Genomic DNA, 72,089 nt, shown 5'->3' with positions numbered 1-72,089 from the left:
TTGAAAGATTGGAAGAAATATTGAAAGATAGAAAAATTGAAAGTAAGAAAGATTGAAAGAAAGAATTAAAGAAAGATTGAAAGATTGAAAGAAAGAATGAAAGAAAGATTGAAATATTGAAAGAAAGATTGAAATAAAGATTGAAAGTTTGAAAGAAAGATTGAAAGAAAGATTTAAAGAAAGAAAGATTGAAAGAAAGATTGAAAGATTGAAAGAAAGATTGAAAGAAAGAATGAAAGAAAGATTGAAAGATTGAAATAAAGAACGAAAGAAAGATTGAAAGATTGAAAGATTGAAATAAAGAATGAAAGTTTGAAAGAAAGATTGAAAGAAAGATTTAAAATAAGAAAGATTGAAAGTAAGAAAGATTGAAAGACATATTGAAAGAAAGATTGAAAGATTGAAAGAAAGATTGAAAGAAAGAATGAAAGAAAGATTGAAGGAAAGATTGTAAGACTGAAGGAATGAATGAAAGAAAGATTGAAAGAAAGAAAGATTGAAAGATTGAATGATTGAAAGATTGAATGATTGAAAGATTGAAAGAAAGATTGAAAGAAAGATTGAACGACTGAAAGATTGAAAGAAATATTGAAAGTTTGAAAGAAAGATTGAAAGACTGAAAGATAGATTAAAAGATTGAAGATTGAAAGATTGAAAGAAAGATTGAACGACTGAAAGATTGAAAGAAAGATTGAAAGTTTGAAAGAAAGATTGAAAGAAAGAAAGATTGAAAGATTGAATGATTGAAAGATTGAATGATTGAAAGATTGAAAGAAAGATTGAAAGAAAGATTGAACGACTGAAAGATTGGAAGAAATATTGAAAGTTTGAAAGAAAGATTGAAAGACTGAAAGAAATAATGAAAGAAAGATTGAAAGAAAGATGGAAAGAAAGATTGAAAGAAAGAAAGATTGAAAGATATAACAAAAGAAAGATTGAAAGAAATAATGAAAGAAAGATTGAACGACTGGAAGAAATATTGAAAGATAGAAAAATTGAAAGATTGAAAGATTGAAAGAAAGAATGAAAGAAAGATTGAAAGATTGAAAGAAAGAATGAAAGAAAGATTGAAAGATTGAAATATTGAAAGAAAGAATGAAAGAAAGACTGAAAGATTGAAAGAAAGATTGAAAGATTGAAATATTTAAAGAAAGATTGAAAGAAAGAATGAAAGAACAATTGAAAGAAAGAATGAAAGAATGAAAGAAAAATTGACAGATTGAAAGAAATATTGAAAAAAGAAAGATTGAAAGAAAGAATGAAAGAAAGATTGAAAGAAAGATGGAAAGAAAGATTGAAAGAAAGAAAGATTGAAAGAAAGAATGAAAGAAAGATTGAAAGATTGACAGAAAGAATGACAGAAAGATTGAAAGATTGAAATATTGAAAGAAAGAATGAAAAAAAGATTGAAAGACTGAAAGAAAGAATGAAAGAAAGATTGAAAGATTAAACAATTGAAAGAAAGTTTGCAAGAAAGATTGAAAAAAGAAAGATTGAAAGAAAGATTGATAGATAGATGGATAGAAAGATTGAAAGAAAGAAAGATTGAAAGAATAACAAAAGAAAGATTGAAAGATTGGAAGAAATATTGAAAGATAGAAAAATTGAAAGTAAGAAAGATTGAAAGAAAAAATTAAAGAAAGATTCAAAGATTGAAAGAAAGAATGAAAGAAAGGTTGAAATATTGAAAGAAAGAATGAAAGAAAGATTGAAAGAAAGTTTGAAAGATTGAAAGATTGAAATAAAGATTGAAAGTTTGAAAGAAAGATTGAAAGAAAGAAAGATTGAAAGAAATATTGAAAGAAAGATTGAAAGATTGAAAGAAAGATTGAAAGAAAGAATGAAAGAAAGATTGAAAGATTGAAAGATTGAAATAAAGAATGAAAGTTTGAAAGAAAGATTGAAAGAAAGATTTTAAGAAAGAAAGATTGAAGGTAAGAAAGATTGAAAGAAATATTGAAAGAAAGATTGAAAGATTGAAAGAAAGATTGAAAGAAAGAATGAAAGAAAGATTGAAAGAAAGATTGAAAGAAAGATTGAAAGAAAGATTGAAAGACTGAAGGAAAGAATGAAAGAAAGATTGAAAGAAAGATTGAAAGAAAGATTGAAAGAAAGATTGAAAGAAAGAAAGATTGAAAGAAAGATTGAAAGACTGAAGGAAAGAATGAAAGAAAGATTGAAAGAAAGATTGAAAGAAAGATTGAAAGAAAGAAAGATTGAAAGAAAGATTGAAAGAAAGATTGAAAGAAAGATTGAAAGAAAGAAAGATTGAAAGAAAGATTGAAAGATTGAATGATTGAAAGAAAGACTGAAAGATAGATTGAAAGATTGAAGATTGAAAGATTGAAAGAAAGATTGAAAGTTTGAAACAAATTTTGAAAGACTGAAAGAAAGAATGAAAGAAAGATTGAAAGAAATATTGAAAGAAAATTTGAAAGAAAGATTGAAAGAAGGAATGAAAGAAAGATTGAATGAAATATTGAAAGACAGAAAGATTGAAAGAAACAATGAAAGAAAGATTGAAAGATTAAAAGCAAGAATGAAAGAAAAATTGAAAAATTGAAATATTGAAAGAAAGAATGAAAGAAAGATTGAAAGATTGAAAGATTGAAATAAAGATTGAAAGTTTGAAAGAAAGAAAGATTGAAATAAATATTGAAAGAAAGATTGAAAGAAAGATTGAACGATTGAAATATTGAAATAAATAATGAAAGTTTGAAAGAAAGATTGAGAGAAAGATTTAAAGAAAGAAAGATTGAAAGTAAAAAAGATTGAAAGAAATATTGAAAGAAAGATTGAAAGATTGAAAGAAAGAATGAATGAAAGATTGAAAGAAAGATTGAAAGATTGAAGGAAAGAATGAAAGAAAGATTGAAAGAAAAATTGAAAGAAAGATTGAAAGAAAGATTGAAAGACTGAAGGAAAGAATGAAAGAAAGATGGAAAGAAAGATTGACAGAAAGAAAGATTGAAAGAAATATTGAAAGAAAGATTGAAAGATTGAAAGAAAGAATGAAAGAAAGATTGAAAGATTGAAAGATTGAAAGAAAGAATGAAAGAAAGACTGAAAGATTGAAAGAAAAATTGAAAGAAAGATTGAAAGATTGAAAGATTGAAAGAAAGATTGAAAGTTTGAAAGACAGATTGAAAGACTGAAAGAAAGATTGCAAGAAAGATTGAAAAAACAAAGATTTAAAGATAGAATAAAAGAAAGATTGAAAGAAAGATTGAAAAAAAAAGAAAGATTGAAAGATTGAAAGAAATATTGAAAGACAGAAAGATTGAAAGAAACAATTAAAGAAAGATTGAAAGATTAAAATAAAGAATGAAAGAAAGATTGAAAGAAAGATTGAAAGAAAAATTGAAAGAAAGATTGAATGAAAGATTGAAAGAAAGAATGAAACAAAGATTGAAATAAAGAATGAAAGAAAGATTGAAAGAAAGATAGAAGGAAAGATTGAAAGATTGAATGATTGAAAGAAAGACTGAAAGAAAGAATGACGGACAGAAAGTTTGAAAGAAAGATTGAAAGACTGAAAGAAAGAATGAAAGAAAGATTGAAAGATTAAACAATTGAAAGAATGATTGCAAGAATGATTGAAAAAAGAAAGATTGAAAGAAAGAATGAAAGACTGAAGGAAAGAATGAAAGAAAGATGGACAGAAAGATTGAAAGAAACAATGAAAGAAAGATTGAAAGATTAAAAGAAAGAATGAAAGAAAGATTGAAAAATTGAAAGATTGAAAGAAAGACTAAAAGAAAGAAAGAATGATTGAAAGAAAGATTGAAAGAAAGAATGAAAGAAAGAATGAAAGAAAGATTGAAAGAAACAATGAAAGAAAGATTGAAAGATTAAAAGAAAGAATGAAAGAAAGATTGAAAAATTGAAAGTTTGAAAGAAAGACTAAACGAAAGAAAGAACGATTGAAAGAAAGAATGAAAGAAAGATTGAAAAAAAGATTAAAAGACTGAAGGAAAGATTGAAAGAAAGATTGAAAGATTAAACAATTGAAAGAAAGATTGCAAGAAAGAATGAAAGAAAGATTGAAAGATTGAAAGAAAGAATGAAAGAAAGATTGAAAGATTGAAATATTGAAAGAAAGAATGAAAAAAAGATTGAAAGACTGAAAGAAAGAATGAAAGAAAGATTGAAAGATTAAACAATTGAAAGAAAGTTTGCAAGAAAGTTTGAAAAAAGAAAGATTGAAAGAAAGAATGAAAGAAAGATTGAAAGATAGATGGATAGAAAGATTGAAAGAAAGAAAGATTGAAAGAATAACAAAAGAAAGATTGAAAGATTGGAAGAAATATTGAAAGATAGAAAAATTGAAAGTAAGAAAGATTGAAAGAAAGAATTAAAGAAAGATTGAAAGATTGAAAGAAAGAATGAAAGAAAGATGGAAAGAAAGATGGAAAGAAAGATTGACGGAAAGAAAGATTGAAAGAAAGATTGAAAGATTGAAAGAAAGAATGAAAGAAAGATTGAAAGATTGAAAGATTGAAAGAAAGTATGAAAGAAAGACTGAAAGATTGAAAGAAAAATTGAAAGAAAAATTGAAAGAAAGATTGAAAGATTGAAAGAAAGATTGAAAGTTTGAAACACAGATTGAAAGACTGAAAGAAAGATTGCAAGAAAGATTGAAAAAACAAAGATGTAAAGATAGAATAAAAGAAAGATTGAAAGAAAGATTGAAAAAAAAAGAAAGATTGAAAGGTTGAAAGAAATATTGAAAGACAGAAAGATTGAAAGAAACAATTAAAGAAAGATTGAAAGATTAAAATAAAGAATGATAGAAAGATTGAAAGAAAGATTGAAAGAAAAATTGAAAGAAAGATTGAATGAAAGACTGAAAGAAAGAATGAAACAAAGATTGAAATAAAGAATGAAAGAAAGATTGAAAGAAAGATAGAAGGAAAGATTGAAAGATTGAATGATTGAAAGAAAGACTGAAAGAAAGAATGACGGACAGAAAGATTGAAAGAAAGAATGAAAGAAAGATTGAAAAAAAGATTGAAAGACTGAAAGAAAGAATGAAAGAAAGATTGAAAGATTAAACAATTGAAAGAATGATTGCAAGAATGATTGAAAAAAGAAAGATTGAAAGAAAGAATGAAAGACTGAAGGAAAGAATGAAAGAAAGATGGACAGAAAGATTGAAAGAAACAATGAAAGAAAGATTGAAAGATTAAAAGAAAGAATGAAAGAAAGATTGAAAAATTGAAAGATTGAAAGAAAGACTAAAAGAAAGAAAGAATGATTGAAAGAAAGATTGAAAGAAAGAATGAAAGAAAGAATGAAAGAAAGATTGAAAGAAACAATGAAAGAAAGATTGAAAGATTAAAAGAAAGAATGAAAGAAAGATTGAAAAATTGAAAGATTGAAAGAAAGACTAAACGAAAGAAAGAACGATTGAAAGAAAGAATGAAAGAAAGATTGAAAAAAAGATTAAAAGACTGAAGGAAAGATTGAAAGAAAGATTGAAAGATAGATGGATAGAAAGATTGAAAGAAAGAAAGATTGAAAGAATAACAAAAGAAAGATTGAAAGATTGGAAGAAATATTGAAAGATAGAAAAATTGAAAGTAAGAAAGATTGAAAGAAAGAATTAAAGAAAGATTGAAAGATTGAAAGAAAGAATGAAAGAAAGATTGAAATATTGAAAGAAAGAATGAAAGAAAGATTGAAAGATTGAAAGAAAGATTGAAAGAAAGATTGAACGATTGAACGATTGAAATAAAGATTGAAAGTTTGAAAGAAAGATTGAAAGAAAGATTGAAAGAAATATTGAAAGAAAGATTGAAAGATTGAAAGAAAGATTGAAAGAAAGAATGAAAGAAAGATTGAAAGATTGAAAGATTGAAATAAAGAATGAAAGAAAGATTGAATGATTGAAAGATTGAAATAAAGAATGAAAGTTTGAAAGAAAGATTGAAAGAAAGATTTAAAAAAAGAAAGATTGAAAGTAAGAAAGATTGAAAGACATATTGAAAGAAAGGTTGAAAGATTGAAAGAAAGATTGAAAGAAAGAATGAAAGAAAGATTAAAAGAAAGATTGAAAGAAAGATTGAAAGACTGAAGGAAAGAATGAAAGAAAGATTGAAAGAAAGATTGAAAGAAAGAAAGATTGAAAGATTGAATGATTGAAAGATTGAATGATTGAAAGATTGAAAGAAAGATTGAAAGAAAGATTGAACGACTGAAAGATTGAAAGAAAGATTGAAAGTTTGAAAGAAAGATTGAAAGACTGAAAGAAATAATGAAAGAAAGATTGAAAGAAAGATGGAAAGAAAGATTGAAAGTTTGAAAGAAAGATTGAAAGATTGAAAGAAAGAATGAAAGAAAGATTGAAAGAAAGATGGAAAGAAAGATTGAAAGAAAGATGGAAAGAAAGATTGAAAGAAAGAAAGATTGAAAGAAATAACAAAAGAAAGATTGAAAGAAAGATTGAACGATTAGAAGAAATATTGAAAGATAGAAAAATTGAAAGATTGAAAGAAAGAATGAAAGAAAGATTGAAAGATTGAAAGAAAGATTGAAAGATTGAAATATTTAAAGAAAGATTGAAAGAAAGAATGAAAGAACAATTGAAAGAAAGAATGAAAGAATGAAAGAAAAATTGACAGATTGAAAGAAATATTGAAAAAAGAAAGATTGAAAGAAAGAATGATAGAAAGATTGAAAGAAAGATGGAAAGAAAGATTGAAAGAAAGAAAGATTGAAAGAAATAATAAAAGAAAGATTGAACGATTCGAAGAAATATTGAAAGATAGAAAAATTGAAAGTAAGAAAGATTGAAAGAAAGAATGAAAGAAAGATTGAAAGATTGACAGAAAGAATGACAGAAAGATTGAAAGATTGAAATATTGAAAGAAAGAATGAAAAAAAGATTGAAAGACTGAAACAAAGAATGAAAGAATGATTGAAAGATTAAACAATTGAAAGAAAGTTTGCAAGAAAGATTGAAAAAAGAAAGATTGAAAGAAAGATTGATAGATGGATGGATAGAAAGATTGAAAGAAAGAAAGATTGAAAGAATAACAAAAGAAAGATTGAAAGATTGGAAGAAATATTGAAAGATAGAAAAATTGAAAGTAAGAAAGATTGAAAGAAAAAATTAAAGAAAGATTGAAAGATTGAAAGAAAGATTTAAAAAAAGAAAGATTGAAAGTAAGAAAGATTGAAAGACATATTGAAAGAAAGGTTGAAAGATTGAAAGAAAGATTGAAAGAAAGAATGAAAGAAAGATTGAAAGAAAGATTGAAAGACTGAAGGAAAGAATGAAGGAAAGATTGAAAGAAAGATTGTAAGAAAGAAAGATTGAAAGATTGAATGATTGAAAGATTGAATGATTGAAAGATTGAAAGAAAGATTGAAAGAAAGATTGAACGACTGAAAGATTGAAAGAAAGATTGAAAGTTTGAAAGAAAGATTGAAAGACTGAAAGAAATAATGAAAGAAAGATTGAAAGAAAGATTGAAAAAAGAAAGAAAGATTGAAAGATTGAAAGAAATATTGAAAGACAGAAAGATTGTAAGAAACAATGAAAGAAAGATTGAAAGATTAAAAGAAAGAATGAAAGAAAGATTGAAAGAAAGATTGAAAGAAAGATTGAAAGAAAGATTGAAAGAAAGAAAGATTGAAAGAAAGAATGAAACAAAGATTGAAATAAAGAATGAAAGAAAGATTGAAAGAAAGATAGAAAGAAAGATTGAAAGATTGAAAGAAAGATTGAAAAAAAGATTGAAAGACTGAAAGAAAGAATGAAAGAAAGATTGAAAGATTAAACAATTGAAAGAAAGTTTGCAAGAAAGATTGAAAAAAGAAAGATTGAAAGAAAGAATGAAAGAAAGATTGAAAGATAGATGGAAAGAAAGATTGAAAGAAAGAAAGATTGAAAGAATAACAAAAGAAAGATTGAAAGATTGGAAGAAATATTGAAAGAAAGAAAGATTGAAAGAAAGAAAGATTGAAAGAAAGAATTAAAGAAAGATTGAAAGATTGAAAGAAAGAATGAAAGAAAGATTGAAAGATTGAAATATTGAAAGAAAGAATGAAAGAAAGATTGAAAGATTGAAAGATTGAAATAAAGATTGAAAGTTTGAAAGAAAGATTGAAAGAAAGATTTAAAGAAAGAAACATTGAAAGAAACATTGAAAGAAAGATTGAAAGATTGAAAGAAAGAATGAAAGAAAGATTGAACGATTGAAATATTGAAATAAAGAATGAAAGTTTGAAAGAAAGATTGAAAGAAAGATTTAAAGAAAGAAAGATTGAAAGTAAAAAAGATTGAAAGAAATATTGAAAGAAAGATTGAAAGATTGAAAGAAGGAATGAATGAAAGATTGAAAGAAAGATTGAAAGAAAGATTGAAAGATTGAAGGAAAGAATGAAAGAAAGATTGAAAGAAAAATTGAAAGAAAGATTGAAAGAAAGATTGAAAGACTGAAGGAAAGAATGAAAGAAAGATGGAAAGAAAGATTGACAGAAAGAAAGATTGAAAGAAATATTGAAAGAAAGATTGAAAGATTGAAAGAAAGAATGAAAGAAAGATTGAAAGATTGAAAGATTGAAAGAAAGAATGAAAGAAAGACTGAAAGATTGAAAGAAAAATTGAAAGAAAGATTGAAAGATTGAAAGATTGAAAGAAAGATTGAAAGTTTGAAAGACAGATTGAAAGACTGAAAGAAAGATTGCAAGAAAGATTGAAAATACAGAAAGATTTAAAGATAGAATAAAAGAAAGATTGAAAGAAAGATTGAAAAAAAAGAAAGATTGAAAGATTGAAAGAAATATTGAAAGACAGAAAGATTGAAAGAAACAATTAAAGAAAGATTGAAAGATTAAAATAAAGAATGAAAGAACGATTGAAAGAAAGATTGAAAGAAAGATTGAAAGAAAGATTGAATGAAAGATTGAAAGAAAGAATGAAACGAAGATTGAAATAAAGAATGAAAGAAAGACTGAAAGAAAGAATGACGGACAGAAAGACTGAAAGAAAGAATGAAAGAAAGATTGAAAGATTAAACAATTGAAAGAACGATTGCAAGAAAGATTGAAAAAAGAAAGATTGAAAGAAAGAATGAAAGACTGAAGGAAAGAATGAAAGAAAGATTGAAAGATTAAAAGAAAGAATGAAAGAAAGATTGAAAAATTGAAAGATTGAAAGAAAGACTAAAAGAAAGAAAGAACGATTGAAAGAAAGATTGAAAGAAAGAATGAAAGAAAGAATGAAAGAAAGATTGAAAGAAACAATGAAAGAAAGATTGAAAGATTAAAAGAAAGAATGAAAGAAAGATTGAAAAATTGAAAGATTGAAAGAAAGACTAAAAGAAAGAAAGAACGATTGAAAGAAAGATGGAAAGAAAGAATGAAAGAAAGATTGAAAGATTAAACAATTGAAAGAAAGATTGCAAGAAAGATTGAAAAAAGAAAGATTGAAGGAATGAATGAAAGAAAGATTGAAAGAAAGATGGAAAGAAAGATTGAAAGAAAGAAAGATTGAAAGAGATAAAAGAAAGATTGAAAGAAATAATGAAAGAAAGATTGAACGATTGGAAGAAATATTGAAAGAGAAAAATTGAAAATAAGAAAGATTAAAAGAAAGAATGAAAGAAAGATTGAAAGATTGAAAGAAAGAATGAAAGAAAGATTGAAAGATTGAAATATTTAAAGAAAGAATGAAAGAAAGATTGAACGATTGAAAGAAAGATTGAAAGAAAGATTGAATGATTGAAATATTTAAAGAAAGATTGAAAGATTGAAAGAAAGAATGAAAGAACGATTGAAAGAAAGAATGAAAGAAAAATTGAAAGAAAGAAAGATTGAAAGAGATAAAAGAAAGATTGAAAGAAAGAATGAAAGAAAGATTGAAAGATTGAAATATTGAAAGAAAGAATGAAAAAAAGATTGAAAGACTGAAAGAAAGAATGAAAGAAAGATTGAAAGATTAAACAATTGAAAGAAAGTTTGCAAGAAAGTTTGAAAAAAGAAAGATTGAAAGAAAGAATGAAAGAAAGATTGAAAGATAGATGGATAGAAAGATTGAAAGAAAGAAAGATTGAAAGAATAACAAAAGAAAGATTGAAAGATTGGAAGAAATATTGAAAGATAGAAAAATTGAAAGTAAGAAAGATTGAAAGAAAGAATTAAAGAAAGATTGAAAGATTGAAAGAAAGAATGAAAGAAAGATTGAAATATTGAAAGAAAGATTGAAATAAAGATTGAAAGTTTGAAAGAAAGATTGAAAGAAAGATTTAAAGAAAGAAAGATTGAAAGAAAGATTGAAAGATTGAAAGAAAGATTGAAAGAAAGAATGAAAGAAAGATTGAAAGATTGAAATAAAGAACGAAAGAAAGATTGAAAGATTGAAAGATTGAAATAAAGAATGAAAGTTTGAAAGAAAGATTGAAAGAAAGATTTAAAATAAGAAAGATTGAAAGTAAGAAAGATTGAAAGACATATTGAAAGAAAGATTGAAAGATTGAAAGAAAGATTGAAAGAAAGAATGAAAGAAAGATTGAAGGAAAGATTGTAAGACTGAAGGAATGAATGAAAGAAAGATTGAAAGAAAGAAAGATTGAAAGATTGAATGATTGAAAGATTGAATGATTGAAAGATTGAAAGAAAGATTGAAAGAAAGATTGAACGACTGAAAGATTGAAAGAAATATTGAAAGTTTGAAAGAAAGATTGAAAGACTGAAAGATAGATTAAAAGATTGAAGATTGAAAGATTGAAAGAAAGATTGAACGACTGAAAGATTGAAAGAAAGATTGAAAGTTTGAAAGAAAGATTGAAAGAAAGAAAGATTGAAGGATTGAATGATTGAAAGATTGAATGATTGAAAGATTGAAAGAAAGATTGAAAGAAAGATTGAACGACTGAAAGATTGGAAGAAATATTGAAAGTTTGAAAGAAAGATTGAAAGACTGAAAGATAGATTAAAAGATTGAAGATTGAAAGATTGAAAGAAAGATTGAAAGAAAGATTGAACGACTGAAAGATTGAAAGAAAGATTGAAAGTTTGAAAGAAAGATTGAAAGACTGAAAGAAATAATGAAAGAAAGATTGAAAGAAAGATGGAAAGAAAGATTGAAAGAAAGAAAGATTGAAAGATATAACAAAAGAAAGATTGAAAGAAATAATGAAAGAAAGATTGAACGACTGGAAGAAATATTGAAAGATAGAAAAATTGAAAGATTGAAAGATTGAAAGAAAGAATGAAAGAAAGATTGAAAGATTGAAAGAAAGAATGAAAGAAAGATTGAAAGATTGAAATATTGAAAGAAAGAATGAAAGAAAGACTGAAAGATTGAAAGAAAGATTGAAAGATTGAAATATTTAAAGAAAGATTGAAAGAAAGAATGAAAGAACAATTGAAAGAAAGAATGAAAGAATGAAAGAAAAATTGACAGATTGAAAGAAATATTGAAAAAAGAAAGATTGAAAGAAAGAATGAAAGAAAGATTGAAAGAAAGATGGAAAGAAAGATTGAAAGAAAGAAAGATTGAAAGAAAGAATGAAAGAAAGATTGAAAGATTGACAGAAAGAATGACAGAAAGATTGAAAGATTGAAATATTGAAAGAAAGAATGAAAAAAAGATTGAAAGACTGAAAGAAAGAATGAAAGAAAGATTGAAAGATTAAACAATTGAAAGAAAGTTTGCAAGAAAGATTGAAAAAAGAAAGATTGAAAGAAAGATTGATAGATAGATGGATAGAAAGATTGAAAGAAAGAAAGATTGAAAGAATAACAAAAGAAAGATTGAAAGATTGGTAGAAATATTGAAAGATAGAAAAATTGAAAGTAAGAAAGATTGAAAGAAAAAATTAAAGAAAGATTCAAAGATTGAAAGAAAGAATGAAAGAAAGGTTGACATATTGAAAGAAAGAATGAAAGAAAGATTGAAAGAAAGTTTGAAAGATTGAAAGATTGAAATAAAGATTGAAAGTTTGAAAGAAAGATTGAAAGAAAGAAAGATTGAAAGAAATATTGAAAGAAAGATTGAAAGATTGAAAGAAAGATTGAAAGAAAGAATGAAAGAAAGATTGAAAGATTGAAAGATTGAAATAAAGAATGAAAGTTTGAAAGAAAGATTGAAAGAAAGATTTTAAGAAAGAAAGATTGAAGGTAAGAAAGATTGAAAGAAATATTGAAAGAAAGATTGAAAGATTGAAAGAAAGATTGAAAGAAAGAATGAAAGAAAGATTGAAAGAAAGATTGAAAGAAAGATTGAAAGAAAGATTGAAAGATTGAATGATTGAAAGAAAGACTGAAAGATAGATTGAAAGATTGAAGATTGAAAGATTGAAAGAAAGATTGAAAGTTTGAAACAAATTTTGAAAGACTGAAAGAAAGAATGAAAGAAAGATTGAAAGAAATATTGAAAGAAAATTTGAAAGAAAGATTGAAAGAAGGAATGAAAGAAAGATTGAATGAAATATTGAAAGACAGAAAGATTGAAAGAAAGATTGAAAGAAAGATTGAATGAAAGATTGAAAGAAAGAATGAAACGAAGATTGAAATAAAGAATGAAAGAAAGACTGAAAGAAAGAATGACGGACAGAAAGACTGAAAGAAAGAATGAAAGAAAGATTGAAAGATTAAACAATTGAAAGAACGATTGCAAGAAAGATTGAAAAAAGAAAGATTGAAAGAAAGAATGAAAGACTGAAGGAAAGAATGAAAGAAAGATTGAAAGATTAAAAGAAAGAATGAAAGAAAGATTGAAAAATTGAAAGATTGAAAGAAAGACTAAAAGAAAGAAAGAACGATTGAAAGAAAGATTGAAAGAAAGAATGAAAGAAAGAATGAAAGAAAGATTGAAAGAAACAATGAAAGAAAGATTGAAAGATTAAAAGAAAGAATGAAAGAAAGATTGAAAAATTGAAAGATTGAAAGAAAGACTAAAAGAAAGAAAGAACGATTGAAAGAAAGATGGAAAGAAAGAATGAAAGAAAGATTGAAAGATTAAACAATTGAAAGAAAGATTGCAAGAAAGATTGAAAAAAGAAAGATTGAAGGAATGAATGAAAGAAAGATTGAAAGAAAGATGGAAAGAAAGATTGAAAGAAAGAAAGATTGAAAGAGATAAAAGAAAGATTGAAAGAAATAATGAAAGAAAGATTGAACGATTGGAAGAAATATTGAAAGAGAAAAATTGAAAATAAGAAAGATTAAAAGAAAGAATGAAAGAAAGATTGAAAGATTGAAAGAAAGAATGAAAGAAAGATTGAAAGATTGAAATATTTAAAGAAAGAATGAAAGAAAGATTGAACGATTGAAAGAAAGATTGAAAGAAAGATTGAATGATTGAAATATTTAAAGAAAGATTGAAAGATTGAAAGAAAGAATGAAAGAACGATTGAAAGAAAGAATGAAAGAAAAATTGAAAGAAAGAAAGATTGAAAGAGATAAAAGAAAGATTGAAAGAAAGAATGAAAGAAAGATTGAAAGATTGAAAGAAAGAATGAAAGAAAGATTGAAAGATTGAAATATTGAAAGAAAGAATGAAAAAAAGATTGAAAGACTGAAAGAAAGAATGAAAGAAAGATTGAAAGATTAAACAATTGAAAGAAAGTTTGCAAGAAAGTTTGAAAAAAGAAAGATTGAAAGAAAGAATGAAAGAAAGATTGAAAGATAGATGGATAGAAAGATTGAAAGAAAGAAAGATTGAAAGAATAACAAAAGAAAGATTGAAAGATTGGAAGAAATATTGAAAGATAGAAAAATTGAAAGTAAGAAAGATTGAAAGAAAGAATTAAAGAAAGATTGAAAGATTGAAAGAAAGAATGAAAGAAAGATTGAAATATTGAAAGAAAGATTGAAATAAAGATTGAAAGTTTGAAAGAAAGATTGAAAGAAAGATTTAAAGAAAGAAAGATTGAAAGAAAGATTGAAAGATTGAAAGAAAGATTGAAAGAAAGAATGAAAGAAAGATTGAAAGATTGAAATAAAGAACGAAAGAAAGATTGAAAGATTGAAAGATTGAAATAAAGAATGAAAGTTTGAAAGAAAGATTGAAAGAAAGATTTAAAATAAGAAAGATTGAAAGTAAGAAAGATTGAAAGACATATTGAAAGAAAGATTGAAAGATTGAAAGAAAGATTGAAAGAAAGAATGAAAGAAAGATTGAAGGAAAGATTGTAAGACTGAAGGAATGAATGAAAGAAAGATTGAAAGAAAGAAAGATTGAAAGATTGAATGATTGAAAGATTGAATGATTGAAAGATTGAAAGAAAGATTGAAAGAAAGATTGAACGACTGAAAGATTGAAAGAAATATTGAAAGTTTGAAAGAAAGATTGAAAGACTGAAAGATAGATTAAAAGATTGAAGATTGAAAGATTGAAAGAAAGATTGAACGACTGAAAGATTGAAAGAAAGATTGAAAGTTTGAAAGAAAGATTGAAAGAAAGAAAGATTGAAGGATTGAATGATTGAAAGATTGAATGATTGAAAGATTGAAAGAAAGATTGAAAGAAAGATTGAACGACTGAAAGATTGGAAGAAATATTGAAAGTTTGAAAGAAAGATTGAAAGACTGAAAGATAGATTAAAAGATTGAAGATTGAAAGATTGAAAGAAAGATTGAAAGAAAGATTGAACGACTGAAAGATTGAAAGAAAGATTGAAAGTTTGAAAGAAAGATTGAAAGACTGAAAGAAATAATGAAAGAAAGATTGAAAGAAAGATGGAAAGAAAGATTGAAAGAAAGAAAGATTGAAAGATATAACAAAAGAAAGATTGAAAGAAATAATGAAAGAAAGATTGAACGACTGGAAGAAATATTGAAAGATAGAAAAATTGAAAGATTGAAAGATTGAAAGAAAGAATGAAAGAAAGATTGAAAGATTGAAAGAAAGAATGAAAGAAAGATTGAAAGATTGAAATATTGAAAGAAAGAATGAAAGAAAGACTGAAAGATTGAAAGAAAGATTGAAAGATTGAAATATTTAAAGAAAGATTGAAAGAAAGAATGAAAGAACAATTGAAAGAAAGAATGAAAGAATGAAAGAAAAATTGACAGATTGAAAGAAATATTGAAAAAAGAAAGATTGAAAGAAAGAATGAAAGAAAGATTGAAAGAAAGATGGAAAGAAAGATTGAAAGAAAGAAAGATTGAAAGAAAGAATGAAAGAAAGATTGAAAGATTGACAGAAAGAATGACAGAAAGATTGAAAGATTGAAATATTGAAAGAAAGAATGAAAAAAAGATTGAAAGACTGAAAGAAAGAATGAAAGAAAGATTGAAAGATTAAACAATTGAAAGAAAGTTTGCAAGAAAGATTGAAAAAAGAAAGATTGAAAGAAAGATTGATAGATAGATGGATAGAAAGATTGAAAGAAAGAAAGATTGAAAGAATAACAAAAGAAAGATTGAAAGATTGGAAGAAATATTGAAAGATAGAAAAATTGAAAGTAAGAAAGATTGAAAGAAAAAATTAAAGAAAGATTCAAAGATTGAAAGAAAGAATGAAAGAAAGGTTGACATATTGAAAGAAAGAATGAAAGAAAGATTGAAAGAAAGTTTGAAAGATTGAAAGATTGAAATAAAGATTGAAAGTTTGAAAGAAAGATTGAAAGAAAGAAAGATTGAAAGAAATATTGAAAGAAAGATTGAAAGATTGAAAGAAAGATTGAAAGAAAGAATGAAAGAAAGATTGAAAGATTGAAAGATTGAAATAAAGAATGAAAGTTTGAAAGAAAGATTGAAAGAAAGATTTTAAGAAAGAAAGATTGAAGGTAAGAAAGATTGAAAGAAATATTGAAAGAAAGATTGAAAGATTGAAAGAAAGATTGAAAGAAAGAATGAAAGAAAGATTGAAAGAAAGATTGAAAGAAAGATTGAAAGAAAGATTGAAAGATTGAATGATTGAAAGAAAGACTGAAAGATAGATTGAAAGATTGAAGATTGAAAGATTGAAAGAAAGATTGAAAGTTTGAAACAAATTTTGAAAGACTGAAAGAAAGAATGAAAGAAAGATTGAAAGAAATATTGAAAGAAAATTTGAAAGAAAGATTGAAAGAAGGAATGAAAGAAAGATTGAATGAAATATTGAAAGACAGAAAGATTGAAAGAAACAATGAAAGAAAGATTGAAAGATTAAAAGCAAGAATGAAAGAAAAATTGAAAAATTGAAATATTGAAAGAAAGAATGAAAGAAAGATTGAAAGATTGAAAGATTGAAATAAAGATTGAAAGTTTGAAAGAAAGAAAGATTGAAATAAATATTGAAAGAAAGATTGAAAGAAAGAATGAAAGAAAGATTGAACTATTGAAATATTGAAATAAATAATGAAAGTTTGAAAGAAAGATTGAGAGAAAGATTTAAAGAAAGAAAGATTGAAAGTAAAAAAGATTGAAAGAAATATTGAAAGAAAGATTGAAAGATTGAAAGAAAGAATGAATGAAAGATTGAAAGAAAGATTGAAAGATTGAAGGAAAGAATGAAAGAAAGATTGAAAGAAAAATTGAAAGAAAGATTGAAAGAAAGATTGAAAGACTGAAGGAAAGAATGAAAGAAAAATGGAAAGAAAGATTGACAGAAAGAAAGATTGAAAGAAATATTGAAAGAAAGATTGAAAGATTGAAAGAAAGAATGAAAGAAAGATTGAAAGATTGAAAGATTGAAAGAAAGAATGAAAGAAAGACTGAAAGATTGAAAGAAAAATTGAAAGAAAGATTGAAAGATTGAAAGATTGAAAGAAAGATTGAAAGTTTGAAAGACAGATTGAAAGACTGAAAGAAAGATTGCAAGAAAGATTGAAAAAACAAAGATTTAAAGATAGAATAAAAGAAAGATTGAAAGAAAGATTGAAAAAAAAAGAAAGATTGAAAGATTGAAAGAAATATTGAAAGACAGAAAGATTGAAAGAAACAATTAAAGAAAGATTGAAAGATTAAAATAAAGAATGAAAGAAAGATTGAAAGAAAGATTGAAAGAAAAATTGAAAGAAAGATTGAATGAAAGATTGAAAGAAAGAATGAAACAAAGATTGAAATAAAGAATGAAAGAAAGATTGAAAGAAAGATAGAAGGAAAGATTGAAAGATTGAATGATTGAAAGAAAGACTGAAAGAAAGAATGACGGACAGAAAGTTTGAAAGAAAGATTGAAAGACTGAAAGAAAGAATGAAAGAAAGATTGAAAGATTAAACAATTGAAAGAATGATTGCAAGAATGATTGAAAAAAGAAAGATTGAAAGAAAGAATGAAAGACTGAAGGAAAGAATGAAAGAAAGATGGACAGAAAGATTGAAAGAAACAATGAAAGAAAGATTGAAAGATTAAAAGAAAGAATGAAAGAAAGATTGAAAAATTGAAAGATTGAAAGAAAGACTAAAAGAAAGAAAGAATGATTGAAAGAAAGATTGAAAGAAAGAATGAAAGAAAGAATGAAAGAAAGATTGAAAGAAACAATGAAAGAAAGATTGAAAGATTAAAAGAAAGAATGAAAGAAAGATTGAAAAATTGAAAGTTTGAAAGAAAGACTAAACGAAAGAAAGAACGATTGAAAGAAAGAATGAAAGAAAGATTGAAAAAAAGATTAAAAGACTGAAGGAAAGATTGAAAGAAAGATTGAAAGATTAAACAATTGAAAGAAAGATTGCAAGAAAGAATGAAAGAAAGATTGAAAGATTGAAAGAAAGAATGAAAGAAAGATTGAAAGATTGAAATATTGAAAGAAAGAATGAAAAAAAGATTGAAAGACTGAAAGAAAGAATGAAAGAAAGATTGAAAGATTAAACAATTGAAAGAAAGTTTGCAAGAAAGTTTGAAAAAAGAAAGATTGAAAGAAAGAATGAAAGAAAGATTGAAAGATAGATGGATAGAAAGATTGAAAGAAAGAAAGATTGAAAGAATAACAAAAGAAAGATTGAAAGATTGGAAGAAATATTGAAAGATAGAAAAATTGAAAGTAAGAAAGATTGAAAGAAAGAATTAAAGAAAGATTGAAAGATTGAAAGAAAGAATGAAAGAAAGATGGAAAGAAAGATGGAAAGAAAGATTGACGGAAAGAAAGATTGAAAGAAAGATTGAAAGATTGAAAGAAAGAATGAAAGAAAGATTGAAAGATTGAAAGATTGAAAGAAAGTATGAAAGAAAGACTGAAAGATTGAAAGAAAAATTGAAAGAAAAATTGAAAAAAAAAGAAAGATTGAAAGATTGAAAGAAATATTGAAAGACAGAAAGATTGAAAGAAACAATTAAAGAAAGATTGAAAGATTAAAATAAAGAATGAAAGAAAGATTGAAAGAAAGATTGAAAGAAAAATTGAAAGAAAGATTGAATGAAAGATTGAAAGAAAGAATGAAACAAAGATTGAAATAAAGAATGAAAGAAAGATTGAAAGAAAGATAGAAGGAAAGATTGAAAGATTGAATGATTGAAAGAAAGACTGAAAGAAAGAATGACGGACAGAAAGTTTGAAAGAAAGATTGAAAGACTGAAAGAAAGAATGAAAGAAAGATTGAAAGATTAAACAATTGAAAGAATGATTGCAAGAATGATTGAAAAAAGAAAGATTGAAAGAAAGAATGAAAGACTGAAGGAAAGAATGAAAGAAAGATGGACAGAAAGATTGAAAGAAACAATGAAAGAAAGATTGAAAGATTAAAAGAAAGAATGAAAGAAAGATTGAAAAATTGAAAGATTGAAAGAAAGACTAAAAGAAAGAAAGAATGATTGAAAGAAAGATTGAAAGAAAGAATGAAAGAAAGAATGAAAGAAAGATTGAAAGAAACAATGAAAGAAAGATTGAAAGATTAAAAGAAAGAATGAAAGAAAGATTGAAAAATTGAAAGTTTGAAAGAAAGACTAAACGAAAGAAAGAACGATTGAAAGAAAGAATGAAAGAAAGATTGAAAAAAAGATTAAAAGACTGAAGGAAAGATTGAAAGAAAGATTGAAAGATTAAACAATTGAAAGAAAGATTGCAAGAAAGAATGAAAGAAAGATTGAAAGATTGAAAGAAAGAATGAAAGAAAGATTGAAAGATTGAAATATTGAAAGAAAGAATGAAAAAAAGATTGAAAGACTGAAAGAAAGAATGAAAGAAAGATTGAAAGATTAAACAATTGAAAGAAAGTTTGCAAGAAAGTTTGAAAAAAGAAAGATTGAAAGAAAGAATGAAAGAAAGATTGAAAGATAGATGGATAGAAAGATTGAAAGAAAGAAAGATTGAAAGAATAACAAAAGAAAGATTGAAAGATTGGAAGAAATATTGAAAGATAGAAAAATTGAAAGTAAGAAAGATTGAAAGAAAGAATTAAAGAAAGATTGAAAGATTGAAAGAAAGAATGAAAGAAAGATGGAAAGAAAGATGGAAAGAAAGATTGACGGAAAGAAAGATTGAAAGAAAGATTGAAAGATTGAAAGAAAGAATGAAAGAAAGATTGAAAGATTGAAAGATTGAAAGAAAGTATGAAAGAAAGACTGAAAGATTGAAAGAAAAATTGAAAGAAAAATTGAAAGAAAAATTGAAAGAAAGATTGAAAGATTGAAAGAAAGATTGAAAGTTTGAAACACAGATTGAAAGACTGAAAGAAAGATTGCAAGAAAGATTGAAAAAACAAAGATTTAAAGATAGAATAAAAGAAAGATTGAAAGAAAGATTGAAAAAAAAAGAAAGATTGAAAGGTTGAAAGAAATATTGAAAGACAGAAAGATTGAAAGAAACAATTAAAGAAAGATTGAAAGATTAAAATAAAGAATGATAGAAAGATTGAAAGAAAGATTGAAAGAAAGATTGAAAGAAAGATTGAATGAAAGACTGAAAGAAAGAATGAAACAAAGATTGAAATAAAGAATGAAAGAAAGATTGAAAGAAAGATAGAAGGAAAGATTGAAAGATTGAATGATTGAAAGAAAGACTGAAAGAAAGAATGACGGACAGAAAGATTGAAAGAAAGAATGAAAGAAAGATTGAAAAAAAGATTGAAAGACTGAAAGAAAGAATGAAAGAAAGATTGAAAGATTAAACAATTGAAAGAATGATTGCAAGAATGATTGAAAAAAGAAAGATTGAAAGAAAGAATGAAAGACTGAAGGAAAGAATGAAAGAAAGATGGACAGAAAGATTGAAAGAAACAATGAAAGAAAGATTGAAAGATTAAAAGAAAGAATGAAAGAAAGATTGAAAAATTGAAAGATTGAAAGAAAGACTAAAAGAAAGAAAGAATGATTGAAAGAAAGATTGAAAGAAAGAATGAAAGAAAGAATGAAAGAAAGATTGAAAGAAACAATGAAAGAAAGATTGAAAGATTAAAAGAAAGAATGAAAGAAAGATTGAAAAATTGAAAGATTGAAAGAAAGACTAAACGAAAGAAAGAACGATTGAAAGAAAGAATGAAAGAAAGATTGAAAAAAAGATTAAAAGACTGAAGGAAAGATTGAAAGAAAGATTGAAAGATAGATGGATAGAAAGATTGAAAGAAAGAAAGATTGAAAGAATAACAAAAGAAAGATTGAAAGATTGGAAGAAATATTGAAAGATAGAAAAATTGAAAGTAAGAAAGATTGAAAGAAAGAATTAAAGAAAGATTGAAAGATTGAAAGAAAGAATGAAAGAAAGATTGAAATATTGAAAGAAAGAATGAAAGAAAGATTGAAAGATTGAAAGAAAGATTGAAAGAAAGATTGAACGATTGAACGATTGAAATAAAGATTGAAAGTTTGAAAGAAAGATTGAAAGAAAGATTGAAAGAAATATTGAAAGAAAGATTGAAAGATTGAAAGAAAGATTGAAAGAAAGAATGAAAGAAAGATTGAAAGATTGAAAGATTGAAATAAAGAATGAAAGAAAGATTGAATGATTGAAAGATTGAAATAAAGAATGAAAGTTTGAAAGAAAGATTGAAAGAAAGATTTAAAAAAAGAAAGATTGAAAGTAAGAAAGATTGAAAGACATATTGAAAGAAAGGTTGAAAGATTGAAAGAAAGATTGAAAGAAAGAATGAAAGAAAGATTAAAAGAAAGATTGAAAGAAAGATTGAAAGACTGAAGGAAAGAATGAAAGAAAGATTGAAAGAAAGATTGAAAGAAAGAAAGATTGAAAGATTGAATGATTGAAAGATTGAATGATTGAAAGATTGAAAGAAAGATTGAAAGAAAGATTGAACGACTGAAAGATTGAAAGAAAGATTGAAAGTTTGAAAGAAAGATTGAAAGACTGAAAGAAATAATGAAAGAAAGATTGAAAGAAAGATGGAAAGAAAGATTGAAAGTTTGAAAGAAAGATTGAAAGATTGAAAGAAAGAATGAAAGAAAGATTGAAAGAAAGATGGAAAGAAAGATTGAAAGAAAGATGGAAAGAAAGATTGAAAGAAAGAAAGATTGAAAGAAATAACAAAAGAAAGATTGAAAGAAAGATTGAACGATTAGAAGAAATATTGAAAGATAGAAAAATTGAAAGATTGAAAGAAAGAATGAAAGAAAGATTGAAAGATTGAAAGAAAGATTGAAAGATTGAAATATTTAAAGAAAGATTGAAAGAAAGAATGAAAGAACAATTGAAAGAAAGAATGAAAGAATGAAAGAAAAATTGACAGATTGAAAGAAATATTGAAAAAAGAAAGATTGAAAGAAAGAATGATAGAAAGATTGAAAGAAAGATGGAAAGAAAGATTGAAAGAAAGAAAGATTGAAAGAAATAATAAAAGAAAGATTGAACGATTCGAAGAAATATTGAAAGATAGAAAAATTGAAAGTAAGAAAGATTGAAAGAAAGAATGAAAGAAAGATTGAAAGATTGACAGAAAGAATGACAGAAAGATTGAAAGATTGAAATATTGAAAGAAAGAATGAAAAAAAGATTGAAAGACTGAAACAAAGAATGAAAGAATGATTGAAAGATTAAACAATTGAAAGAAAGTTTGCAAGAAAGATTGAAAAAAGAAAGATTGAAAGAAAGATTGATAGATGGATGGATAGAAAGATTGAAAGAAAGAAAGATTGAAAGAATAACAAAAGAAAGATTGAAAGATTGGAAGAAATATTGAAAGATAGAAAAATTGAAAGTAAGAAAGATTGAAAGAAAAAATTAAAGAAAGATTGAAAGATTGAAAGAAAGATTTAAAAAAAGAAAGATTGAAAGTAAGAAAGATTGAAAGACATATTGAAAGAAAGGTTGAAAGATTGAAAGAAAGATTGAAAGAAAGAATGAAAGAAAGATTGAAAGAAAGATTGAAAGACTGAAGGAAAGAATGAAGGAAAGATTGAAAGAAAGATTGTAAGAAAGAAAGATTGAAAGATTGAATGATTGAAAGATTGAATGATTGAAAGATTGAAAGAAAGATTGAAAGAAAGATTGAACGACTGAAAGATTGAAAGAAAGATTGAAAGACTGAAAGAAATAATGAAAGAAAGATTGAAAGAAAGATTGAAAAAAGAAAGAAAGATTGAAAGATTGAAAGAAATATTGAAAGACAGAAAGATTGAAAGAAACAATGAAAGAAAGATTGAAAGATTAAAAGAAAGAATGAAAGAAAGATTGAAAGAAAGATTGAAAGAAAGATTGAAAGAAAGATTGAAAGAAAGAAAGATTGAAAGAAAGAATGAAACAAAGATTGAAATAAAGAATGAAAGAAAGATTGAAAGAAAGATAGAAAGAAAGATTGAAAGATTGAAAGAAAGATTGAAAAAAAGATTGAAAGACTGAAAGAAAGAATGAAAGAAAGATTGAAAGATTAAACAATTGAAAGAAAGTTTGCAAGAAAGATTGAAAAAAGAAAGATTGAAAGAAAGAATGAAAGAAAGATTGAAAGATAGATGGAAAGAAAGATTGAAAGAAAGAAAGATTGAAAGAATAACAAAAGAAAGATTGAAAGATTGGAAGAAATATTGAAAGAAAGAAAGATTGAAAGAAAGAAAGATTGAAAGAAAGAATTAAAGAAAGATTGAAAGATTGAAAGAAAGAATGAAAGAAAGATTGAAAGATTGAAATATTGAAAGAAAGAATGAAAGAAAGATTGAAAGATTGAAAGATTGAAATAAAGATTGAAAGTTTGAAAGAAAGATTGAAAGAAAGATTTAAAGAAAGAAAGATTGAAAGAAACATTGAAAGAAAGATTGAAAGATTGAAAGAAAGAATGAAAGAAAGATTGAACGATTGAAATATTGAAATAAAGAATGAACGTTTGAAAGAAAGATTGAAAGAAAGATTTAAAGAAAGAAAGATTGAAAGTAAAAAAGATTGAAAGAAATATTGAAAGAAAGATTGAAAGATTGAAAGAAGGAATGAATGAAAGATTGAAAGAAAGATTGAAAGAAAGATTGAAAGATTGAAGGAAAGAATGAAAGAAAGATTGAAAGAAAAATTGAAAGAAAGATTGAAAGAAAGATTGAAAGACTGAAGGAAAGAATGAAAGAAAGATGGAAAGAAAGATTGACAGAAAGAAAGATTGAAAGAAATATTGAAAGAAAGATTGAAAGATTGAAAGAAAGAATGAAAGAAAGATTGAAAGATTGAAAGATTGAAAGAAAGAATGAAAGAAAGACTGAAAGATTGAAAGAAAAATTGAAAGAAAGATTGAAAGATTGAAAGATTGAAAGAAAGATTGAAAGTTTGAAAGACAGATTGAAAGACTGAAAGAAAGATTGCAAGAAAGATTGAAAAAACAGAAAGATTTAAAGATAGAATAAAAGAAAGATTGAAAGAAAGATTGAAAAAAAAGAAAGATTGAAAGATTGAAAGAAATATTGAAAGACAGAAAGATTGAAAGAAACAATTAAAGAAAGATTGAAAGATTAAAATAAAGAATGAAAGAACGATTGAAAGAAAGATTGAAAGAAAGATTGAAAGAAAGATTGAATGAAAGATTGAAAGAAAGAATGAAACGAAGATTGAAATAAAGAATGAAAGAAAGACTGAAAGAAAGAATGACGGACAGAAAGACTGAAAGAAAGAATGAAAGAAAGATTGAAAGATTAAACAATTGAAAGAACGATTGCAAGAAAGATTGAAAAAAGAAAGATTGAAAGAAAGAATGAAAGACTGAAGGAAAGAATGAAAGAAAGATTGAAAGATTAAAAGAAAGAATGAAAGAAAGATTGAAAAATTGAAAGATTGAAAGAAAGACTAAAAGAAAGAAAGAACGATTGAAAGAAAGATTGAAAGAAAGAATGAAAGAAAGAATGAAAGAAAGATTGAAAGAAACAATGAAAGAAAGATTGAAAGATTAAAAGAAAGAATGAAAGAAAGATTGAAAAATTGAAAGATTGAAAGAAAGACTAAAAGAAAGAAAGAACGATTGAAAGAAAGATGGAAAGAAAGAATGAAAGAAAGATTGAAAGATTAAACAATTGAAAGAAAGATTGCAAGAAAGATTGAAAAAAGAAAGATTGAAAGAATGAATGAAAGAAAGATTGAAAGAAAGATGGAAAGAAAGATTGAAAGAAAGAAAGATTGAAAGAGATAAAAGAAAGATTGAAAGAAATAATGAAAGAAAGATTGAACGATTGGAAGAAATATTGAAAGAGAAAAATTGAAAATAAGAAAGATTAAAAGAAAGAATGAAAGAAAGATTGAAAGATTGAAAGAAAGAATGAAAGAAAGATTGAAAGATTGAAATATTTAAAGAAAGAATGAAAGAAAGATTGAACGATTGAAAGAAAGATTGAAAGAAAGATTGAATGATTGAAATATTTAAAGAAAGATTGAAAGATTGAAAGAAAGAATGAAAGAACGATTGAAAGAAAGAATGAAAGAAAAATTGACTGATTGAAAGAAATATTGAAAAAAGAAACATTGAAAGAAAGAATGAAAGAAAGATTGAAAGAAAGATGGAAAGAAAGATTGAAAGAAAGAAAGATTGAAAGAAATAATGAAAGAAAGATTGAACGATTGGAAGAAATATTGAAAGATAGAAAAATTGAAAGTAAGAAAGATTGAAAGAAAGAATGAAAGAAAGATTGAAAGATTGAAAGAAAGAATGAAAGAAAGATTTAAAGAAAGATTGAAAGACTGAAGGAAAGAATGAAAGAAAGATGGAAAGAAAGATGGAAAGAAAGATTGAAAGAAAGAAAGATTGAAAGAAATATTGAAAGAAAGATTGAAAGATTGAAAGAAAGAATGAAAGAAAGATTGAAAGATTGAAAGATTGAAAGATTGAAAGAAAGAATGAAAGAAAGATTGAAAGAAAGATGGAAAGAAAGATTGAAAGAAAGAAAGATTGAAAGAAATAATGAAAGAAAGATTGAACGATTGGAAGAAATTTTGAAAGATAGAAAAATTGAAAGTAAGAAAGATTGAAAGAAAGAATGAAAGAAAGATTGAAAGATTGAAATATTGAAAGAAAGAATGAAAAAAAGATTGAAAGACTGAAAGAAAGAATGAAAGAAAGATTGAAAGATTAAACAATTGAAAGAAAGTTTGCAAGAAAGTTTGAAAAAAGAAAGATTGAAAGAAAGAATGAAAGAAAGATTGAAAGATAGATGGATAGAAAGATTGAAAGAAAGAAAGATTGAAAGAATAACAAAAGAAAGATTGAAAGATTGGAAGAAATATTGAAAGATAGAAAAATTGAAAGTAAGAAAGATTGAAAGAAAGAATTAAAGAAAGATTGAAAGATTGAAAGAAAGAATGAAAGAAAGATTGAAATATTGAAAGAAAGATTGAAATAAAGATTGAAAGTTTGAAAGAAAGATTGAAAGAAAGATTTAAAGAAAGAAAGATTGAAAGAAATATTGAAAGAAAGATTGAAAGATTGAAAGAAAGATTGAAAGAAAGAATGAAAGAAAGATTGAAAGATTGAAAGATTGAAATAAAGAATGAAAGAAAGATTGAAAGATTGAAAGATTGAAATAAAGAATGAAAGTTTGAAAGAAAGATTGAAAGAAAGATTTAAAAAAAGAAAGATTGAAAGTAAGAAAGATTGAAAGACATATTGAAAGAAAGATTGAAAGATTGAAAGAAAGATTGAAAGAAAGAATGAAAGAAAGATTGAAAGAAAGATTGAAAGACTGAAGGAAAGAATGAAATAAAGATTGAAAGAAAGATTGAAAGAAAGAAAGATTGAAAGATTGAATGATTGAAAGATTGAATGATTGAAAGATTGAAAGAAAGATTGAACGACTGAAAGATTGAAAGAAATATTGAAAGTTTGAAAGAAAGATTGAAAGACTGAAAGATAGATTGAAAGATTGAAGATTGAAAGATTGAAAGAAAGATTGAACGACTGAAAGATTGAACGACTGAAAGATTGAAAGAAAGATTGAAAGTTTGAAAGAAAGATTGAAAGACTGAAAGAAATAATGAAAGAAAGATTGAAAGAAAGAATGAAAGAAAGGTTGAAAGAAAGATGGAAAGAAAGATTGAAAGAAAGAAAGATTGAAAGATATAACAAAAGAAAGATTGAAAGAAATAATGAAAGAAAGATTGAACGATTGGAAGAAATATTGAAAGATAGAAAAATTGAAAGAAAGAATGAAAGAAAGATTGAAAGATTGAAAGAAAGAATGAAAGAAAGATTGAAAGATTGAAATATTGAAAGAAACAATGAAAGAAAGACTGAAAGATTGAAAGAAAGATTGAAAGATTGAAATATTTAAAGAAAGATTGAAAGAAAGAATGAAAGAACAATTGAAAGACAGAATGAAAGAATGAAAGAAAAATTGACAGATTGAAAGAAATATTGAAAAAAGAAAGATTGAAAGAAAGAATGAAAGAAAGATTGAAAGAAAGATGGAAAGAAAGATTGAAAGAAAGAAAGATTCAAAGAAATAATAAAAGAAAGATTGAACGATTGGAAGAACTATTGAAAGATAGAAAAATTGAAAGTAAGAAAGATTGAAAGAAAGAATGAAAGAAAGATTGAAAGATTGACAGAAAGAATGACAGAAAGATTGAAAGATTGAAATATTGAAAGAAAGAATGAAAAAAAGATTGAAAGACTGAAAGAAAGAATAAAAGAAAGATTGAAAGATTAAACAATTGAAAGAAAGTTTGCAAGAAAGATTGAAAAAAGAAAGATTGAAAGAAAGAATGAAAGACTGAAGGAAAGAATGAAAGAAAGATTGAAAGATTAAAAGAAAGAATGAAAGAAAGATTGAAAGAAAGATTGAAAGAAAGATTGAAAGAAAGATTGAAAGAAAGAAAGATTGAAAGAAAGAATGAAACAAAGATTGAAATAAAGAATGAAAGAAAGATTGAAAGAAAGATAGAAAGAAAGATTGAAAGATTGAAAGAAAGATTGAAAAAAAGATTGAAAGACTGAAAGAAAGAATGAAAGAAAGATTGAAAGATTAAACAATTGAAAGAAAGTTTGCAAGAAAGATTGAAAAAAGAAAGATTGAAAGAAAGAATGAAAGAAAGATTGAAAGATAGATGGAAAGAAAGATTGAAAGAAAGAAAGATTGAAAGAATAACAAAAGAAAGATTGAAAGATTGGAAGAAATATTGAAAGATAGAAAAATTGAAAGAAAGAAAGATTGAAAGAAAGAATTAAAGAAAGATTGAAAGATTGAAATATTGAAAGAAAGAATGAAAGAAAGATTGAAAGATTGAAAGATTGAAAAAAAGAAAGTTTGAAAGAAAGATTGAAAGAAAGATTTAAAGAAAGAAAGATTGAAAGAAACATTGAAAGAAAGATTGAAAGATTGAAAGAAAGATTGAAAGAAAGAATGAAAGAAAGATTGAACGATTGAAATAAAGAATGAAAGTTTGAAAGAAAGATTTAAAGAAAGAAAGATTGAAAGAAATATTGAAAGAAAGATTGAAAGATTGAAAGAAGGAATGAATGAAAGATTGAAAGAAAGATTGAAAGAAAGATTGAAAGATTGAAGGAAAGAATGAAAGAAAGATTGAAAGAAAAATTGAAAGAAAGATTGAAAGAAAGATTGAAAGACTGAAGGAAAGAATGAAAGAAGGATGGAAAGAAAGATTGACAGAAAGAAAGATTGAAAGAAATATTGAAAGAAAGATTGAAAGATTGAAAGAAAGATTGAAAGATTGAAAGATTGAAAGAAAGAATGAAAGAAAGACTGAAAGATTGAAAGAAAAATTGAAAGAAAGATTGAAAGATTGAAAGATTGAAAGAAAGATTGAAAGTTTGAAAGACAGATTGAAAGACTGAAAGAAAGATTGCAAGACAGATTGAAAAAACAGAAAGATTTAAAGATAGAATAAAAGAAAGATTGAAAGAAAGATTGAAAAAAAAAGAAAGATTGAAAGATTGAAAGAAATATTGAAAGACAGAAAGATTGAAAGAAACAATTAAAGAAAGATTGAAAGATTAAAATAAAGAATGAAAGAACGATTGAAAGAAAGATTGAAAGAAAGATTGAATGAAAGATTGAAAGAAAGAATGAAACAAAGATTGAAATAAAGAATGAAAGAAAGAATGACGGACAGAAAGATTGAAAGAAAGAATGAAAGAAAGATTGAAAAAAAGATTGAAAGACTGAAAGAAAGAATGAAAGAAAGATTGAAAGATTAAACATTTGAAAGAACGATTGCAAGAAAGATTGAAAAAAGAAAGATTGAAAGAAAGAATGAAAGACTGAAGGAAAGAATGAAAGAAAGATTAAAAGAAAGAATGAAAGAAAGATTGAAAAATTGAAAGATTGAAAGAAAGACTAAAAGAAAGAAAGAACGATTGAAAGAAAGATTGAAAGAAAGAATGAAAGAAAGATTGAAAGAAACAATGAAAGAAAGATTGAAAGATTAAAATAAAGAATGAAAGAAAGATTGAAAAATTGAAAGATTGAAAGAAAGACTAAAAGAAAGAAAGAACGATTGAAAGAAAGATGGAAAGAAAGAATGAAAGAATGAATGAAAGAAAGATTGAAAGATTAAACAATTGAAAGAAAGATTGCAAGAAAGATGGAAAGAAAGATTGAAAGAAAGAAAGATTGAAAGAGATAAAAGAAAGATTGAAAGAAATAATGAAAGAAAGATTGAACGATTGGAAGAAATATTGAAAGAGAAAAATTGAAAGTAAGAAAGATTAAAAGAAAGAATGAAAGAAAGATTGAAAGAAAGAATGAAAGAAAGATTGAAAGATTGAAATATTTAAAGAAAGAATGAAAGAAAGATTGAACGATTGAAAGAAAGATTGAAAGAAAGATTGAATGATTGAAATATTTAAAGAAAGATTGAAAGATTGAAAGAAAGAATGAAAGAACGATTGAAAGAAAGAATGAAAGAAAAATTGACTGATTGAAAGAAATATTGAAAAAAGAAACATTGAAAGAAAGAATGAAAGAAAGATTGAAAGAAAGATGGAAAGAAAGATTGAAAGAAAGAAAGATTGAAAGAAATAATGAAAGAAAGATTGAACGATTGGAAGAAATATTGAAAGATAGAAAAATTGAAAGTAAGAAAGATTGAAAGAAAGAATGAAAGAAAGATTGAAAGATTGAAAGAAAGAATGAAAGATAGATTTAAAGAAAGATTGAAAGACTGAAAGATAGATTGAAAGAAATAAAGATTTATAGAAAGAATGAAAGAAAGATTGAAAAAAGAAAGATAGATTGAAAGAAAGATTGAAAAAAAGAAAGATTGAAAGAAAGATTGAAAGAAAGATTGAAAGACTGAAGGAAAGAATGAAAGAAAGATGGAAAGAAAGATGGAAAGAAAGATTGAAAGAACGAAAGATTGAAAGAAATATTGAAAGAAAGATTGAAAGATTGAAAGAAAGAATGAAAGATTGAAAGATTGAAAGAAAGAATGAAAGAAAGATTGAAAGAAAGATGGAAAGAAAGATTGAAAGAAAGAAAGATTGAAAGAAAGAATGAAAGAAAGATTGAAAGATTGAAATATTGAAAGAAAGAATGAAAAAAAGATTGAAAGACTGAAAGAAAGAATGAAAGAAAGATTGAAAGATTAAACAATTGAAAGAAAGTTTGCAAGAAAGTTTGAAAAAAGAAAGATTGAAAGAAAGAATGAAAGAAAGATTGAAAGATAGATGGATAGAAAGATTGAAAGAAAGAAAGATTGAAAGAATAACAAAAGAAAGATTGAAAGATTGGAAGAAATATTGAAAGATAGAAAAATTGAAAGTAAGAAAGATTGAAAGAAAGAATTAAAGAAAGATTGAAAGATTGAAAGAAAGAATGAAAGAAAGATTGAAATATTGAAAGAAAGATTGAAATAAAGATTGAAAGTTTGAAGAAAGATTGAAAGAAAGATTTAAAGAAAGAAAGATTGAAAGAAATATTGAAAGAAAGATTGAAAGATTGAAAGAAAGATTGAAAGAAAGAATGAAAGAAAGATTGAAAGATTGAAAGATTGAAATAAAGAATGAAAGAAAGATTGAAAGATTGAAAGATTGAAATAAAGAATGAAAGTTTGAAAGAAAGATTGAAAGAAAGATTTAAAAAAAGAAAGATTGAAAGTAAGAAAGATTGAAAGACATATTGAAAGAAAGATTGAAAGAAAGATTGAAAGAAAGAATGAAAGAAAGATTGAAAGAAAGATTGAAAGACTGAAGGAAAGAATGAAATAAAGATTGAAAGAAAGATTGAAAGAAAGAAAGATTGAAAGATTGAATGATTGAAAGATTGAATGATTGAAAGATTGAAAGAAAGATTGAAAGAAAGATTGAACGACTGAAAGATTGAAAGAAATATTGAAATTTTGAAAGAAAGATTGAAAGACTGAAAGATAGATTGAAAGATTGAAGATTGAAAGATTGAAAGAAAGATTGAAAGAAAGATTGAACGACTGAAAGATTGAAAGAAAGATTGAAAGTTTGAAAGAAAGATTGAAAGACTGAAAGAAATAATGAAAGAAAGATTGAAAGAAAGAATGAAAGAAAGGTTGAAAGAAAGATGGAAAGAAAGATTGAAAGAAAGAAAGATTGAAAGATATAACAAAAGAAAGATTGAAAGAAATAATGAAAGAAAGATTGAACGATTGGAAGAAATATTGAAAGATAGAAAAATTGAAAGATTGAAAGATTGAAAGAAAGAATGAAAGAAATAATGAAAGAAAGATTGAACGATTGGAAGAAATATTGAAAGATAGAAAAATTGAAAGATTGAAAGATTGAAAGAAAGAATGAAAGAAAGATTGAAAGATTGAAAGAAAGAATGAAAGAAAGATTGAAAGATTGAAATATTGAAAGAAAGAATGAAAGAAAGACTGAAAGATTGAAAGAAAGATTGAAAGATTGAAATATTTAAAGAAAGATTGAAAGAAAGAATGAAAGAACAATTGAAAGACAGAATGAAAGAATGAAAGAAAAATTGACAGATTGAAAGAAATATTGAAAAAAGAAAGATTGAAAGAAAGAATGAAAGAAAGATTGAAAGAAAGATGGAAAGAAAGATTGAAAGAAAGAAAGATTGAAAGAAATAATAAAAGAAAGATTGAACGATTGGAAGAAATATTGAAAGATAGAAATATTGAAAGTAAGAAAGATTGAAAGAAAGAATGAAAGAAAGATTGAAAGATTGACAGAAAGAATGAAAAAAAGATTGAAAGACTGAAAGAAAGATTGAAAGATTAAACAATTGAAAGAAAGTTTGCAAGAAAGATTGAAAAAAGAAAGATTGAAAGAAAGAATGAAAAAAAGATTGATGGATAGATGGATAGAAAGATTGAAAGAAAGAAAGATTGAAAGAATAACAAAAGAAAGATTGAAAGATTGGAAGAAATATTGAAAGATAGAAAAATTGAAAGTAAGAAAGATTGAAAGAAAAAATTAAAGAAAGATTCAAAGATTGAAAGAAAGAATGAAAGAAAGGTTGAAAGATTGAAAGAAAGACTAAAAGAAAGAAAGAACGATTTAAAGAAAGATTGAAAGACTGAAAGATAGATTGAAAGAAATAAAGATTTATAGAAAGAATGAAAGAAAGATTGAAAAAAGAAAGATAGATTGAAAGAAAGATTGAAAAAAAGAAAGATTGAAAGAAAGATTGAAAGAAAGATTGAAAGACTGAAGGAAAGAATGAAAGAAAGATGGAAAGAAAGATGGAAAGAAAGATTGAAAGAACGAAAGATTGAAAGAAATATTGAAAGAAAGATTGAAAGATTGAAAGAAAGAATGAAAGATTGAAAGATTGAAAGAAAGAATGAAAGAAAGATTGAAAGAAAGATGGAAAGAAAGATTGAAAGAAAGAAAGATTGAAAGAAAGAATGAAAGAAAGATTGAAAGATTGAAATATTGAAAGAAAGAATGAAAAAAAGATTGAAAGACTGAAAGAAAGAATGAAAGAAAGATTGAAAGATTAAACAATTGAAAGAAAGTTTGCAAGAAAGTTTGAAAAAAGAAAGATTGAAAGAAAGAATGAAAGAAAGATTGAAAGATAGATGGATAGAAAGATTGAAAGAAAGAAAGATTGAAAGAATAACAAAAGAAAGATTGAAAGATTGGAAGAAATATTGAAAGATAGAAAAATTGAAAGTAAGAAAGATTGAAAGAAAGAATTAAAGAAAGATTGAAAGATTGAAAGAAAGGATGAAAGAAAGATTGAAATATTGAAAGAAAGATTGAAATAAAGATTGAAAGTTTGAAGAAAGATTGAAAGAAAGATTTAAAGAAAGAAAGATTGAAAGAAATATTGAAAGAAAGATTGAAAGATTGAAAGAAAGATTGAAAGAAAGAATGAAAGAAAGATTGAAAGATTGAAAGATTGAAATAAAGAATGAAAGAAAGATTGAAAGATTGAAAGATTGAAATAAAGAATGAAAGTTTGAAAGAAAGATTGAAAGAAAGATTTAAAAAAAGAAAGATTGAAAGTAAGAAAGATTGAAAGACATATTGAAAGAAAGATTGAAAGAAAGATTGAAAGAAAGAATGAAAGAAAGATTGAAAGAAAGATTGAAAGACTGAAGGAAAGAATGAAATAAAGATTGAAAGAAAGATTGAAAGAAAGAAAGATTGAAAGATTGAATGATTGAAAGATTGAATGATTGAAAGATTGAAAGAAAGATTGAAAGAAAGATTGAACGACTGAAAGATTGAAAGAAATATTGAAAGTTTGAAAGAAAGATTGAAAGACTGAAAGATAGATTGAAAGATTGAAGATTGAAAGATTGAAAGAAAGATTGAAAGAAAGATTGAACGACTGAAAGATTGAAAGAAAGATTGAAAGTTTGAAAGAAAGATTGAAAGACTGAAAGAAATAATGAAAGAAAGATTGAAAGAAAGAATGAAAGAAAGGTTGAAAGAAAGATGGAAAGAAAGATTGAAAGAAAGAAAGATTGAAAGATATAACAAAAGAAAGATTGAAAGAAATAATGAAAGAAAGATTGAACGATTGGAAGAAATATTGAAAGATAGAAAAATTGAAAGATTGAAAGATTGAAAGAAAGAATGAAAGAAAGATTGAAAGATTGAAAGAAAGAATGAAAGAAAGATTGAAAGATTGAAATATTGAAAGAAAGAATGAAAGAAAGACTGAAAGATTGAAAGAAAGATTGAAAGATTGAAATATTTAAAGAAAGATTGAAAGAAAGAATGAAAGAACAATTGAAAGACAGAATGAAAGAATGAAAGAAAAATTGACAGATTGAAAGAAATATTGAAAAAAGAAAGATTGAAAGAAAGAATGAAAGAAAGATTGAAAGAAAGATGGAAAGAAAGATTGAAAGAAAGAAAGATTGAAAGAAATAATAAAAGAAAGATTGAACGATTGGAAGAAATATTGAAAGATAGAAAAATTGAAAGTAAGAAAGATTGAAAGAAAGAATGAAAGAAAGATTGAAAGATTGACAGAAAGAATGACAGAAATATTGAAAGATTGAAATATTGAAAGAAAGAATGAAAAAAAGATTGAAAGACTGAAAGAAAGATTGAAAGATTAAACAATTGAAAGAAAGTTTGCAAGAAAGATTGAAAAAAGAAAGATTGAAAGAAAGAATGAAAAAAAGATTGATGGATAGATGGATAGAAAGATTGAAAGAAAGAAAGATTGAAAGAATAACAAAAGAAAGATTGAAAGATTGGAAGAAATATTGAAAGATAGAAAAATTGAAAGTAAGAAAGATTGAAAGAAAAAATTAAAGAAAGATTCAAAGATTGAAAGAAAGAATGAAAGAAAGGTTGAAAGATTGAAATATTGAAAGAAAGAATGAAAGAAAGATTGAAAGTTTGAAAGAAAGATTGAAAGAAAGATTGAAAGATTGAAATAAAGATTGAAAGTTTGAAAGAAAGATTGAAAGAAAGATTTAAAGAAAGAAAGATTGAAAGAAATATTGAAAGAAAGATTGAAAGATTGAAAGAAAGAATGAAAGAAAGATTGAAAGATTGAAAGATTGAAATAAAGAATGAAAGTTTGAAAGAAAGATTGAAAGAAAGATTTTAAGAAAGAAAGATTGAAAGTAAGAAAGATTGAAAGAAATATTGAAAGAAAGATTGAAAGATTGAAAGAAAGATTGAAAGAAAGAATAAAAGAAAGATTGAAAGAAAGATTGAAAGACTGAAGGAAAGAATGAAAGAAAGATTGAAAGAAAGATTGAAAGAAAGAAAGATTGAAAGAAGGATAGAAAGATTGAATGATTGAAAGAAAGATTGAAAGTTTGAAACAAATTTTGAAAGACTGAAAGAAAGAATGAAAGAAAGATTGAAAGAAGTATTGAAAAAAGAAAGATTGAAAGAAAATTTGTAAGAAAGATTGAAAGAAGGAATGAAAGAAAGATTGAATGAAATATTGAAAGACAGAAAGATTGAAAGAAACAATGAAAGAAAGATTGAAAGATTAAAAGAAAGAATGAAAGAAAGATTGAAAAATTGAAATATTGAAAGAAAGAATGAAAGAAAGATTGAAAGATTGAAAGATTGAAATAAAGATTGAAAGTTTGAAAGAAAGATTGAAAGAAAGATTGAAAGAAAGAAAGATTTATAGAAAGAATGAAAGAAAGATTGAAAAAAGAAAGATAGATTGAAAGAAAGATTGAAAGATTGAAAGAAAGAATGAAAGAAAGATGGAAAGAAAGATTGAAAGAAAGAAAGATTGAAAGAAATATTGAAAGAAAGATTGAAAGATTGAAAGAAAGAATGAAAGAAAGATTGAAATATTGAAAGATTGAAAGATTGAAAGAAAGAATGAAAGAAAGATTGAAAGAAAGATGGAAAGAAAGATTGAAAGAAAGAAAGATTGAAAGAAATAATGAAAGAAAGATTGAACGATTGGAAGAAATTTTGAAAGATAGAAAAATTGAAAGTAAGAATGATTGAAAGAAAGAATGAAAGAAAGATTGAAAGATTGAAAGAAAGAATGAAAGAAAGATTGAAAGATTGAAATATTGAAAGAAAGAATGAAAAAAAGATTGAAAGACTGAAAGAAAGAATGAAAGAAAGATTGAAAGATTAAACAATTGAAAGAAAGTTTGCAAGAAAGATTGAAAGAAAGATTGAAAGATAGATGGATAGAAAGATTGAAAGAAAGAAAGATTGAAAGAATAACAAAAGAAAGATTGAAAGATTGGAAGAAATATTGAAAGATAGAAAAATTGAAAGTAAGAAAGATTGAAAGAAAGAATGAAAGAAAGATTGAAATATTGAAAGAAAGATTGAAATAAAGATTGAAAGTTTGAAAGAAAGATTGAAAGAAAGATTTAAAGAAAGAAAGATTGAAAGAAAGATTGAAAGAAAGAATGAAAGAAAGATTGAAAGATTGAAAGATTGAAATAAAGAATGAAAGAAAGATTGAAAGATTGAAAGATTGAAATAAAGAATGAAAGTTTGAAAGAAAGATTGAAAGAAAGATTTAAAATAAGAAAGATTGAAAGTAAGAAAGATTGAAAGAAATATTGAAAGAAATATTGAACGACTGAAAGATTGAAAGAAATATTGAAAGTTTGAAAGAAAGATTGAAAGAAAGATTGAACGACTGAAAGATTGAAAGAAATATTGAAAGTTTGAAAGAAAGATTGAAAGACTGAAAGATAGATTAAAAGATTGAAGATTGAAAGATTGAAAGAAAGATTGAAAGAAAGATTGAACGACTGAAAGATTGAAAGAAAGATTGAAAGTTTGAAAGAAAGATTGAAAGACTGAAAGAAATAATGAAAGAAAGATTGAAAGAAAGATGGAAAGAAAGATTGAAAGAAAGAAAGATTGAAAGATATAACAAAAGAAAGATTGAAAGAAATAATGAAAGAAAGATTGAACGACTGGAAGAAATATTGAAAGATAGAAAAATTGAAAGATTGAAAGAAAGAATGAAAGAAAGATTGAAAGATTGAAAGAAAGAATGAAAGAAAGATTGAAAGATTGAAATATTGAAAGAAAGAATGAAAGAAAGACTGAAAGATTGAAAGAAAGATTGAAAGATTGAAATATTTAAAGAAAGATTGAAAGAAAGAATGAAAGAACAATTGAAAGAAAGAATGAAAGAATGAAAGAAAAATTGACAGATTGAAAGAAATATTGAAAAAAGAAAGATTGAAAGAAAGAATGAAAGAAAGATTGAAAGAAAGATGGAAAGAAAGATTGAAAGAAAGAATGAAAGAAAGATTGAAAGATTGACAGAAAGAATGACAGAAAGATTGAAAGATTGAAATATTGAAAGAAAGAATGAAAAAAAGATTGAAAGACTGAAAGAAAGAATGAAAGAAAGATTGAAAGATTAAACAATTGAAAGAAAGTTTGCAAGAAAGATTGAAAAAAGAAAGATTGAAAGAAAGAATGAAAAAAAGATTGATAGATAGATGGATAGAAAGATTGAAAGAAAGAAAGATTGAAAGAATAACAAAAGAAAGATTGAAAGATTGGAAGAAATATTGAAAGATAGAAAAATTGAAAGTAAGAAAGATTGAAAGAAAAAATTAAAGAAAGATTCAAAGATTGAAAGAAAGAATGAAAGAAAGGTTGAAAGATTGAAATATTGAAAGAAAGAATGAAAGAAAGATTGAAAGATTGAAAGAAAGATTGAAAGAAAGTTTGAAAGATTGAAAGATTGAAATAAAGATTGAAAGTTTGAAAGAAAGAAAGATTGAAAGAAATATTGAAAGAAAGATTGAAAGATTGAAAGAAAGCTTGAAAGAAAGAATGAAAGAAAGATTGAAAGAAAGATTGAAAGACTGAAGGAAAGAATGAAAGAAAGATTGAAAGAAAGATTGAAAGAAAGATTGAAAGAAAGAAAGATTGAAAGAAAGATTGAAAGAAAGATTGAAAGAAAGAAAGATTGAAAGAAAGATTGAAAGACTGAAGGAAAGAATGAAAGAAAGATTGAAAGAAAGATTGAAAGAAAGATTGAAAGAAAGAAAGATTGAAAGAAAGATTGAAAGATTGAATGATTGAAAGAAAGACTGAAAGATAGATTGAAAGATTGAAGATTGAAAGATTGAAAGACAGATTGAAAGTTTGAAACAAATTTTGAAAGACTGAAAGAAAGAATGAAAGTAAGATTGAAAGAAATATTGAAAAAAGAAAGATTGAAAGAAAATTTAAAGAAAGATTGAAAGAAGGAATGAAAGAAAGATTGAATGAAATATTGAAAGACAGAAAGATTGAAAGAAACAATGAAAGAAAGATTGAAAGATTAAAAGCAAGAATGAAAGAAAGATTGAAAAATTGAAATATTGAAAGAAAGAATGAAAGAAAGATTGAAAGATTGAAAGATTGAAATAAAGATTGAAAGTTTGAAAGAAAGATTGAAAGAAAGATTTAAAGAAAGAAAGATTGAAATAAATATTGAAAGAAAGATTGAAAGAAAGAATGAAAGAAAGATTGAACGATTGAAATATTGAAATAAATAATGAAAGTTTGAAAGAAAGATTGAGAGAAAGATTTAAAGAAAGAAAGATTGAAAGTAAAAAAGATTGAAAGAAATATTGAAAGAAAGATTGAAAGATTGAAAGAAAGAATGAATGAAAGATTGAAAGAAAGATTGAAAGATTGAAGGAAAGAATGAAAGAAAGATTGAAAGAAAAATTGAAAGAAAGATTGAAAGAAAGATTGAAAGACTGAAGGAAAGAATGAAAGAAAGATGGAAAGAAAGATTGACAGAAAGAAAGATTGAAAGAAATATTGAAAGAAAGATTGAAAGATTGAAAGAAAGAATGAAAGAAAGATTGAAAGATTGAAAGATTGAAAGAAAGATTGAAAGTTTGAAAGACAGATTGAAAGACTGAAAGAAAGATTGCAAGAAAGATTGAAAAAACAAAGATTGAAAGATAGAATAAAAGAAAGATTGAAAGAAAGATTGAAAAAAAAAGAAAGATTGAAAGATTGAAAGAAATATTGAAAGACAGAAAGATTGAAAGAAACAATTAAAGAAAGATTGAAAGATTAAAATAAAGAATGAAAGAAAGATTGAAAGAAAGATTGAAAGAAAAATTGAAAGAAAGATTGAATGAAAGATTGAAAGAAAGAATGAAACAAAGATTGAAATAAAGAATGAAAGAAAGATTGAAAGAAAGATAGAAGGAAAGATTGAAAGATTGAATGATTGAAAGAAAGACTGAAAGAAAGAATGACGGACAGAAAGATTGAAAGAAAGAATGAAAGAAAGATTGAAAAAAAGATTGAAAGACTGAAAGAAAGAATGAAAGAAAGATTGAAAGATTAAACAATTGAAAGAATGATTGCAAGAATGATTGAAAAAAGAAAGATTGAAAGAAAGAATGAAAGACTGAAGGAAAGAATGAAAGAAAGATGGACAGAAAGATTGAAAGAAACAATGAAAGAAAGATTGAAAGATTAAAAGAAAGAATGAAAGAAAGATTGAAAAATTGAAAGATTGAAAGAAAGACTAAAAGAAAGAAAGAATGATTGAAAGAAAGATTGAAAGAAAGAATGAAAGAAAGAATGAAAGAAAGATTGAAAGAAACAATGAAAGAAAGATTGAAAGATTAAAAGAAAGAATGAAAGAAAGATTGAAAAATTGAAAGATTGAAAGAAAGACTAAACGAAAGAAAGAACGATTGAAAGAAAGAATGAAAGAAAGATTGAAAAAAAGATTAAAAGACTGAAGGAAAGATTGAAAGAAAGATTGAAAGATTAAACAATTGAAAGAAAGATTGCAAGAAAGAATGAAAGAAAGATTGAAAGATTGAAAGAAAGAATGAAAGATTGAAAGAAAGAATGAAAGAAAGATTGAAATATTGAAAGATTGAAAGATTGAAAGAAAGAATGAAAGAAAGATTGAAAGAAAGATGGAAAGAAAGATTGAAAGAAAGAAAGATTGAAAGAAATATTGAAAGAAAGATTGAAAGATTGAAAGAAAGAATGAAAGAAAGATTGAAATATTGAAAGATTGAAAGATTGAAAGAAAGAATGAAAGAAAGATTGAAAGAAAGATGGAAAGAAAGATTGAAAGAAAGAAAGATTGAAAGAAATAATGAAAGAAAGATTGAACGATTGGAAGAAATTTTGAAAGATAGAAAAATTGAAAGTAAGAATGATTGAAAGAAAGAATGAAAGAAAGATTGAAAGATTGAAAGAAAGAATGAAAGAAAGATTGAAAGATTGAAATATTGAAAGAAAGAATGAAAAAAAGATTGAAAGACTGAAAGAAAGAATGAAAGAAAGATTGAAAGATTAAACAATTGAAAGAAAGTTTGCAAGAAAGATTGAAAGAAAGATTGAAAGATAGATGGATAGAAAGATTGAAAGAAAGAAAGATTGAAAGAATAACAAAAGAAAGATTGAAAGATTGGAAGAAATATTGAAAGATAGAAAAATTGAAAGTAAGAAAGATTGAAAGAAAGAATTAAAGAAAGATTGAAAGATTGAAAGAAAGAATGAAAGAAAGATTGAAATATTGAAAGAAAGATTGAAATAAAGATTGAAAGTTTGAAAGAAAGATTGAAAGAAAGATTTAAAGAAAGAAAGATTGAAAGAAAGATTGAAAGAAAGAATGAAAGAAAGATTGAAAGATTGAAAGATTGAAATAAAGAATGAAAGAAAGATTGAAAGATTGAAAGATTGAAATAAAGAATGAAAGTTTGAAAGAAAGATTGAAAGAAAGATTTAAAATAAGAAAGATTGAAAGTAAGAAAGATTGAAAGAAATATTGAAAGAAATATTGAACGACTGAAAGATTGAAAGAAATATTGAAAGTTTGAAAGAAAGATTGAAAGAAAGATTGAACGACTGAAAGATTGAAAGAAATATTGAAAGTTTGAAAGAAAGATTGAAAGACTGAAAGATAGATTAAAAGATTGAAGATTGAAAGATTGAAAGAAAGATTGAAAGAAAGATTGAACGACTGAAAGATTGAAAGAAAGATTGAAAGTTTGAAAGAAAGATTGAAAGACTGAAAGAAATAATGAAAGAAAGATTGAAAGAAAGATGGAAAGAAAGATAGAAAGAAAGAAAGATTGAAAGATATAACAAAAGAAAGATTGAAAGAAATAATGAAAGAAAGATTGAACGACTGGAAGAAATATTGAAAGATAGAAAAATTGAAAGATTGAAAGAAAGAATGAAAGAAAGATTGAAAGATTGAAAGAAAGAATGAAAGAAAGATTGAAAGATTGAAATATTGAAAGAAAGAATGAAAGAAAGACTGAAAGATTGAAAGAAAGATTGAAAGATTGAAATATTTAAAGAAAGATTGAAAGAAAGAATGAAAGAACAATTGAAAGAAAGAATGAAAGAATGAAAGAAAAATTGACAGATTGAAAGAAATATTGAAAAAAGAAAGATTGAAAGAAAGAATGAAAGAAAGATTGAAAGAAAGATGGAAAGAAAGATTGAAAGAAAGAATGAAAGAAAGATTGAAAGATTGACAGAAAGAATGACAGAAAGATTGAAAGATTGAAATATTGAAAGAAAGAATGAAAAAAAGATTGAAAGACTGAAAGAAAGAATGAAAGAAAGATTGAAAGATTAAACAATTGAAAGAAAGTTTGCAAGAAAGATTGAAAAAAGAAAGATTGAAAGAAAGAATGAAAAAAAGATTGATAGATAGATGGATAGAAAGATTGAAAGAAAGAAAGATTGAAAGAATAACAAAAGAAAGATTGAAAGATTGGAAGAAATATTGAAAGATAGAAAAATTGAAAGTAAGAAAGATTGAAAGAAAAAATTAAAGAAAGATTCAAAGATTGAAAGAAAGAATGAAAGAAAGGTTGAAAGATTGAAATATTGAAAGAAAGAATGAAAGAAAGATTGAAAGATTGAAAGAAAGATTGAAAGAAAGTTTGAAAGATTGAAAGATTGAAATAAAGATTGAAAGTTTGAAAGAAAGAAAGATTGAAAGAAATATTGAAAGAAAGATTGAAAGATTGAAAGAAAGCTTGAAAGAAAGAATGAAAGAAAGATTGAAAGAAAGATTGAAAGACTGAAGGAAAGAATGAAAGAAAGATTGAAAGAAAGATTGAAAGAAAGATTGAAAGAAAGAAAGATTGAAAGAAAGATTGAAAGAAAGATTGAAAGAAAGAAAGATTGAAAGAAAGATTGAAAGACTGAAGGAAAGAATGAAAGAAAGATTGAAAGAAAGATTGAAAGAAAGATTGAAAGAAAGAAAGATTGAAAGAAAGATTGAAAGATTGAATGATTGAAAGAAAGACTGAAAGATAGATTGAAAGATTGAAGATTGAAAGATTGAAAGACAGATTGAAAGTTTGAAACAAATTTTGAAAGACTGAAAGAAAGAATGAAAGTAAGATTGAAAGAAATATTGAAAAAAGAAAGATTGAAAGAAAATTTAAAGAAAGATTGAAAGAAGGAATGAAAGAAAGATTGAATGAAATATTGAAAGACAGAAAGATTGAAAGAAACAATGAAAGAAAGATTGAAAGATTAAAAGCAAGAATGAAAGAAAGATTGAAAAATTGAAATATTGAAAGAAAGAATGAAAGAAAGATTGAAAGATTGAAAGATTGAAATAAAGATTGAAAGTTTGAAAGAAAGATTGAAAGAAAGATTTAAAGAAAGAAAGATTGAAATAAATATTGAAAGAAAGATTGAAAGAAAGAATGAAAGAAAGATTGAACGATTGAAATATTGAAATAAATAATGAAAGTTTGAAAGAAAGATTGAGAGAAAGATTTAAAGAAAGAAAGATTGAAAGTAAAAAAGATTGAAAGAAATATTGAAAGAAAGATTGAAAGATTGAAAGAAAGAATGAATGAAAGATTGAAAGAAAGATTGAAAGATTGAAGGAAAGAATGAAAGAAAGATTGAAAGAAAAATTGAAAGAAAGATTGAAAGAAAGATTGAAAGACTGAAGGAAAGAATGAAAGAAAGATGGAAAGAAAGATTGACAGAAAGAAAGATTGAAAGAAATATTGAAAGAAAGATTGAAAGATTGAAAGAAAGAATGAAAGAAAGATTGAAAGATTGAAAGATTGAAAGAAAGATTGAAAGTTTGAAAGACAGATTGAAAGACTGAAAGAAAGATTGCAAGAAAGATTGAAAAAACAAAGATTGAAAGATAGAATAAAAGAAAGATTGAAAGAAAGATTGAAAAAAAAAGAAAGATTGAAAGATTGAAAGAAATATTGAAAGACAGAAAGATTGAAAGAAACAATTAAAGAAAGATTGAAAGATTAAAATAAAGAATGAAAGAAAGATTGAAAGAAAGATTGAAAGAAAAATTGAAAGAAAGATTGAATGAAAGATTGAAAGAAAGAATGAAACAAAGATTGAAATAAAGAATGAAAGAAAGATTGAAAGAAAGATAGAAGGAAAGATTGAAAGATTGAATGATTGAAAGAAAGACTGAAAGAAAGAATGACGGACAGAAAGATTGAAAGAAAGAATGAAAGAAAGATTGAAAAAAAGATTGAAAGACTGAAAGAAAGAATGAAAGAAAGATTGAAAGATTAAACAATTGAAAGAATGATTGCAAGAATGATTGAAAAAAGAAAGATTGAAAGAAAGAATGAAAGACTGAAGGAAAGAATGAAAGAAAGATGGACAGAAAGATTGAAAGAAACAATGAAAGAAAGATTGAAAGATTAAAAGAAAGAATGAAAGAAAGATTGAAAAATTGAAAGATTGAAAGAAAGACTAAAAGAAAGAAAGAATGATTGAAAGAAAGATTGAAAGAAAGAATGAAAGAAAGAATGAAAGAAAGATTGAAAGAAACAATGAAAGAAAGATTGAAAGATTAAAAGAAAGAATGAAAGAAAGATTGAAAAATTGAAAGATTGAAAGAAAGACTAAACGAAAGAAAGAACGATTGAAAGAAAGAATGAAAGAAAGATTGAAAAAAAGATTAAAAGACTGAAGGAAAGATTGAAAGAAAGATTGAAAGATTAAACAATTGAAAGAAAGATTGCAAGAAAGAATGAAAGAAAGATTGAAAGATTGAAAGAAAGAATGAAAGAAAGATTGAAAGATTGAAATATTGAAAGAAAGAATGAAAAAAAGATTGAAAGACTGAAAGAAAGAATGAAAGAAAGATTGAAAGATTAAACAATTGAAAGAAAGTTTGCAAGAAAGTTTGAAAAAAGAAAGATTGAAAGAAAGAATGAAAGAAAGATTGAAAGATAGATGGATAGAAAGATTGAAAGAAAGAAAGATTGAAAGAATAACAAAAGAAAGATTGAAAGAAAAATTGAAAGAAAGATTGAATGAAAGATTGAAAGAAAGAATGAAACAAAGATTGAAATAAAGAATGAAAGAAAGATTGAAAGAAAGATAGAAGGAAAGATTGAAAGATTGAATGATTGAAAGAAAGACTGAAAGAAAGAATGACGGACAGAAAGATTGAAAGAAAGAATGAAAGAAAGATTGAAAAAAAGATTCTTCTTTCGTATATCATCAGATGGCCAACTCAGTGTCATATAGCCACGCCCTCGTCTCCAGTCCTAGGTCAAAAAGGCCAGCTTCTGAGGGTGGGCTGTATAGGGGGCAGCTGGTGATTATGTGCTCGGCAGTCTGTTCAGGTTCGCCACACTCGCATGACGCACTGTCGGATAGGCCCCACTTCTTTAGAGAGGACTTGAAGCGCCCGACGCCAGTACCTAGGCGGTTCAGCGAGGTCCATAGGTGGCGTGGCATGTCTTCTCCTTTTACACCTCCTCCTGGGTCCCGGATGTATCGTTGGATGCGGGAGGGCGCAGCTGACTCCCACGATTGTCTCCAGGATGCTGCCAGCCAGGCGTCCTTGGACAAGTCGTCAGGGATCGACTGTAGCATCTCTTGTGCTGCCTTGTTGTAGGGATGGCGAGACTTGAGCCTGCATGGTGGTGCCGGTGTTGTTGTGGCTTTGTGTAGGATGTGCCAGTCGTTCTTCTGGGCTTTCCTTGCCAGGGCGAGGGTAGCTGCTTCCCGTCGGAGACTGGGTGGGGCGATACCAGCTAGGACTGGCAGGTAGGACACAGGGGTGGGTTTCAGACAACCAGTTACTATCCGGAGGGCGCTGTTGATGACAGTATCCACCTTGTTCGCATGTGGACTTCTGCTCCAGGCAGGGGCACAGTATTCCGCTACGGGTAGAACCAGGGCTTGCGTGGATATGCGTAGGGTCTGGGGGGAAGCTCCCCAAGTCGAGCCTGCAAGGCGGCGGATGAGCGAGACCCTTGCGGTTGTCCTCGCCTTCACTTCATCCAGGTGCTGCTTGTAGGACAGCGTCCGGTCCAAGCATACGCCGAGGTACTTGGGGGCTTGCTGGAACTCCAGGCGGATGTTGCCAACATGCACGTCCAGTTCCCTTCTTGCCTCCCGGTTGTAGAGGTGGTAAGCTGCAGACACTGTTTTGCCCATGCTGAGCTGAAGGTGCCACTTCTGGAGGTAGTCTGCCAGGATGCCCATGTCTCGGTTGAGGCCTTCTTCCATAGTGTTCCATGTTGGGCATCGAAGCATGATGGCCAGGTCGTCCGCATAGCCGTACTTCTTGGATGTTGTGTCTGGCAGGTCGTGAATATAGATGTTAAATAACATTGGTGAGAGGACAGAGCCTTGCGGGACACCGTTCTTCAGCCTTCTGAGCCTGCTGGTCTGGCCATCGCTGGTTTGTAGGATGAAGCTATGGTTAGATAGCATCTCCATAATAAATCTCACCATGTGCCGGTCCGGGATTGTTCTCAACAGTTTCAGGTGTAGTCCACGGTGCCACACGGTGTCATAAGCGGCTGTCAGGTCCAGGAATACTACTCCAGCTTTCTCATTATCTTGGAAGCTGTCCTCGATGTCCTGGGTGAGTAGCGTTACCTGGTCCACCGTTGACCTGCCTCTGCGGAAGCCTGGCTTGTTCCGGTGGGAGTTGAGGGTCCACCACTGGCTCAATGCGGCTGTGGATCAGCCTCTCCAGAATCTTGTACGGGACACAGAGCAGGGATATGGGCCTGTAGGACTTCGGGTCTTCGGCGGGTTTGTTCGGCTTTGGCAAGGCTATGATGGAAGCACGGCGCCAGGTCTTCGGGAGCTTGGACCTCCGGAAGCATGTTGAGAAGAATGTGCGTAGCCATTGAGATGTTCTCTCACTTTGGTGCATAACAAACTCTGGGTGGATATTGTCTCGACCTGGTGATTTGCCCAGCTTCAGTTTTTTAATTGCTGCCTTTAGCTCGGCTGCTGTGAAGTCTCCTGAGAGATTAGCATCAGCGCTGGCTGCTCTGGAGAGGGATGATACCTCACACGATGTCAGTCGTGCGAAGTTTTTGTCCGCATCAGGGAAGCGACCATTTTTCAGGAGCTGGGAAGCAATAGCATCTGCAGTCACTGGACACCTACGGGGTGTTGTTTTTCTCCCTGAGAGCAAGTTGATGGTCTGCCACGCCTTCGGGCTGGAGTGGGTGAAGTCGATGGATTCCGCTACTTCCGTCCACCTAGCCCTTCGGGTGTCATCCAGCTTCTGCAGTAGGGTTGTTGCTGTTGCGTCCATTTCTTCCCTGGTGATCGCCTGCTGGTGTTGGCGCAACAGGCAGCTGCACTCCTCATCCCAGCCCGGGATATAGTTTTTATTGTAGCCACGTGGGATGTTGTGCTTTGCTGCCCTTAGGAGGACTTCACAGTAGGCAATGTATGCAGCATCCACGTCTTCTGCTTCTGGGTCCATGAGACCAGCAGTTCTTCTTTCTGTTTCCACCGTAAACGACTGCCAGTTCGCCTTCCTGAAGTTCCATCTCCTGACCGGTTTGCCAGCTACCGGCTGTACTAGGGATGGTACTTTGATGATGGATGGCCGGTGGTGTGAGCGAGGGAACCTGTCCAAGACACGTCTCTCCGGTTTCAGGTCGTTACTGCGGCATATGACGAAGGCCAGATCTGGGTTGGTATAAGAGTTCCAACGTGCAGAGCAGAAGCTTGGGGGCTCCTTTGGGTCGTACAGCAGTAGTGCCTCAATGTTAGAGGCCCACTCACTCAGTGCTTCTCCATCCTGTGATGTGTGTTGGTAACCCCAATCCGTATGTTGGCAGTTGAAGTCACCTGCATAGATGGCAGGAGCAGTCACGGATGGAAGTGATGATGCAGTCAGCGCTGTTGGTGGGGGCTTATATACGTTCACGACAGATGTTTCTTGGATTTTAGTGGCCAGCCACTCGATGTTGCAGCCAGGTGGAGATTGGCTGGTGGCTGCCCAGCTCAAACCATCTCGGACGAAGGTTGCCATTCCATGCTTCTTGCTGTGGATGGATCCAGCGAGGGAGAACCCAGGAAGCTTGAGGTTTTCATCTGACACCCAGTGTGTCTCTTGCAGGAGGACCGCTGCCACTTTGTTGGAATCGGCGAGATGCCTGATGACTTCGAGTTTTGCGATGGTAAGGCCCTCGACATTGAGTTGGAGCACCGGCAGACCTTGGTTTTCGACGGTGGGGGTGTCCGCCCGTCCTAACGCCAGCTCGATGATTCTTTGGCGACATTAGTTTCGTGAGTTGGTCTTGCACCATTTCTCACTACTCACAGGAGAGGCCTCGTGAAGGCTGTCGTCTTCTCCCCCCAAAAAAAGATTGAAAGACTGAAAGAAAGAATGAAAGAAAGATTGAAAGATTAAACAATTGAAAGAATGATTGCAAGAATGATTGAAAAAAGAAAGATTGAAAGAAAGAATGAAAGACTGAAGGAAAGAATGAAAGAAAGATGGACAGAAAGATTGAAAGAAACAATTAAAGAAAGATTGAAAGATTAAAAGAAAGAATGAAAGAAAGATTGAAAAATTGAAAGATTGAAAGAAAGACTAAAAGAAAGAAAGAATGATTGAAAGAAAGATTGAAAGAAAGAATGAAAGAAAGAATGAAAGATTGAAAGAAAGATTGAAAGATTGAAATATTTAAAGAAAGATTGAAAGAAAGAATGAAAGAACAATTGAAAGAAAGAATGAAAGAATGAAAGAAAAATTGACAGATTGAAAGAAATATTGAAAAAAGAAAGATTGAAAGAAAGAATGATAGAAAGATTGAAAGAAAGATGGAAAGAAAGATTGAAAGAAAGAAAGATTGAAAGAAATAATAAAAGAAAGATTGAACGATTGGAAGAAATATTGAAAGATAGAAAAATTGAAAGTAAGAAAGATTGAAAGAAAGAATGAAAGAAAGATTGAAAGATTGACAGAAAGAATGACTGAAAGATTGAAATATTGAAAGAAAGAATGAAAAAAAGATTGAAAGACTGAAACAAAGAATGAAAGAATGATTTAAGATTAAACAATTGAAAGAAAGTTTGCAAGAAAGATTGAAAAAAGAAAGATTGAAAGAAAGAATGAAAAAAAGATTGATAGATGGATGGATAGAAAGATTGAAAGAAAGAAAGATTGAAAGAATAACAAAAGAAAGATTGAAAGATTGGAAGAAATATTGAAAGATAGAAAAATTGAAAGTAAGAAAGATTGAAAGAAAAAATTAAAGAAAGATTGAAAGATTGAAAGAAAGATTTAAAAAAAGAAAGATTGAAAGTAAGAAAGATTGAAAGACATATTGAAAGAAAGGTTGAAAGATTGAAAGAAAGATTGAAAGAAAGAATGAAAGAAAGATTGAAAGAAAGATTGAAAGAAAGATTGAAAGACTGAAGGAAAGAATGAAGGAAAGATTGAAAGAAAGATTGAAAGAAAGAAAGATTGAAAGATTGAATGATTGAAAGATTGAATGATTGAAAGATTGAAAGAAAGATTGAAAGAAAGATTGAACGACTGAAAGATTGAAAGAAAGATTGAAAGTTTGAAAGAAAGATTGAAAGACTGAAAGAAATAATGAAAGAAAGATTGAAAGAAAGATGGAAAGAAAGATTGAAAGTTTGAAAGAAAGATTGAAAGATTGAAAGAAAGAATGAAAGAAAGATTGAAAGAAAGATGGAAAGAAAGATTGAAAGAAAAAAGATTGAAAGAAATAACAAAAGAAAGATTAAAAGAAATAATGAAAGAAAGATTGAACGATTGGATGAAATATTGAAAGATAGAAAAATTGAAAGATTGAAAGATTGAAAGAAAGAATGAAAGAAAGATTGAAAGATTGAAAGAAAGAATGAAAGAAAGATTGAAAGATTGAAAGAAAGATTGAAAGATTTAAATATTTAAAGAAAGATTGAAAGAAAGAATGAAAGAACAATTGAAAGAAAGAATGAAAGAATGAAAGAAAAATTGACAAATTGAAAGAAATATTGAAAAAAGAAAGATTGAAAGAAAGAATGATAGAAAGATTGAAAGAAAGATGGAAAGAAAGATTGAAAGAAAGAAAGATTGAAAGAAATAATAAAAGAAAGATTGAACGATTGGAAGAAATATTGAAAGATAGAAAAATTGAAAGTAAGAAAGATTGAAAGAAAGAATGAAAGAAAGATTGAAAGATTGACAGAAAGAATGACAGAAAGATTGAAAGATTGAAATATTGAAAGAAAGAATGAAAAAAAGATTGAAAGACTGAAAGAAAGAATGAAAGAAAGATTGAAAGATTAAACAATTGAAAGAAAGTTTGCAAGAAAGATTGAAAAAAGAAAGATTGTAAGAAAGAATGAAAAAAAGATTGATAGATGGATGGATAGAAAGATTGAAAGAAAGAAAGATTGAAAGAATAACAAAAGAAAGATTGAAAGATTGGAAGAAATATTGAAAGATAGAAAAATTGAAAGTAAGAAAGATTGAAAGAAAAAATTAAAGAAAGATTGAAAGATTGAAAGAAAGAATGAAAGAAAGGTTGAAAGATTGAAATATTGAAAGAAAGAATGAAAGAAAGATTGAAAGATTGAAAGAAAGATTGAAAGAAAGATTGAAAGATTGAAAATTTGAAAGAAAGATTGAAAGTTTGAAAGAAAGATTGAAAGAAAGATTTAAAGAAAGAAAGATTGAAAGAAATATTGAAAGAAAGACTGAAAGATTGAAAGAAAGATTGAAAGAAAGAATGAAAGAAAGATTGAAAGATTGAAAGATTGAAATAAAGAATGAAAGTTTGAAAGAAAGATTGAAAGAAAGAAAGATTGAAAGTAAGAAAGATTGAAAGAAATATTGAAAGAAAGATTGAAAGATTGAAAGAAAGATTAAAAGAAAGAATGAAAGAAAGATTGAAAGAAAGATTGAAAGAAAGATTGAAAGAAAGATTGAAAGACTGAAGGAAAGAATGAAAGAAAGATTGAAAGAAAGATTGAAAGAAAGAAAGATTGAAAGATTGAATGATTGAAAGATTGAATGATTGAAAGAAAGACTGAAAGATAGATTGAAAGATTGAAGATTGAAAGATTCAAAGAAAGATTGAAAGAAAGATTGAACGACTGAAAGATTGAAAGAAAGATTGAAAGTTTGAAACAAATTTTGAAAGACTGAAAGAAAGAATGAAAGAAAGATTGAAAGAAAGATTGAAAAAAGAAAGATTGAAAGAAAATTTGAAAGAAAGATTGAAAGAAGGAATGAAAGAAAGATTGAATGAAATATTGAAAGACAGAAAGATTGAAAGAAACAATGAAAGAAAGATTGAAAGATTAAAAGAAAGAATAAAAGAAAGATTGAAAAATGGAAAGATTGAAAGAAAGATTGAAAAAAAGATTGAAAGACTGGAAGAAAGAATGAAAGAAAGATTGAAAGATTCAACAATTGAAAGAATGATTGCAAGAAAGATTGAAAAAAGAAAGATTGAAAGAAAATTTGAAAGAAAGATTGAAGAAGGAATGAAAGAAAGATTGAATGAAAAATTGAAAGACAGAAAGATTGAAAGAAAGAATGAAAGAAAGATTGAAAGATTGAAAGAAAGATTGAAAGATTAAAAGAAAGAATGAAAGAATGAAAGAAAGATTGAAAGATTCAACAATTGAAAGAAAGATTGCAAGAAAGATTGAAAAAACAAAGATTGAAAGAAAGAATGAAAGAAATATTGAAAGAAAGAAAGATTGAAAGAAATAACAAAAGAAAGATTGAAAGAAAGATTGAAAGATTGAAATATTGAAAGAAAGAATGAAAGAAAGATTGAAAGATGAAAGAAAAATTGAAAGAAAGATTGAAAGATTGAAAGATTGAAAGATAGATGGAAAGAAAGATTGAATGAAATAAAGATAGAAAAATTGAAAGTAAGAAAGAATGAAAGAGAGATTGAAAGATTGAAATATTGAAAGAAAGAATGAAAGAAAGATTGAAAGATGAAAGAAAGATTGAAAGAAAGATTGAAAGATTGAAAGATTGAAATAAAGATTTAAAGAAAGAAAGATTGAAAGTAAGAAAGATTGAAAGAAAGATTGAAAGAAAGATTGAAAGACTGATGGAAAGAATGAAATAAAGATTGAAAGAAAGATTGAAAGAAAGAAATATTGAAGGAAAGATTGAAAGATTGAATGATTGAAAGATTGAAATAAAGATTGAAAGTTTGAAAGAAAGATTGAAAGAAAGATTTAAAGAAAGAAAGATTGAAAGTAAGAAAGATTGAAAGAAAGATTGAAAAACTGATGGAAAGAATGAAATAAAGATTGAAAGAAAGATTGAAAGAAAGAAATATTGAAGGAAAAATTGAAAGATTGAATGATTGAAAGAAAGACTGAAAGAAAGATTGACGGACAGAAAGATTGAAAGAAAGAATGAAAGAAAGATTGAAAGAAAGAATGAAAGAAAGGTTGAAAGATTAAACAATTGAAAGAAAGATTGCAAGAAAGATTGAAAAAAGAAAGATTGAAAGAAAGAATAAAAGAAAGATTGAAAGAAAGATGGAAAGAAAGAAAGATTGAAAGAAATAACAAAAGAAAGATTGAAAGAAAGAATGAAAGAAAGATTGAACGATTGGAAACAATATTGAAAGAAAGAAAGATTGAAAGTAAGATAGATTGAAAGAAAGAATGAAAGAAAGATTGAAAGATTGAAAGAAAGAATGAAAGAAAGATTGAAAGATTGAAAGATTGAAATAAAGATTGAAAGTTTGAAAGAAAGATTGAAAGAAAGATTTAAAGAAAGATTGAAAGACTGAAAGAAAGAATGAAAGGCAGATTGAAAGAAAGATTGAAAGTAAGAAGGATTGAAAGAAAGAATGAAAGAAAAATTGAAAGATTGCAAGAAAGAATGAAAGAAAGATTGAAAGATTGAAATATTGAAAGAAAGAATGAAAGAAAGATTGAAAGATTGAAAGAAAGAATGAAAGAAAGATTGAAAGATTGAAAGAAAGAATGAAAGAAAGATTGAAAGATTGAAAGAAAGATTGAAAGATTGAAAGATTGAAAGAAAGATTGAAAGAATGATTGAAAGATTGAAAGATTGAAAGAAAGATTGAAAGAAAGATTGAAAGAATGAAAGATTGAAATAATGATTGAAAGTTTGAAAGAAAGATTGAAAGAAAGATTTAAACAAAGAAAGATTGAAAGTAAGAAAGATTGAAAGAAATATTGAACGAAAGATTGAAAGAAAGGATGAAAGAAAGATTGAAAGAAAGATTGAAAAAAAGAAAGATTGAAAGAAAGATTGAACGACTGAAGGATAGAATGAAAGAAAGATTTAAAGAAAGATTGAAAGAATGAAATATTGAAGGAAAGATTGAAAGATTGAATGATTGAAAGAAAGACTGAAAGAAAGATTGACAGACAGAAAGATTGAAAGAAAGAATGAAAGAAAGATTGAAAGAAAGAATAAAAGAAATATTGAAAGATTAAACAATTGAAAGAAAGATTGCAAGAATGATTGAAAAAAGAAAGATTGAAAGAAAGAATGAAAGACTGAAGGAAAGAATGAAAGAAAGATGGACAGAAAGATTGAAAGAAACAATGAAAGAAAGATTGAAAGATTAAAAGAAAGAATGAAAGAAAGATTGAAAAATTGAAAGATTGAAAGAAAGACTAAAAGAAAGAAAGAATGATTGAAAGAAAGATTGAAAGAAAGAATGAAAGAAAGAATGAAAGAAAGATTGAAAGAAACAATGAAAGAAAGATTGAAAGATTAAAAGAAAGAATGAAAGAAAGATTGAAAAATTGAAAGATTGAAAGAAAGACTAAACGAAAGAAAGAACGATTGAAAGAAAGAATGAAAGAAAGATTGAAAAAAAGATTAAAAGACTGAAGGAAAGATTGAAAGAAAGATTGAAAGATTAAACAATTGAAAGAAAGATTGCAAGAAAGAATGAAAGAAAGATTGAAAGATTGAAAGAAAGAATGAAAGAAAGATTGAAAGATTGAAATATTGAAAGAAAGAATGAAAAAAAGATTGAAAGACTGAAAGAAAGAATGAAAGAAAGATTGAAAGATTAAACAATTGAAAGAAAGTTTGCAAGAAAGTTTGAAAAAAGAAAGATTGAAAGAAAGAATGAAAGAAAGATTGAAAGATAGATGGATAGAAAGATTGAAAGAAAGAAAGATTGAAAGAATAACAAAAGAAAGATTGAAAGATTGGAAGAAATATTGAAAGATAGAAAAATTGAAAGTAAGAAAGATTGAAAGAAAGAATTAAAGAAAGATTGAAAGATTGAAAGAAAGAATGAAAGAAAGATGGAAAGAAAGATGGAAAGAAAGATTGACAGAAAGAAAGATTGAAAGAAATATTGAAAGAAAGATTGAAAGATTGAAAGAAAGAATGAAAGAAAGATTGAAAGATTGAAAGATTGAAAGAAAGTATGAAAGAAAGACTGAAAGATTGAAAGAAAAATTGAAAGAAAGATTGAAAGATTGAAAGATTGAAAGAAAGATTGAAAGTTTGAAAGACAGATTGAAAGACTGAAAGAAAGATTGCAAGAAAGATTGAAAAAACAAAGATTTAAAGATAGAATAAAAGAAAGATTGAAAGAAAGATTGAAAAAAAAAGAAAGATTGAAAGATTGAAAGAAATATTGAAAGACAGAAAGATTGAAAGAAACAATTAAAGAAAGATTGAAAGATTAAAATAAAGAATGATAGAAAGATTGAAAGAAAGATTGAAAGAAAGATTGAAAGAAAGATTGAATGAAAGACTGAAAGAAAGAATGAAACAAAGATTGAAATAAAGAATGAAAGAAAGATTGAAAGAAAGATAGAAGGAAAGATTGAAAGATTGAATGATTGAAAGAAAGACTGAAAGAAAGAATGACGGACAGAAAGATTGAAAGAAAGAATGAAAGAAAGATTGAAAAAAAGATTGAAAGACTGAAAGAAAGAATGAAAGAAAGATTGAAAGATTAAACAATTGAAAGAATGATTGCAAGAATGATTGAAAAAAGAAAGATTGAAAGAAAGAATGAAAGACTGAAGGAAAGAATGAAAGAAAGATGGACAGAAAGATTGAAAGAAACAATGAAAGAAAGATTGAAAAATTGAAAGATTGTAAGAAAGACTAAAAGAAAGAAAGAATGATTGAAAGAAAGATTGAAAGAAAGAATGAAAGAAAGAATGAAAGAAAGATTGAAAGAAACAATGAAAGAAAGATTGAAAGATTAAAAGAAAGAATGAAAGAAAGATTGAAAAATTGAAAGATTGAAAGAAAGACTAAACGAAAGAAAGAACGATTGAAAGAAAGAATGAAAGAAAGATTGAAAAAAAGATTAAAAGACTGAAGGAAAGATTGAAAGAAAGATTGAAAGATAGATGGATAGAAAGATTGAAAGAAAGAAAGATTGAAAGAATAACAAAAGAAAGATTGAACGATTGGAAGAAATATTGAAAGATAGAAAAATTGAAAGTAAGAAAGATTGAAAGAAAGAATGAAAGAAAGATTGAAAGATTGACAGAAAGAATGACAGAAAGATTGAAAGATTGAAATATTGAAAGAAAGAATGAAAAAAAGATTGAAAGACTGAAAGAAAGAATGAAAGAAAGATTGAAAGATTAAACAATTGAAAGAAAGTTTGCAAGAAAGATTGAAAAAAGAAAGATTGTAAGAAAGAATGAAAAAAAGATTGATAGATGGATGGATAGAAAGATTGAAAGAAAGAAAGATTGAAAGAATAACAAAAGAAAGATTGAAAGATTGGAAGAAATATTGAAAGATAGAAAAATTGAAAGTAAGAAAGATTGAAAGAAAAAATTAAAGAAAGATTGAAAGATTGAAAGAAAGAATGAAAGAAAGGTTGAAAGATTGAAATATTGAAAGAAAGAATGAAAGAAAGATTGAAAGATTGAAAGAAAGATTGAAAGAAAGATTGAAAGATTGAAAGTTTGAAAGAAAGATTGAAAGTTTGAAAGAAAGATTGAAAGAAAGATTTAAAGAAAGAAAGATTGAAAGAAATATTGAAAGAATGACTGAAAGATTGAAAGAAAGATTGAAAGAAAGAATGAAAGAAAGATTGAAAGATTGAAAGATTGAAATAAAGAATGAAAGTTTGAAAGAAAGATTGAAAGAAAGAAAGATTGAAAGTAAGAAAGATTGAAAGAAATATTGAAAGAAAGATTGAAAGATTGAAAGAAAGATTGAAAGAAAGAATGAAAGAAAGATTGAAAGAAAGATTGAAAGAAAGATTGAAAGAAAGATTGAAAGACTGAAGGAAAGAATGAAAGAAAGATTGAAAGAAAGATTGAAAGAAAGAAAGATTGAAAGATTGAATGATTGAAAGATTGAATGATTGAAAGAAAGACTGAAAGATAGATTGAAAGATTGAAGATTGAAAGATTCAAAGAAAGATTGAAAGAAAGATTGAACGACTGAAAGATTGAAAGAAAGATTGAAAGTTTGAAACAAATTTTGAAAGACTGAAAGAAAGAATGAAAGAAAGATTGAAAGAAAGATTGAAAGTTTGAAACAAATTTTGAAAGACTGAAAGAAAGAATGAAAGAAAGATTGAAAGAAAGATTGAAAAAAGAAAGATTGAAAGAAAATTTGAAAGAAAGATTGAAAGAAGGAATGAAAGAAAGATTGAATGAAATATTGAAAGACAGAAAGATTGAAAGAAACAATGAAAGAAAGATTGAAAGATTAAAAGAAAGAATAAAAGAAAGATTGAAAAATTGAAAGATTGAAAGAAAGATTGAAAAAAAGATTGAAAGACTGGAAGAAAGAATGAAAGAAAGATTGAAAGATTCAACAATTGAAAGAATGATTGCAAGAAAGATTGAAAAAAGAAAGATTGAAAGAAAATTTGAAAGAAAGATTGAAGAAGGAATGAAAGAAAGATTGAATGAAAAATTGAAAGACAGAAAGATTGAAAGAAAGAATGAAAGAAAGATTGAAAGATTGAAAGAAAGATTGAAAGATTAAAAGAAAGAATGAAAGAATGAAAGAAAGATTGAAAGATTCAACAATTGAAAGAAAGATTGCAAGAAAGATTGAAAAAACAAAGATTGAAAGAAAGAATGAAAGAAATATTGAAAGAAAGAAAGATTGAAAGAAATAACAAAAGAAAGATTGAAAGAAAGAATGAAAGAAAGATTGAAAGATAGATGGAAAGAAAGATTGAAAGAAATAAAGATAGAAAAATTGAAAGTAAGAAAGAATGAAAGAAAGATTGAAAGATTGAAAGATTGAAATATTGAAAGAAAGAATGAAAGAAAGATTGAAAGATGAAAGAAAAATTGAAAGAAAGATTGAAAGATTGAAAGATTGAAAGATAGATGGAAAGAAAGATTGAATGAAATAAAGATAGAAAAATTGAAAGTAAGAAAGAATGAAAGAGAGATTGAAAGATTGAAATATTGAAAGAAAGAATGAAAGAAAGATTGAAAGATGAAAGAAAGATTGAAAGAAAGATTGAAAGATTGAAAGATTGAAATAAAGATTGAAAGTTTGAAAGAAAGATTGAAAGAAAGATTTAAAGAAAGAAAGATTGAAAGTAAGAAAGATTGAAAGAAAGATTGAAAGAAAGATTGAAAGACTGATGGAAAGAATGAAATAAAGATTGAAAGAAAGATTGAAAGAAAGAAATATTGAAGGAAAGATTGAAAGATTGAATGATTGAAAGATTGAAATAAAGATTGAAAGTTTGAAAGAAAGATTGAAAGAAAGATTTAAAGAAAGAAAGATTGAAAGTAAGAAAGATTGAAAGAAAGATTGAAAAACTGATGGAAAGAATGAAATAAAGATTGAAAGAAAGATTGAAAGAAAGAAATATTGAAGGAAAAATTGAAAGATTGAATGATTGAAAGAAAGACTGAAAGAAAGATTGACGGACAGAAAGATTGAAAGAAAGAATGAAAGAAAGATTGAAAGAAAGAATGAAAGAAAGGTTGAAAGATTAAACAATTGAAAGAAAGATTGCAAGAAAGATTGAAAAAAGAAAGATTGAAAGAAAGAATAAAAGAAAGATTGAAAGAAAGATGGAAAGAAAGAAAGATTGAAAGAAATAACAAAAGAAAGATTGAAAGAAAGAATGAAAGAAAGATTGAACGATTGGAAACAATATTGAAAGAAAGAAAGATTGAAAGTAAGATAGATTGAAAGAAAGAATGAAAGAAAGATTGAAAGATTGAAAGAAAGAATGAAAGAAAGATTGAAAGATTGAAAGATTGAAATAAAGATTGAAAGTTTGAAAGAAAGATTGAAAGAAAGATTTAAAGAAAGATTGAAAGACTGAAAGAAAGAATGAAAGGCAGATTGAAAGAAAGATTGAAAGTAAGAAGGATTGAAAGAAAGAATGAAAGAAAAATTGAAAGATTGCAAGAAAGAATGAAAGAAAGATTGAAAGATTGAAATATTGAAAGAAAGAATGAAAGAAAGATTGAAAGATTGAAAGAAAGAATGAAAGAAAGATTGAAAGATTGAAAGAAAGAATAAAAGAAAGATTGAAAGATTGAAAGAAAGATTGAAAGATTGAAAGATTGAAAGAAAGATTGAAAGAAAGATTGAAAGATTGAAAGATTGAAAGAAAGATTGAAAGAAAGATTGAAAGAATGAAAGATTGAAATAATGATTGAAAGTTTGAAAGAAAGATTGAAAGAAAGATTTAAACAAAGAAAGATTGAAAGTAAGAAAGATTGAAAGAAATATTGAACGAAAGATTGAAAGAAAGGATGAAAGAAAGATTGAAAGAAAGATTAAAAAAAAGAAAGATTGAAAGAAAGATTGAACGACTGAAGGATAGAATGAAAGAAAGATTTAAAGAAAGATTGAAAGAATGAAATATTGAAGGAAAGATTGAAAGATTGAATGATTGAAAGAAAGACTGAAAGAAAGATTGACAGACAGAAAGATTGAAAGAAAGAATGAAAGAAAGATTGAAAGAAAGAATAAAAGAAATATTGAAAGATTAAACAATTGAAAGAAAGATTGCAAGAATGATTGAAAAAAGAAAGATTGAAAGAAAGAATGAAAGACTGAAGGAAAGAATGAAAGAAAGATGGACAGAAAGATTGAAAGAAACAATGAAAGAAAGATTGAAAGATTAAAAGAAAGAATGAAAGAAAGATTGAAAAATTGAAAGATTGAAAGAAAGACTAAAAGAAAGAAAGAATGATTGAAAGAAAGATTGAAAGAAAGAATGAAAGAAAGAATGAAAGAAAGATTGAAAGAAACAATGAAAGAAAGATTGAAAGATTAAAAGAAAGAATGAAAGAAAGATTGAAAAATTGAAAGATTGAAAGAAAGACTAAACGAAAGAAAGAACGATTGAAAGAAAGAATGAAAGAAAGATTGAAAAAAAGATTAAAAGACTGAAGGAAAGATTGAAAGAAAGATTGAAAGATTAAACAATTGAAAGAAAGATTGCAAGAAAGAATGAAAGAAAGATTGAAAGATTGAAAGAAAGAATGAAAGAAAGATTGAAAGATTGAAATATTGAAAGAAAGAATGAAAAAAAGATTGAAAGACTGAAAGAAAGAATGAAAGAAAGATTGAAAGATTAAACAATTGAAAGAAAGTTTGCAAGAAAGTTTGAAAAAAGAAAGATTGAAAGAAAGAATGAAAGAAAGATTGAAAGATAGATGGATAGAAAGATTGAAAGAAAGAAAGATTGAAAGAATGACAAAAGAAAGATTGAAAGATTGGAAGAAATATTGAAAGATAGAAAAATTGAAAGTAAGAAAGATTGAAAGAAAGAATTAAAGAAAGATTGAAAGATTGAAAGAAAGAATGAAAGAAAGATGGAAAGAAAGATGGAAAGAAAGATTGACAGAAAGAAAGATTGAAAGAAATATTGAAAGAAAGATTGAAAGATTGAAAGAAAGAATGAAAGAAAGATTGAAAGATTGAAAGATTGAAAGAAAGTATGAAAGAAAGACTGAAAGATTGAAAGAAAAATTGAAAGAAAGATTGAAAGATTGAAAGATTGAAAGAAAGATTGAAAGTTTGAAAGACAGATTGAAAGACTGAAAGAAAGATTGCAAGAAAGATTGAAAAAACAAAGATTTAAAGATAGAATAAAAGAAAGATTGAAAGAAAGATTGAAAAAAAAAGAAAGATTGAAAGATTGAAAGAAATATTGAAAGACAGAAAGATTGAAAGAAACAATTAAAGAAAGATTGAAAGATTAAAATAAAGAATGATAGAAAGATTGAAAGAAAGATTGAAAGAAAGATTGAAAGAAAGATTGAAAGAAAGATTGAATGAAAGACTGAAAGAAAGAATGAAACAAAGATTGAAATAAAGAATGAAAGAAAGATTGAAAGAAAGATAGAAGGAAAGATTGAAAGATTGAATGATTGAAAGAAAGACTGAAAGAAAGAATGACGGACAGAAAGATTGAAAGAAAGAATGAAAGAAAGATTGAAAAAAAGATTGAAAGACTGAAAGAAAGAATGAAAGAAAGATTGAAAGATTAAACAATTGAAAGAATGATTGCAAGAATGATTGAAAAAAGAAAGATTGAAAGAAAGAATGAAAGACTGAAGGAAAGAATGAAAGAAAGATGGACAGAAAGATTGAAAGAAACAATGAAAGAAAGATTGAAAAATTGAAAGATTGTAAGAAAGACTAAAAGAAAGAAAGAATGATTGAAAGAAAGATTGAAAGAAAGAATGAAAGAAAGAATGAAAGAAAGATTGAAAGAAACAATGAAAGAAAGATTGAAAGATTAAAAGAAAGAATGAAAGAAAGATTGAAAAATTGAAAGATTGAAAGAAAGACTAAACGAAAGAAAGAACGATTGAAAGAAAGAATGAAAGAAAGATTGAAAAAAAGATTAAAAGACTGAAGGAAAGATTGAAAGAAAGATTGAAAGATAGATGGATAGAAAGATTGAAAGAAAGAAAGATTGAAAGAATAACAAAAGAAAGATTGAAAGATTGGAAGAAATATTGAAAGATAGAAAAATTGAAAGTAAGAAAGATTGAAAGAAAGAATTAAAGAAAGATTGAAAGATTGAAAGAAAGAATGAAAGAAAGATTGAAATATTGAAAGAAAGAATGAAAGAAAGATTGAAAGATTGAAAGAAAGATTGAAAGAAAGATTGAACGATTGAACGATTGAAATAAAGATTGAAAGTTTGAAAGAAAGATTGAAAGAAAGATTTAAAGAAAGATTGAAAGAAATATTGAAAGAAAGATTGAAAGATTGAAAGAAAGATTGAAAGAAAGAATGAAAGAAAGATTGAAAGATTGAAAGATTGAAATAAAGAATGAAAGAAAGATTGAATGATTGAAAGATTGAAATAAAGAATGAAAGTTTGAAAGAAAGATTGAAAGAAAGATTTAAAAAAAGAAAGATTGAAAGTAAGAAAGATTGAAAGACATATTGAAAGAAAGGTTGAAAGATTGAAAGAAAGATTGAAAGAAATAATGAAAGAAAGATTAAAAGAAAGATTGAAAGAAAGATTGAAAGACTGAAGGAAAGAATGAAAGAAAGATTGAAAGAAAGATTGAAAGAAAGAAAGATTGAAAGATTGAATGATTGAAAGATTGAATGATTGAATGATTGAAAGAAAGACTGAAAGAAAGATTGACGGACAGAAAGATTGAAAGAAAGAATGAAAGAATGATTGAAAGAAAGAATGAAAGAAAGGTTGAAAGATTAAACAATTGAAAGAAAGATTGCAAGAAAGATTGAAAAAAGAAAGATTGAAAGAAAGAATAAAAGAAAGATTGAAAGAAAGATGGAAAGAAAGAAAGATTGAAAGAAATAACAAAAGAAAGATTGAAAGAAAGAATGAAAGAAAGATTGAACGATTGGAAACAATATTGAAAGAAAGAAAGATTGAAAGTAAGATAGATTGAAAGAAAGAATGAAAGAAAGATTGAAAGATTGAAAGAAAGAATGAAAGAAAGATTGAAAGATTGAAAGATTGAAATAAAGATTGAAAGTTTGAAAGAAAGATTGAAAGATTAAACAATTGAAAGAATGATTGCAAGAATGATTGAAAAAAGAAAGATTGAAAGAAAGAATGAAAGACTGAAGGAAAGAATGAAAGAAAGATGGACAGAAAGATTGAAAGAAACAATGAAAGAAAGATTGAAAAATTGAAAGATTGTAAGAAAGACTAAAAGAAAGAAAGAATGATTGAAAGAAAGATTGAAAGAAAGAATGAAAGAAAGAATGAAAGAAAGATTGAAAGAAACAATGAAAGAAAGATTGAAAGATTAAAAGAAAGAATGAAAGAAAGATTGAAAAATTGAAAGATTGAAAGAAAGACTAAACGAAAGAAAGAACGATTGAAAGAAAGAATGAAAGAAAGATTGAAAAAAAGATTAAAAGACTGAAGGAAAGATTGAAAGAAAGATTGAAAGATAGATGGATAGAAAGATTGAAAGAAAGAAAGATTGAAAGAATAACAAAAGAAAGATTGAAAGATTGGAAGAAATATTGAAAGATAGAAAAATTGAAAGTAAGAAAGATTGAAAGAAAGAATTAAAGAAAGATTGAAAGATTGAAAGAAAGAATGAAAGAAAGATTGAAATATTGAAAGAAAGAATGAAAGAAAGATTGAAAGATTGAAAGAAAGATTGAAAGAAAGATTGAACGATTGAACGATTGAAATAAAGATTGAAAGTTTGAAAGAAAGATTGAAAGAAAGATTTAAAGAAAGATTGAAAGAAATATTGAAAGAAAGATTGAAAGATTGAAAGAAAGATTGAAAGAAAGAATGAAAGAAAGATTGAAAGATTGAAAGATTGAAATAAAGAATGAAAGAAAGATTGAATGATTGAAAGATTGAAATAAAGAATGAAAGTTTGAAAGAAAGATTGAAAGAAAGATTTAAAAAAAGAAAGATTGAAAGTAAGAAAGATTGAAAGACATATTGAAAGAAAGGTTGAAAGATTGAAAGAAAGATTGAAAGAAATAATGAAAGAAAGATTAAAAGAAAGATTGAAAGAAAGATTGAAAGACTGAAGGAAAGAATGAAAGAAAGATTGAAAGAAAGATTGAAAGAAAGAAAGATTGAAAGATTGAATGATTGAAAGATTGAATGATTGAATGATTGAAAGAAAGACTGAAAGAAAGATTGACGGACAGAAAGATTGAAAGAAAGAATGAAAGAATGATTGAAAGAAAGAATGAAAGAAAGGTTGAAAGATTAAACAATTGAAAGAAAGATTGCAAGAAAGATTGAAAAAATAAAGATTGAAAGAAAGAATAAAAGAAAGATTGAAAGAAAGATGGAAAGAAAGAAAGATTGAAAGAAATAACAAAAGAAAGATTGAAAGAAAGAATGAAAGAAAGATTGAACGATTGGAAACAATATTGAAAGAAAGAAAGATTGAAAGTAAGATAGATTGAAAGAAAGAATGAAAGAAAGATTGAAAGATTGAAAGAAAGAATGAAAGAAAGATTGAAAGATTGAAAGATTGAAATAAAGAATGAAAGTTTGAAAGAAAGATTGAAAGAAAGAAAGATTGAAAGTAAGAAAGATTGAAAGAAATATTGAAAGAAAGATTGAAAGATTGAAAGAAAGATTGAAAGAAAGAATGAAAGAAAGATTGAAAGAAAGATTGAAAGAAAGATTGAAAGAAAGATTGAAAGACTGAAGGAAAGAATGAAAGAAAGATTGAAAGAAAGATTGAAAGAAAGAAAGATTGAAAGATTGAATGATTGAAAGATTGAATGATTGAAAGAAAGACTGAAAGATAGATTGAAAGATTGAAGATTGAAAGATTCAAAGAAAGATTGAAAGAAAGATTGAACGACTGAAAGATTGAAAGAAAGATTGAAAGTTTGAAACAAATTTTGAAAGACTGAAAGAAAGAATGAAAGAAAGATTGAAAGAAAGATTGAAAGTTTGAAACAAATTTTGAAAGACTGAAAGAAAGAATGAAAGAAAGATTGAAAGAAAGATTGAAAGTTTGAAACAAATTTTGAAAGACTGAAAGAAAGAATGAAAGAAAGATTGAAAGAAAGATTGAAAAAAGAAAGATTGAAAGAAAATTTGAAAGAAAGATTGAAAGAAGGAATGAAAGAAAGATTGAATGAAATATTGAAAGACAGAAAGATTGAAAGAAACAATGAAAGAAAGATTGAAAGATTAAAAGAAAGAATAAAAGAAAGATTGAAAAATTGAAAGATTGAAAGAAAGATTGAAAAAAAGATTGAAAGACTGGAAGAAAGAATGAAAGAAAGATTGAAAGATTCAACAATTGAAAGAATGATTGCAAGAAAGATTGAAAAAAGAAAGATTGAAAGAAAATTTGAAAGAAAGATTGAAGAAGGAATGAAAGAAAGATTGAATGAAAAATTGAAAGACAGAAAGATTGAAAGAAAGAATGAAAGAAAGATTGAAAGATTGAAAGAAAGATTGAAAGATTAAAAGAAAGAATGAAAGAATGAAAGAAAGATTGAAAGATTCAACAATTGAAAGAAAGATTGCAAGAAAGATTGAAAAAACAAAGATTGAAAGAAAGAATGAAAGAAATATTGAAAGAAAGAAAGATTGAAAGAAATAACAAAAGAAAGATTGAAAGAAAGAATGAAAGAAAGATTGAAAGATAGATGGAAAGAAAGATTGAAAGAAATAAAGATAGAAAAATTGAAAGTAAGAAAGAATGAAAGAAAGATTGAAAGATTGAAAGATTGAAATATTGAAAGAAAGAATGAAAGAAAGATTGAAAGATGAAAGAAAAATTGAAAGAAAGATTGAAAGATTGAAAGATTGAAAGATAGATGGAAAGAAAGATTGAATGAAATAAAGATAGAAAAATTGAAAGTAAGAAAGAATGAAAGAGAGATTGAAAGATTGAAATATTGAAAGAAAGAATGAAAGAAAGATTGAAAGATGAAAGAAAGATTGAAAGAAAGATTGAAAGATTGAAAGATTGAAATAAAGATTGAAAGTTTGAAAGAAAGATTGAAAGAAAGATTTAAAGAAAGAAAGATTGAAAGTAAGAAAGATTGAAAGAAAGATTGAAAGAAAGATTGAAAGACTGATGGAAAGAATGAAATAAAGATTGAAAGAAAGATTGAAAGAAAGAAATATTGAAGGAAAGATTGAAAGATTGAATGATTGAAAGATTGAAATAAAGATTGAAAGTTTGAAAGAAAGATTGAAAGAAAGATTTAAAGAAAGAAAGATTGAAAGTAAGAAAGATTGAAAGAAAGATTGAAAAACTGATGGAAAGAATGAAATAAAGATTGAAAGAAAGATTGAAAGAAAGAAATATTGAAGGAAAAATTGAAAGATTGAATGATTGAAAGAAAGACTGAAAGAAAGATTGACGGACAGAAAGATTGAAAGAAAGAATGAAAGAAAGATTGAAAGAAAGAATGAAAGAAAGGTTGAAAGATTAAACAATTGAAAGAAAGATTGCAAGAAAGATTGAAAAAAGAAAGATTGAAAGAAAGAATAAAAGAAAGATTGAAAGAAAGATGGAAAGAAAGAAAGATTGAAAGAAATAACAAAAGAAAGATTGAAAGAAAGAATGAAAGAAAGATTGAACGATTGGAAACAATATTGAAAGAAAGAAAGATTGAAAGTAAGATAGATTGAAAGAAAGAATGAAAGAAAGATTGAAAGATTGAAAGAAAGAATGAAAGAAAGATTGAAAGATTGAAAGATTGAAATAAAGATTGAAAGTTTGAAAGAAAGATTGAAAGAAAGATTTAAAGAAAGATTGAAAGACTGAAAGAAAGAATGAAAGGCAGATTGAAAGAAAGATTGAAAGTAAGAAGGATTGAAAGAAAGAATGAAAGAAAAATTGAAAGATTGCAAGAAAGAATGAAAGAAAGATTGAAAGATTGAAATATTGAAAGAAAGAATGAAAGAAAGATTGAAAGATTGAAAGAAAGAATGAAAGAAAGATTGAAAGATTGAAAGAAAGAATAAAAGAAAGATTGAAAGATTGAAAGAAAGATTGAAAGATTGAAAGATTGAAAGAAAGATTGAAAGAAAGATTGAAAGATTGAAAGATTGAAAGAAAGATTGAAAGAAAGATTGAAAGAATGAAAGATTGAAATAATGATTGAAAGTTTGAAAGAAAGATTGAAAGAAAGATTTAAACAAAGAAAGATTGAAAGTAAGAAAGATTGAAAGAAATATTGAACGAAAGATTGAAAGAAAGGATGAAAGAAAGATTGAAAGAAAGATTAAAAAAAAGAAAGATTGAAAGAAAGATTGAACGACTGAAGGATAGAATGAAAGAAAGATTTAAAGAAAGATTGAAAGAATGAAATATTGAAGGAAAGATTGAAAGATTGAATGATTGAAAGAAAGACTGAAAGAAAGATTGACAGACAGAAAGATTGAAAGAAAGAATGAAAGAAAGATTGAAAGAAAGAATAAAAGAAATATTGAAAGATTAAACAATTGAAAGAAAGATTGCAAGAATGATTGAAAAAAGAAAGATTGAAAGAAAGAATGAAAGACTGAAGGAAAGAATGAAAGAAAGATGGACAGAAAGATTGAAAGAAACAATGAAAGAAGATTGAAAGATTAAAAGAAAGAATGAAAGAAAGATTGAAAAATTGAAAGATTGAAAGAAAGACTAAAAGAAAGAAAGAATGATTGAAAGAAAGATTGAAAGAAAGAATGAAAGAAAGAATGAAAGAAAGATTGAAAGAAACAATGAAAGAAAGATTGAAAGATTAAAAGAAAGAATGAAAGAAAGATTGAAAAATTGAAAGATTGAAAGAAAGACTAAACGAAAGAAAGAACGATTGAAAGAAAGAATGAAAGAAAGATTGAAAAAAAGATTAAAAGACTGAAGGAAAGATTGAAAGAAAGATTGAAAGATTAAACAATTGAAAGAAAGATTGCAAGAAAGAATGAAAGAAAGATTGAAAGATTGAAAGAAAGAATGAAAGAAAGATTGAAAGATTGAAATATTGAAAGAAAGAATGAAAAAAAGATTGAAAGACTGAAAGAAAGAATGAAAGAAAGATTGAAAGATTAAACAATTGAAAGAAAGTTTGCAAGAAAGTTTGAAAAAAGAAAGATTGAAAGAAAGAATGAAAGAAAGATTGAAAGATAGATGGATAGAAAGATTGAAAGAAAGAAAGATTGAAAGAATGACAAAAGAAAGATTGAAAGATTGGAAGAAATATTGAAAGATAGAAAAATTGAAAGTAAGAAAGATTGAAAGAAAGAATTAAAGAAAGATTGAAAGATTGAAAGAAAGAATGAAAGAAAGATGGAAAGAAAGATGGAAAGAAAGATTGACAGAAAGAAAGATTGAAAGAAATATTGAAAGAAAGATTGAAAGATTGAAAGAAAGAATGAAAGAAAGATTGAAAGATTGAAAGATTGAAAGAAAGTATGAAAGAAAGACTGAAAGATTGAAAGAAAAATTGAAAGAAAGATTGAAAGATTGAAAGATTGAAAGAAAGATTGAAAGTTTGAAAGACAGATTGAAAGACTGAAAGAAAGATTGCAAGAAAGATTGAAAAAACAAAGATTTAAAGATAGAATAAAAGAAAGATTGAAAGAAAGATTGAAAAAAAAAGAAAGATTGAAAGATTGAAAGAAATATTGAAAGACAGAAAGATTGAAAGAAACAATTAAAGAAAGATTGAAAGATTAAAATAAAGAATGATAGAAAGATTGAAAGAAAGATTGAAAGAAAGATTGAAAGAAAGATTGAAAGAAAGATTGAATGAAAGACTGAAAGAAAGAATGAAACAAAGATTGAAATAAAGAATGAAAGAAAGATTGAAAGAAAGATAGAAGGAAAGATTGAAAGATTGAATGATTGAAAGAAAGACTGAAAGAAAGAATGACGGACAGAAAGATTGAAAGAAAGAATGAAAGAAAGATTGAAAAAAAGATTGAAAGACTGAAAGAAAGAATGAAAGAAAGATTGAAAGATTAAACAATTGAAAGAATGATTGCAAGAATGATTGAAAAAAGAAAGATTGAAAGAAAGAATGAAAGACTGAAGGAAAGAATGAAAGAAAGATGGACAGAAAGATTGAAAGAAACAATGAAAGAAAGATTGAAAAATTGAAAGATTGTAAGAAAGACTAAAAGAAAGAAAGAATGATTGAAAGAAAGATTGAAAGAAAGAATGAAAGAAAGAATGAAAGAAAGATTGAAAGAAACAATGAAAGAAAGATTGAAAGATTAAAAGAAAGAATGAAAGAAAGATTGAAAAATTGAAAGATTGAAAGAAAGACTAAACGAAAGAAAGAACGATTGAAAGAAAGAATGAAAGAAAGATTGAAAAAAAGATTAAAAGACTGAAGGAAAGATTGAAAGAAAGATTGAAAGATAGATGGATAGAAAGATTGAAAGAAAGAAAGATTGAAAGAATAACAAAAGAAAGATTGAAAGATTGGAAGAAATATTGAAAGATAGAAAAATTGAAAGTAAGAAAGATTGAAAGAAAGAATTAAAGAAAGATTGAAAGATTGAAAGAAAGAATGAAAGAAAGATTGAAATATTGAAAGAAAGAATGAAAGAAAGATTGAAAGATTGAAAGAAAGATTGAAAGAAAGATTGAACGATTGAACGATTGAAATAAAGATTGAAAGTTTGAAAGAAAGATTGAAAGAAAGATTTAAAGAAAGATTGAAAGAAATATTGAAAGAAAGATTGAAAGATTGAAAGAAAGATTGAAAGAAAGAATGAAAGAAAGATTGAAAGATTGAAAGATTGAAATAAAGAATGAAAGAAAGATTGAATGATTGAAAGATTGAAATAAAGAATGAAAGTTTGAAAGAAAGATTGAAAGAAAGATTTAAAAAAAGAAAGATTGAAAGTAAGAAAGATTGAAAGACATATTGAAAGAAAGGTTGAAAGATTGAAAGAAAGATTGAAAGAAATAATGAAAGAAAGATTAAAAGAAAGATTGAAAGACTGAAGGAAAGAATGAAAGAAAGATTGAAAGAAAGATTGAAAGAAAGAAAGATTGAAAGATTGAATGATTGAAAGATTGAATGATTGAATGATTGAAAGAAAGACTGAAAGAAAGATTGACGGACAGAAAGATTGAAAGAAAGAATGAAAGAATGATTGAAAGAAAGAATGAAAGAAAGGTTGAAAGATTAAACAATTGAAAGAAAGATTGCAAGAAAGATTGAAAAAAGAAAGATTGAAAGAAAGAATAAAAGAAAGATTGAAAGAAAGATGGAAAGAAAGAAAGATTGAAAGAAATAACAAAAGAAAGATTGAAAGAAAGAATGAAAGAAAGATTGAACGATTGGAAACAATATTGAAAGAAAGAAAGATTGAAAGTAAGATAGATTGAAAGAAAGAATGAAAGAAAGATTGAAAGATTGAAAGAAAGAATGAAAGAAAGATTGAAAGATTGAAAGATTGAAATAAAGATTGAAAGTTTGAAAGAAAGATTGAAAGAAAGATTTAAAGAAAGATTGAAAGACTGAAAGAAAGAATGAAAGGCAGATTGAAAGAAAGATTGAAAGTAAGAAGGATTGAAAGAAAGAATGAAAGAAAAATTGAAAGATTGCAAGAAAGAATGAAAGAAAGATTGAAAGATTGAAATATTGAAAGAAAGAATGAAAGAAAGATTGAAAGATTGAAAGAAAGAATGAAAGAAAGATTGAAAGATTGAAAGAAAGAATGAAAGAAAGATTGAAAGATTGAAAGAAAGATTGAAAGATTGAAAGATTGAAAGATTGAAAGAAAGATTTAAAGAAAGATTGAAAGATTGAAAGATTGAAAGAAAGATTGAAAGAAAGATTGAAAGAATGAAAGATTGAAATAATGATTGAAAGTTTGAAAGAAAGATTGAAAGAAAGATTTAAACAAAAAAAGATTGAAAGTAAGAAAGATTGAAAGAAATATTGAACGAAAGATTGAAAGAAAGGATGAAAGAAAGATTGAAAGAAAGATTGAAAAAAAGAAAGATTGAAAGAAAGATTGAACGACTGAAGGATAGAATGAAAGAAAGATTTAAAGAAAGATTGAAAGAATGAAATATTGAAGGAAAGATTGAAAGATTGAATGATTGAAAGAAAGACTGAAAGAAAGATTGACAGACAGAAAGATTGAAAGAAAGAATGAAAGAAAGATTGAAAGAAAGAATAAAAGAAATATTGAAAGATTAAACAATTGAAAGAAAGATTGCAAGAATGATTGAAAAAAGAAAGATTGAAAGAAAGAATGAAAGACTGAAGGAAAGAATGAAAGAAAGATGGACAGAAAGATTGAAAGAAACAATGAAAGAAAGATTGAAAGATTAAAAGAAAGAATGAAAGAAAGATTGAAAAATTGAAAGATTGAAAGAAAGACTAAAAGAAAGAAAGAATGATTGAAAGAAAGATTGAAAGAAAGAATGAAAGAAAGAATGAAAGAAAGATTGAAAGAAACAATGAAAGAAAGATTGAAAGATTAAAAGAAAGAATGAAAGAAAGATTGAAAAATTGAAAGATTGAAAGAAAGACTAAACGAAAGAAAGAACGATTGAAAGAAAGAATGAAAGAAAGATTGAAAAAAAGATTAAAAGACTGAAGGAAAGATTGAAAGAAAGATTGAAAGATTAAACAATTAAAAGAAAGATTGCAAGAAAGAATGAAAGAAAGATTGAAAGATTGAAAGAAAGAATGAAAGAAAGATTGAAAGATTAAACAATTGAAAGAAAGTTTGCAAGAAAGTTTGAAAAAAGAAAGATTGAAAGAAAGAATGAAAGAAAGATTGAAAGATAGATGGATAGAAAGATTGAAAGAAAGATTGAAAGAATAACAAAAGAAAGATTGAAAGATTGGAAGAAATATTGAAAGATAGAAAAATTGAAAGTAAGAAAGATTGAAAGAAAGAATTAAAGAAAGATTGAAAGATTGAAAGAAAGAATGAAAGAAAGATGGAAAGAAAGATGGAAAGAAAGATTGACAGAAAGAAAGATTGAAAGAAATATTGAAAGAAAGATTGAAAGATTGAAAGAAAGAATGAAAGAAAGATTGAAAGATTGAAAGAAAGTATGAAAGAAAGACTGAAAGATTGAAAGAAAAATTGAAAGAAAGATTGAAAGATTGAAAGATTGAAAGAAAGATTGAAAGTTTGAAAGACAGATTGAAAGACTGAAAGAAAGATTGCAAGAAAGATTGAAAAAACAAAGATTTAAAGATAGAATAAAAGAAAGATTGAAAGAAAGATTGAAAAAAAAAGAAAGATTGAAAGATTGAAAGAAATATTGAAAGACAGAAAGATTGAAATAAACAATTAAAGAAAGATTGAAAGATTAAAATAAAGAATGATAGAAAGATTGAAAGAAAGATTGAAAGAAAGATTGAATGAAAGACTGAAAGAAAGAATGAAACAAAGATTGAAATAAAGAATGAAAGAAAGATTGAAAGAAAGATAGAAGGAAAGATTGAAAAAAAGATTGAAAGACTGAAAGAAAGAATGAAAGAAAGATTGAAAGATTAAACAATTGAAAGAATGATTGCAAGAATGATTGAAAAAAGAAAGATTGAAAGAAAGAATGAAAGACTGAAGGAAAGAATGAAAGAAAGATGGACAGAAAGATTGAAAGAAACAATGAAAGAAAGATTGAAAAATTGAAAGATTGTAAGAAAGACAAAAAGAAAGAAAGAATGATTGAAAGAAAGATTGAAAGAAAGAATGAAAGAAAGAATGAAAGAAAGATTGAAAGAAACAATGAAAGAAAGATTGAAAGATTAAAAGAAAGAATGAAAGAAAGATTGAAAAATTGAAAGATTGAAAGAAAGACTAAACGAAAGAAAGAACGATTGAAAGAAAGAATGAAAGAAAGATTGAAAAAAAGATTAAAAGACTGAAGGAAAGATTGAAAGATAGATGGATAGAAAGATTGAAAGAAAGAAAGATTGAAAGAATAACAAAAGAAAGATTGAAAGATTGGAAGAAATATTGAAAGATAGAAAAATTGAAAGTAAGAAAGATTGAAAGAAAGAATTAAAGAAAGATTGAAAGATTGAAAGAAAGAATGAAAGAAAGATTGAAATATTGAAAGAAAGAATGAAAGAAAGATTGAAAGATTGAAAGAAAGATTGAAAGAAAGATTGAACGATTGAACGATTGAAATAAAGATTGAAAGTTTGAAAGAAAGATTGAAAGAAAGATTTAAAGAAAGATTGAAAGAAATATTGAAAGAAAGATTGAAAGATTGAAAGAAAGATTGAAAGAAAGAATGAAAGAAAGATTGAAAGATTGAAAGATTGAAATAAAGAATGAAAGAAAGATTGAATGATTGAAAGATTGAAATAAAGAATGAAAGTTTGAAAGAAAGATTGAAAGAAAGATTTAAAAAAAGAAAGATTGAAAGTAAGAAAGATTGAAAGACATATTGAAAGAAAGGTTGAAAGATTGAAAGAAAGATTGAAAGAAAGAATGAAAGAAAGATTAAAAGAAAGATTGAAAGAAAGATTGAAAGACTGAAGGAAAGAATGAAAGAAAGATTGAAAGAAAGATTGAAAGAAAGAAAGATTGAAAGATTGAATGATTGAAAGATTGAATGATTGAAAGATTGAAAGAAAGATTGAAAGAAAGATTGAACGACTGAAAGATTGAAAGAAAGATTGAAAGTTTGAAAGAAAGATTGAAAGACTGAAAGAAATAATGAAAGAAAGATGGAAAGAAAGATTGAAAGTTTGAAAGAAAGATTGAAAGATTGAAAGAAAGAATGAAAGAAAGATTGAAAGAAAGATGGAAAGAAAGATTGAAAGAAAGATGGAAAGAAAGATTGAAAGAAAGAAAGATTGAAAGAAATAACAAAAGAAAGATTGAAAGAAATAATGAAAGAAAGATTGAACGATTAGAAGAAATATTGAAAGATAGAAAAATTGAAAGATTGAAAGATTGAAAGAAAGAATGAAAGAAAGATTGAAAGATTGAAAGAAAGATTGAAAGATTGAAATATTTAAGAAAGATTGAAAGAAAGAATGAAAGAACAATTGAAAGAAAGAATGAAAGAATGAAAGAAAAATTGACAGATTGAAAGAAATATTGAAAAAAGAAAGATTGAAAGAAAGAATGATAGAAAGATTGAAAGAAAGATGGAAAGAAAGATTGAAAGAAAGAAAGATTGAAAGAAATAATAAAAGAAAGATTGAACGATTGGAAGAAATATTGAAAGATAGAAAAATTGAAAGTAAGAAAGATTGAAAGAAAGAATGAAAGAAAGATTGAAAGATTGACAGAAAGAATGACAGAAAGATTGAAAGATTGAAATATTGAAAGAAAGAATGAAAAAAAGATTGAAAGACTGAAACAAAGAATGAAAGAATGATTGAAAGATTAAACAATTGAAAGAAAGTTTGCAAGAAAGATTGAAAAAAGAAAGATTGAAAGAAAGAATGAAAAAAAGATTGATAGATGGATGGATAGAAAGATTGAAAGAAAGAAAGATTGAAAGAATAACAAAAGAAAGATTGAAAGATTGGAAGAAATATTGAAAGATAGAAAAATTGAAAGTAAGAAAGATTGAAAGAAAAAATTAAAGAAAGATTGAAAGATTGAAAGAAAGATTTAAAAAAGAAAGATTGAAAGTAAGAAAGATTGAAAGACATATTGAAAGAAAGGTTGAAAGATTGAAAGAAAGATTGAAAGAAAGAATGAAAGAAAGATTGAAAGAAAGATTGAAAGACTGAAGGAAAGAATGAAGGAAAGATTGAAAGAAAGATTGAAAGAAAGAAAGATTGAAAGATTGAATGATTGAAAGATTGAAAGAAAGATTGAAAGAAAGATTGAACGACTGAAAGATTGAAAGAAAGATTGAAAGTTTGAA

This window comes from Zeus faber (genome assembly GCF_960531495.2).
Source record: "Zeus faber genome assembly, chromosome: 19".
Taxonomy (NCBI): domain Eukaryota; kingdom Metazoa; phylum Chordata; class Actinopteri; order Zeiformes; family Zeidae; genus Zeus; species Zeus faber.
The sequence above is the reverse complement of the archived record's forward strand: the minus strand, read 5'-3'. Positions refer to the sequence as shown.